At 38.0% G+C, this 72,089-nt stretch overlaps 1 protein-coding gene and 1 non-coding gene across 2 annotated transcripts; both read right to left on the bottom strand.

Moving 5' to 3' along the window:
- Nucleotides 1-2,869: 2,869 nt before the first annotated feature.
- Nucleotides 2,870-2,976, bottom strand: LOC140852997 (small nucleolar RNA R71). Its single transcript, XR_012136074.1, has one exon. It is a non-coding gene; the product is annotated as a small nucleolar RNA R71 (small nucleolar RNA).
- Nucleotides 2,977-32,133: 29,157 nt separating this feature from the next.
- Nucleotides 32,134-47,811, bottom strand: LOC105054583 (cell division control protein 2 homolog A). Its single transcript, XM_010936120.4, has 9 exons — nt 47,646-47,811; nt 47,080-47,133; nt 46,800-46,984; nt 35,391-35,511; nt 34,041-34,214; nt 33,510-33,673; nt 33,320-33,407; nt 32,985-33,038; nt 32,134-32,451 (listed from the first exon to the last, which is right to left on the bottom strand). The coding sequence occupies exons 2-9, from the start codon at nt 47,086-47,088 to the stop codon at nt 32,362-32,364; spliced, it is 885 nt and encodes a 294-aa protein (XP_010934422.1). The 5' UTR covers nt 47,089-47,133; nt 47,646-47,811; the 3' UTR covers nt 32,134-32,361.
- Nucleotides 47,812-72,089: the final 24,278 nt, after the last annotated feature.

Here is a 72,089-nt window from a genome sequence, read left to right as displayed (position 1 = left end):
CCAGCCAATCAGCGAGTCTCGACTCACCAGAACGCATCGCGAGCCCGATCCACGCGCGCGGTCCAGGGCTCATGAGGAGAGAGAAGAAGGTCCGAAGGACAACCTAGTAACTTCACATCACTCGATGGTCCGATCAAGATCCAACGCTCCATATTTTTGCGCCATCGGACGGCCACCATCGCAGTCGGTCAAGATCCAACCGTAATCAAGGCAATTGCAAGAATCAATAAACACTAGGACAACACAGGATCCTTCTGCAGCGCGATCCAACGGACGAAATCTTCCAGTGCCTTGATCGGATGGTCCGCGATGCATCCGACCTGATCCCATCTCTGCAGCGCGATCCAACGACAACGCTTCACCCAGATCATGATCCGACGGCCCAGAATCGCTCCCGATTTGATCTATTTGATGAATTGGGTCCTTTAGATGAAGATTGGACGGCTGAAACAATTTCTAGGGTTTCTTGATGGATTTAAGTGCTTTTTGAGCGAGATTTGAGCCCCTAAACCCCCCTAACAGCCCTCTAAAGCCTTTTAGTCCCACATCTAAAGTTTTGAAAACCTTATAACCCCCAAATGTCTATAAAAAGCCCCGAAAGGCCCTTGTTTTAATGATTCTTTCCTTCCGATCAAGCTTGTAACCCTAGATAGTGGGGTTTTTAGCTTTCTTCTCAAGCCTCGAGCTTTGAGATTTTTATAATAATTTTTTTTTTATATATAAAATCTTATTTTTATGCAATTTTATCTCTTTACATTATGCAATTTATTTTTCTTGCAATTAGGATAGTTTAATTTATGCAATTTAATTTCTTGCAATTAGGTTAGTTTAAATTATGCAGTTTAAATTTATGCAATTAGGATAGTTTAATTTATAAAATTAGGGTAGTTTATTTTTCTGCATTTAAATTTTGTAAGTAGATTTAGATCATGTCTAGCTAAGCATCCCTTCTAGGGTTTGCGATGAAGCTAGATCATGAGTAGGGATTTTACATAGGGTTCTTTCTTTTTTTTAGGATTTCTTTTTCTTCCTCGTTTGCCAAGAATTTTTGATGAACTACAGTTGGGTCAGAGTCCCTTCATAGTTCATGCTTGATTCAGTGCATAGGAGGAGAAAACCCTAAGGGATCCTAGTTACTACTCCCCTGTAAAGAATCTTGATGGGTTATCGTTGGGCCTTAGTCCCTTCATAATCTATGCTTGGAAAAGACAAGAGGAGTAGTCGTTAGGATCAATAAGAAAAATTCTAGGTAGAATTCTCTAATCTAGATCTAGTGGATTCAAAAAAAATCCTAGATCCTTAGTCTTATTGTCTTTAGCAAACAACTTTCGATTTTCGATTTTCGTTAAAGCTCGCTTGAGTATAGATTTGAAAATTATTTTTAAACCAAATCTCTGTGGGATCGACCCGTACTCGCTGGTCGTGCTACTCTGCACACTATGCGCTTGCGATTTTATTTACAAATTTTAAGATTTGCACATCAAGTTTTTGGCGCCGTTGCCGGGGATTTGGCATTTTAAATTATTTTCAAATATTTGTTCTTCATGCTTTATAACTCTCTTTCTTTTTCCTTTAGGTTTCTAGATTTAGTTGGTGATTGCTGGAAAACTCAGGTACGCTTCTAATTTTTCTTTTATTATTTTTAGTTAATTACTTTTCCTTTTAGACCTAATCATTTGAATTTATTTAATCATAAAAAAAATAATAATAATAAAACAAAACAAAAGATATTTCATAATCGTGAAGTAAAATATCAAAATAAAAAAAAATCTAAATTAAAATCTTTTACATTCTTGGTCATCTTGTTTATTTGCATTTGCATTTTCATAATTAATCTAAGGGCATCAACCCATTAACAATATAAGGTGGGGATTTCATTACCCTTTCTTAGCCCAAAAACCATCTCCATCATATTGCATTACCTAGACCTTTAATCTTAAAATCAATTAGACGTCAACCTTAAGGAATTCGAGCTCAATAGGACAAGGAACCCTAAGAGTTCTACCAAGTTTGAGTTGTTTGATTAGTTGGTGTCTAGGCAAGTCCCTGAGGGTGGTTTGTTAAATTGGTTCAGTTGCTGGCCTGGCCAACTCGTTTGGTGTCTAGAAAGGCAACGATGAGTGAACCTCCCACCTCTTATACTTACCTGGCTAACTAGTTGACCAATCTCCACTTGGAAAGCTTGAAGGGTCATCTTGGAACAGTTATGAGCTGTCTAGATTTAGGTTAACCCTAGGATAGATTGAGTTTAATTTATTGTTTCACTTGTTTGAAAAAATAAAAAAAAAAAATTTATTAAAATTTAATTTAATTTGGTTACTTTTCTTTAGATTTAGGACTCCTTAGGATCTTTTCTTTAGAACTTTTTCTCTTTTCTTTCTTTTTCTTATACATAAAAATTTAAAAAAAAAATTATATAAACATCGAGAACCGTACACCTCGTGTGTGGAGAAGAGTGTCGGGTCGTCTAGTTAGAATTGAGTCAATTCCTGTTGTTCCAATGGCTGAGCCAATCCAACCCATGACCCTTAAGGATTTATGTTATCCAGTTGGCTCCATCCAACCATCTTGTATCAGGTTGCCACAACCCACAGCTAACAATTTTGAAATCAAACCTCAAATCATAAATATGCTTCCAAAATTCACAGGATTAGAGGATGCTTATATATTTATTAGAGAATTTGAGGAGGTATGTGCAACCATGAAACTGCAATTGACAGAGAATGAGGTCAAACTTAGATTAATCAACTTTGCTCTTAAGGATAATGCTAAGAAGTGGCTTTATAGTCTGCCAAACTATTCTGTCACTACCTGGGAGGGCTTTGTGAGAATATTTTTAAAAAAGTATTTCCCCCATCATAAAACAGCTAGGATTAGGAATGAAATAAATCAATTTTACCAACTAGCTGGTGAATCATTTTGGAAGTACTTTGATCGTTTCAAGAATCTTTTGACCCAATGCCCACACCATGGAATAGAAACTTGGAGACTATGCCAGATCATCTATGAGGGGTTAGATTCAAACTCAAAAACCATGCTAGAGTCCATGTGCCAAGGCCAATTTATGGACAAAGAAACTACTGAAGCTTGGCAATTCTTAGAAGACCTAGTCGAGAAAAATTTACAGTGGGAAACAACTAGGAAACCTGATAAAGCTACACCTTCAAGAGGAGGAATGCATCAAATTCAACCAACCCTAGCATCAGAGGCCAAGATTGCAACCTTAACACGTAGATTGGAAGCCTTAGAATTACAGAGACCAGCCAATGTAAATCAAATATCTGCACCCATGTGTAAAGGGTGCAATGCACCAGACCATGTCTTAGAAGAATGTTCCTACTCGAATGAGTGTACACAGATGAATGCCACCTATCAAAAACCATTGAACAATCTTTATGCACCCACATATAACCCAGGTTGGAGGAATCACCCGAATTTCTCATGGTCCCAGAATCCTAATGTAGGCAATCCAAATTTCAATCAGTAAAATCTAAGGTCCAACCCAGTGATGAACAACCCGCCAGGCTTCCATGATAATGACAAGAAAATTACCTCTTTAGAGAAAAGCCTAGAAGCCATGATGAAGACACATACCAGCTTTATGCAAACTACGGATCAACTCATAAATAATAACACCCAAGCTATAGCCCGTCTGGAAATGCAAGTAAGTCAGCTGGCTTCGACCATTAGTGAACGAGAATATGGTAGGTTACCTAACCAACCTGAGCCAAATCCTAGGAACCAAAATGATCCACGACCCCAACAAGAAAACCAAGTTAATGGTGTAAATGCCATTCATACCTTAAGATCGGAAAAACAAATAGACAATAAGGTAGTTGCACTTGATGATATAGAGGACTCATCTGTCGAGTCACCTTCTAAAACTACTACCTTTCAACCTCAAGCACCAGAAACTGAAAATTCACCTAGTCCAGTACTTAAAAGTCCTAGAGCTCCTTTTCCAAACAGACTGAAATCCAATAAATCTGAACATTTAGACAAAATTTTAGAGGTATTTAAACAAGTCCAAGTTAATATTCTTCTTTTAGATATAATCCATCAGGTTCCAACTTATGCCAAATTTTTAAAAGATCTTTGCACTAGGAAAAGGACCACTAATATATCAAAGAAAGCATTTTTGGCTGCGAGTGTCAGTTCATACCTATCTAGCCACGTGCCAATTAAATATAAAGACCCTGGAGCTCCAACAATTTTTTGTGTTATTGGAGAAACCAATATAAAAAGGCCTTGCTAGATCTAGGAGCTAGTGTGAATATCCTTCCATATTCGGTGTATGAGCAACTAGGATTAGAAAAACTTCAACCTACTGGGATCACATTACAGTTAGCCGATAGATCTCTCAGGATCCCTAAGGGAATGGTCGAGGATGTTCTGATAAAGGTTAAAAATTTTATTTTCCCTGTAGATTTTATTATTTTAGAGACTGAGCCAGTTGCGAATCCTAAAGGACATATACCTGTCATTTTAGGAAGACCATTCTTAGCTACGGCCAATGCTGAAATCAATTGTCGAAATGGTCTAATGAAGTTATCCTTTGGGAATATGACCATTGAGCTTAATGTTTTTAACTTAGAACAGGAATCCTCTTCTCATGCTGATGTCAATGTAGTCCAAGATGGTATTTATGAATCCATTGACATTAGTGATGATGAAGTCGACCTAGAGTCTAACCCCTGGTTAATCCATGAGTCTGAGGATGTCAATGAAATACTTAAAGAAAATCAGATTAATCAGGAATCAACACTTCCTACTGAACCAATCATTGAGATTGTGAAATCATCACCTAAACCATCAATAGAGGAAGCACCCATTTTAGAACTGAAACCCCTCCCAGAACATCTCAAGTATGCATATCTAGGATCCAAAGAAACTTTGCCTGTAATTATTGCATCAGACCTAGATCCCAAGCAAGAGGAGGAGTTAGTGTCAGTTCTAAAAGCAAATCAAGAAGCAATAAGTTGGACCATAGCAGATATCAAAGGAATAAGCCCTTCTATAGTTCAACATAGAATATACTTAGAGGAAGAGGCTAAACCAACAAGAGAAGCCCAAAGAAGGCTTAATCCAGCTATGAAGGATGTAGTTAAAAAGCAAATTTTGAAACTCCTAGATAATGAAATAATTTATCCTATTTCTGATAGCTCTTGGGTAAGCCCAGTTCAAGTAGTACCCAAGAAATCTGGGGTAACAGTGGTCCAAAATGATGCAAACGAACTTATCCCAACTAGGACCCAAACGGGATGGAGGGTCTGTATAGACTATAGAAAGTTGAATGCTGCGACAAGGAAAGATCACTTTCCTTTGCCATTTATTGATCAAATGTTGGAAAGACTAGCCGGACAAGAGTTTTACTGTTTTCTTGATGGATACTCTGGTTACAACCAGATCTCCATAGCCGCTGAAGATCAAGAAAAGACTACATTCACCTGTCTATTTGGTACTTTTGCCTATAGACGAATGCCCTTTGGACTATGTAATGCACCAGCAACCTTCCAGAGATGCATGATCAGTATGTTTTCAGATATGATAGAACGATTTCTAGAAATTTTTATGGATGACTTTTCTATTTTTGGCCTAACCTTCTCCGAGTGTCTGAATCACCTGCAATTAGTTCTAGAACGATGTAAGGAGAAGCACTTAGTTCTCAACTGGAAAAAATATCAGTTTATGATCAAACAGGGAATAGTTCTTGGCCATGTCATTTCTAAAAAGGGGATTGAAGTGGACAAGGCCAAAATAGATCTAATTGCAAGTCTTCCACCACCTAAATCTGTGAAAGAAATACGTTCATTTTTAGGTCATGCTGGATTCTATAGAAGGTTTATTGCCAACTTTAGCAAAGTAGCACGTCCACTGACTAATCTTTTGGCAAAGGATACCAAATTTGAATTTACTCATGAGTGCTTGGAATCTTTTGAATTTCTAAAAAAAGTACTTGTATCAGCTCCAATCATTCATCCTCCTGTCTGGTCTGAACCATTTGAATTAATGTGTGATGCGTCCGATCATGTTGTGGGTGCAATCTTAGGTCAACGGATAAATAAGCTACTTAGAGTGATATATTATGCAAGTAAAATCTTAAATGATGCGCAGCTTAACTACACCACAACTGAGAAGGAGTTCCTTGCCGTTGTCTTTGCTTTAGAGAAATTTAGATCTTATTTGGTTGGGACCCACACCATTGTTTACACCGATCACTCAGCCATTAGACATCTCCTAGCAAAGAAGGATGCCAAGGCACGCTTAATCAGATGGATTTTGCTCCTTCAAGAATTTGACCTAGAAATTAGGGACAAGAAAGGCACTGAGAACGTTGTAGCAGATCATTTGTCTCGAATTTCAGTCGCACCATCTAGTGAACCACCCATCAATGAATCTTTCCCAGATGAGCAACTCATGTCTGTGTCTACTGAACCTTGGTTTGCTGATATTGTAAATTATTTAGCCATAGGTAAGATACCTTCTCATTGGACTAAGCAGGATAAATATAAATTCTTTGCCCAAGTGAAGTATTTCATTTGGGATGATCCTTATCTTTTTAAACAATATCCTGATCAAATTATTAGAAGGTGTATCCCAGATAACGAAGTCATGAATATTTTATCTTTTTGTCATGATCAAGCATGTGGGGGTCACTTCGCGTCTAAGAAAATTGCTGCTAAGGTTCTCTAATGTGGTTTTTATTGGCCCAATTTATTTAAGGATGCTCATGAATATTATAAAAGTTGTGCTCAATGTCAGAAAATGGGTCGAATCACCAAGCGACATATGATGCCACTCAACCCAATCTTGGTAGTTGAAGTTTTTGATGATTGGGGGATCGATTTCATGGGACCATTTCCAAATTCCTTTGGAAATGAATATATTCTAGTAGCAGTTGATTATGTTTCAAAATGGGTAGAAGCAATTGCATGTAGAACACCCGATAGCAAAATAGTCATTAAGTTTCTTAAAGAAAATATTCTCTCCCGTTTCGGTATTCCTAGGGCAATCATTAGTGATCGGGGAACCCATTTTTGTAACCGACCTTTTGCAACATTGATGAAAAAATATAATGTCACCCACAAATTGGCCACACCATATCATCCTCAAACTAGTGGGCAAGTTGAAGTGTCAAACCGACAAATCAAACAGATTCTGGAAAAAACTGTTAGTGCCAATAGAAAGGATTGGTCTTTGAAATTAATTGATGCACTTTGGGCATACCGAACCACTTTCAAGACCAATCTAGGAATGTCTCCTTATAGGATTGTGTTTGGTAAACCATGTCACTTGCCTATTGAGATAGAATACAAAGCCATGTGGGTCATCAAACAACTAAATACAAATTTGAACGACGCTGAAAATCATAGGAAGCTTCAGTTGAATGAATTAGAAGAACTTAGAAATGAAGCCTATGAAAATGCAAGGATATACAAGGAACGAACCAAAGCATTTCATGATCAATCAATTATGAGAAAAACTTTCAATATCGGACAGAAGGTGCTCTTATATAACTCTAGATTACATCTGTTTCCAGGAAAGCTTAGGTCTAGATGGACAGGACCATTTTTAGTAAAGGAAGTCTTTTCACATGGAGCTGTTGAGATAGAAAACCCAAGTAATGGTGTTATCTTTAAAGTTAATGGTCAATGATTAAAACCATTCTTGGAATTACCTGTCGAGACTGTTGAAGATGCCATGGTTCTTTATGAACCAACTTATTCTGATTAAATTGCTTCGAGATTTGATCTGGCTGAAGACATAAAACTTAGCACTTCTGGGAGGCAACCCAGCTTATTTAATTTCTAATACTTTCTTTGTTTTCAGTTTGCTTAGGACAAATAAATTAGATAAACTCCATTGGGGACAATGTCGGTCAAGTTGGGAGGAGAGCTTGAACAAAATCAGGTGTTATCATTTCCTTTTCCTTCCACTATGAGTTATTTCTTGCATTTAATTTTTATTAAAAAAAATGAAATAAATTAATCTAGAAAAGAAATAAGAGTAAGTTAGAAAGTATTTGCTAATAAATGTAGTGAGTCATGGAGAAGATTAGCTGGTTAGACTCTTGGTGGCCTAGGTCATTTAAAGACTATTAGCACTTCCAATTGCACATGCACACTAACAAGGTAAAGTAGGTGTTAATTGTAAGGCCAATTAAGGATTTGAGTATTATTTAAATTAGATAATTTTTTCTACACCCCAATTAAAGAAATTTGAATTTAAGGAAAGTGCTACCTACCTGAAATAAAATATAAAATACAGAGTAAATGTGGATTGCCCTAAGCCTAGTAACCGGGTCTCTTCACCTAAGTCAAGTGTTGAGATTCGCGTCAAACGGTGGTGGGAAGGCCAGGATGCTCAAAAAAAAAAAAAAAAAAAAAAAACAGTGTGAAAGCTACCTTAGTTCTTTGTTTAATCTGGGGGGTATAGAAAATTAATTGAACTAAGTTATGAAAAATGATACAATTGGCCTGTACAAGTTAATACTGAAATACTAAGTTAGTTATCACTCATACAAGTGCTATAAAACTTTAAGTGTACTCTAAGAAAGCTCCTAAGTAGACTGACTATCGATTCTAATTCGAAGCTCATTACTTAGTAATACTAGAAAACTTCTTGAATTTCGATCTTAAATTAATTTACAAAGGAAGGATCTTTTTGGAACATGATCTTATTTTGGTACATTGCTAAGGGACTAGCAATGATTAAGTTGGGGGGTGTGATTTATGTCACAAATTGACATAAAAAGTATCAATTAATATCTAAATTATCTAAATTTATTAAGAAATTGATACTTGTTATTATATTTTGCAGAAGAAGAGGTCATCAATAGAAAGAACAAGGAAAGAGAATTCCAACGACGTAAATTTTACGCAAAACGGAGTTAAATTAACCCAGGAATTGAAGAATGAAGGAAGAAGACTCAATTGGATCAAACCTGAGTCAAATCAGGTCAAAATTGATCAAAAATCAACTGATTTGGTGATCTGGTTAGCCGCCTGGTCCACAGCAACAGGCACCTGGACCATGGACCCATCGGCGCACCATAAACCAGTCAATCAGCGAGTCTCGGCTCACCGCAACGCATCGCGAGCCCGGTCCACGCGTGCGGTCCAGGGCTCATGAGGAGAGAGAAGAAGGTCCGAAGGGCAACCTGGTAACTTCACATCACTCGATGGTCCGATCAAGATCCAACGCTCTACATTTTTGCACCATCGGACAGCCACCATCGTAGCCGGTCAAGATCCAACCGTAATCAAGGCAATTGCAAGAATCAATAAACACTAGGACAACACAGGATCCTTCTGCAGCGCGATCCAACGGACGAAATCTTCCAGCACCTTGATCGGACGGTCCGCAATGCATCCGACCTGATCCCATCTCTGCAGCGCGATCCAATGGCAGCGCTTCACCCAGATCATGATCCGACGGCCCAGAATCGCTCCCGATTTGATCTATTTGATGAATTGGGTCCTTTAGATGAAGATCGGACGGCTGAAACAATTTCTAGAATTTCTTGATGGATTTAAGTGCTTTTTGAGCGAGATTTGAGCCCCTAAACCCCCCTAACAGCCCTCTAAAATTTCTTAGTCCCACATCTAAAGTTTTGAAAATCTTATAACCCCCAAATGCCTATAAAAAGCCCCCAAAGGCCCTTGTTTTAATGATTCTTTCCTTCCGATCAAGCTTGTAACCCTAGATAGTGGGGTTTTTAGCTTTCTTCTCAAGCCTCGAGCTTTGAGATTTTTGTAATAAATTTTTTTTTTATATAAAATCTTATTTTTATGCAATTTTATCTCTTTACATTATGCAATTTATTTTTCTTGCAATTAGGATAGTTTAATTTATGCAATTTAATTTCTTGCAATTAGGTTAGTTTAAATTATGCAGTTTAAATTTATGCAATTAGGATAGTTTAATTTATGAAATTAGGGTAGTTTATTTTTCTGCATTTAAATTTTGCAAGTAGATTTAGATCATGTCTAGCTAAGCATCCCTTCTAGGGTTTGCGATGAAGCTAGATCATGAGTAGGGGTTTTACATAGGGTTCTTTCTTTTTCTTAGGGTTTCTTTTTCTTCTTCGTTTGCCAAGAATTTTTGATGAACTACAGTTGGGTCAGAGTCCCTTCATAGTTCATGCTTGATTCAGTGCATAGGAGGAGAAAACCCTAAGGGATCCTAGTTACTACTCTCCTGTAAAGAATCTTGATGGGTTATCGTTGGGCCTTAGTCCCTTCATAATCTATGCTTGGGAAAGACAAGAGGAGTAGTCGTTATGATCAATAAGAAAAATTCTAGGTAGAATTCCCTAATCTAGATCTAGTGGATTCAAAAAAAAACCCTAGATCCTTAGTCTTATTGTCTTTAGCAAACAACTTTCGATTTTCGATTTTCGTTAAAGCTCGCTTGAGCATAGATTTGAAAATTATTTTTAAACCAAGTCTCTGTGGGATCGACCCGTACTCGCTGGTCGTGCTACTCTGCACACTGTGCGCTTGCAGTTTTATTTATAAATTTTAAGATTTGCACATCAAAATCAATTACAATACTTAGTTGCTCAACCGTCAACAGCTTGACGATTGACTTTTGAGATATATTTTTTAATATATATATATATATATATATATATGTATGTATGTATATGAATATGTATATGTATATATATATATGTATACACACACACACAGATATATATATATATATATATGTATATGTATGTATATATATTCTTAATATTACTTATTTATTAACATGAATGAATCTTAATAACTTAAATAAACTATTTTTATATATTAATAATATAAATTATAGTTTGATCGTTAAGAGCTTGTCATTCAAACAAAAGATCATTGGTTCGAATCCTTCTTTTATTTTAATTCTCGGTAAAAATATTTGCAACATTCTTTATGGCCTAGTGGCACTTAAAAATACCACTAATGGTCCTTTTTATTATCGCATTTTCTCAAGAGTTTTATTTATATAGTTTAGAATAATAATTCTAATTATCTTTTAAAATTAAGTTGAATTTCATTCTATCTATATAATTTATTGATTCATAATTTTATAATAAATAATTTTTTAAAATAAATAATATTTTAATAATGCTGATAATATGCAGCTTGTTTACATTCTTATAGTCCAAGCTAATTTAAGCTAGGCTCCTCAACTCATTTCTTATATAAGGAAGTCAAACTCAAACTAGCTTCCAAATACATACCTTGCTCTTTATTAAGCTTTACTTCCAAATATCAAAAATTAAATTTAAAAAACCAATTTAGAGGGACGTGTGACAAGTGGATAAAGAAAGTTTCACTTATCCATTATAGGTTTTTTTGGTGACTTACTACTCAAAAACCCTCTTGACTCCACCTCTGCTACCTCTTCCACCCACACCCCCAATTTGGCAATATATTTTATCAATTACACCAATCCCCTCGCATCATATGATAAAGTGGTCCTTTTTTATGCTCATAATAGGTTTTCATTGGCATCACTCATTTGAAAACTCAAGAATAACTAAGTTGAATTAAAATGTGATTCTTCATATCTCAATAACTTAGGATTAATGGAATCGAAGCCTCCTTTGCATGCTAAATCTCTTCATCTTTTGTTGTCTAGCTAGACAACCTAAGAGGGGAGATGAATTGGATCATTAAAAATTTTAACTAAGTAGTGTTGATTGTGCAGTGAATAAAAGATAAACAGTGAGCAAATTAAAGAAATAGAATAACAAGCACACAAGCATAGTGAATTTATAGTGGTTCAGTGCACTTCAAGCACTTACGTCCACTCTCCAAGCAATTTATTGAGAATTTCTACTATAAGCTATCTGATTACAGCGTATTTATTTTAACCAGGCTCACAAATAAATTTAATTGATTTTAATGTAGGTCAACTAATCAAAATCTTTACAAGCCTTGTCCCAAGGCTCCCAAACTAATTTCAAGTTTGGAACAATTCAATCTTTCAAGTTTCAGCCCGCACTAAAACTATTAAAGCAATTTTTGAAAAAAAAAATCAATACAATAATTAAAAATCCTATAGATGGTTGATTTGTTATTGTTGAAGCTCTCTTTGAAGAAACTTTAAATGCCAGTAGTGAATGCACTAGCTTCTCCTAGAATGCACTCAGAAAAATCAAAAAGAAATTAGTGGAAAGTAGGTGAACTCTCTTGAAAGCTATTGAATACTTAAAAATACTCTTTACTCATGAATAGTATCTCTTCTTTTTGTTCTTTGCTCTTCCTTTTAACTCTTGATCATTCCCTCCAAGTTATGATGGATTTGAAGCCAAAACTAGCCGTTTCTGACCGTTGGAAGTAGAAAATAACTATTGAAAACTTGTTTGGACAAAAGCAGACTTACTGCAAAACTAGTCGTTATGGCTGTCAGATGGCGTTGAGTCGGCTCAAACTAGTCTCGAGCCAACTTGAATTGCATTCGGGCCTGCTCCGCTGCATATTGGGTCAGCTCGACTTTGGTTCTAAAAAAATTGGCATTTTATCCCACTGAGAGAGCCGGCTCTGATTTTGTTCGAGCCGGCTTGAGTCTAAGAATCTGAAAAATACCTCTCTGTCTTTCTGAGAGAGCCGGCTCGGTTTCATTTTGAGTCGGCTTGACTGCATGTCAAACTAAAATTTCAATCCCGTTTCGTACTAGAGCTGGCTCGATTCTTCGGTGAGTCGGCTCTGATTCTTTAAGAAGACTTTTCTTATGCTGTTTGTCTCCAAAATTGATTTTACTTGACTCAATTAATTTTCAATCATACTTAGAGTCTTCTAATGGTAATTTTCTTAACAAAAATATTCTTTGATATACTTAAAAAATATTAGTATCAATTTATGCTCTAATATTTTGTAATCATCAAAATTATTTCTGGAGTTAACAATCTCCTCCTTTTTGATGATGATAAAATATTGAACATATGAAAAAAAAATTGGTCAATGTGAAAAGATGTATAGTATCAAGGGTAATAAATTTTTACACTTCCATAAATTTTTATACTTTAATATGCACTATATACATAAATAATTTTTGATTTGACAAACTATATGGAAGAGTTGCATTTAGCTATTAAAATTTAAACTCCCCCTTAATGAATGCATTTTATGAAACTTATATAGGTAAAAATTTTTAACATCCATTAATATCTCAATTCAATTAAAATTTCAATTAATATCTCAATTCAATATGCTCATAATATGCTCAATCTCTTTTTCTCCCCCTTTTTGTTAACATCAAAAAGAACATTCAAAAGTACAAATAGTACAAGCATTTGAGATAAGCTAAAGTAAACATTCATTGATGGATAATGATCATTATATATTTGTATTGCTTACAAAAAGGTGCCATTCAAATAATACAACATAACATCAGACATTACAAATATAAAGATAAGCATAAAGTAAAACCTAAGCCTAAAGAGATTACTCATCAGATGGGAACTCTATGATGGATCCAGCTGAATCAGAGGATGAGGAGGAGGGTACCGATCTCTTGGTTCAGGTTCTTGCAAAGGATCTGGAGCAAAGAGGAAGAAAATCAGTACCAGGTCTAATAGTTGCACTGAAGGGGGTCTAATTATGGAGGAGGATGGGTGAGGCTGGCTAGGGAAGGGTCTAGGCTAGGTAAGAGGTGGTCGAGATCGACGTGGAGATATCCGAGCCATAAGCAGATCAATCTGTGCCTCAATCCTCTATACAGCAGTGATGAGAACCTCGATGCTGCCACACTAAGAAATGATAGCTTCCTCAACTCTTCTAGCAACTCTGGTAGCCTGCACAGTGAAATGCTCAAAACTCTGAGATAAATCAAATATTCCACTTTGAGTCTCTTCCATAATCTCTAATCTCTGAGATAGACTACTAATCTACTGACTAAGCTACTCTATCCTTGAGATGATACTCTATGCTCATCAAGACTCTGAGTGATCTGTTGCTGAAAATCAGTAAACAATTTCTTCATTCTCTTCATAATCTTCTCCATAGCCTATTCTACAGTCTTTTTCGAGCTGAAACTATGATGCATAAGAGGGGTGTGAGAAGAGATTGGAGCATGCTCTCCTGCAACTGATGCTGGAGTCGATGCTGGTGCTGGAGAAGCTGGTCTAGCTGCAGGTGCTGGTGAAGATGGACTGATAGAATCTGATGGGGATGAAGAAGATGATCCAAAAGCCTGACCAGGAATCTCCTTAACTTTTCTAACCCACTGATCATTCACTTTTTGATATCCCATGCGATGTAGTGAATGAACCGTGTAATAGTCAACATGGGTAAGGGACTTGAAGTCCTCACCATCCAAGTCAATCCTAGCATCAATGAATATCAGAGTGAACACCATACCATAGGGCAAACAGGCTTTTGTCTTTGATCTCCAAGCAGCACTCCTAATTTACTCAATCATCATAAATGTTAGGTTCATTGCAGTCCCCTCAACCAAATGAACTATCACAGCATGATCTTTCCTTGAAATCCAATCAAATCTTCCAGTCCTAGGAAAGAAGATCCTGCAAATCATTCTATGGAGTAGCTTCAGCTCAGTAGGCAAAAGATTGACTTTATGAAAGTCAAAGTTCTCCACATCATCTCTACCTAGAACCCTTCTTAAGCCATCAAAATCATTTTCCAACTTAGGTACACCAATTCTAGAGATGGCATTTCCAAAAGATGCCTTAGCTTTTTCTGATCTAGTACAATCTCAGTCTGTTTCACCACAGATCAGATGAAATCTGTATCTATTTTCAAATTTTCAAAAAACTCTCTCACACAGTTGGGATAGGTCAGTACCTCAATAAATTTTCTCCCACCCTTGTTGATGAATCCAAGACCCAATCCCAAAGTTCTCCTCATCCAAAAAATCAAAACTGACCTTCCTACCCATTGTGACTACTTGTGATGCCATAGAGATGCGATTCAGTGGAGAGATTGATGCAGAAGGTGTGGGGCGAAGATCTTCAAGCTGTCGCTTCCTCTTGGACCGTGCCTCACGCTCTCGACCGTGCTTCACCTCTCTGTGATCACGGTTCGAGCTCAAGGTGCCATTGCTTGGATTCTCAAAGTTTTGGAGGGTAGAAGGAGGAGGAAAGGGGTTTTCATGGGTTTAGGAATGGAGCCGAGAGGATTTGAGGTGGGGCATGCTCAGAAGAGTGAATGAACAGGGTTTGAAAAAGTCAGATGTTTTAAGTAAAAAATTGAGCCCCGACCATCGAGTCGGCTCGATATCCTATTTGGGTCGGCTCAACAGTCAAGTCAACTCGACTGCACAATCGAGCCGGCTCAGGCCACAGTTCTAAAAATGAAATAACATTCAAAAGAGTTCGAAAATTATCCAAAAAAATTCTAAAAATCTTAAATCAAATCAACTAATATATGAACAAAAAGTTATAGAAGTGATTTTTAATTAGAAGGGATCATAAATTCCTAATTCACCTTTAATCATATTAAATATGCCTTCATTCAAAGATTTTGTAAAAATATCAGCTAATTGATTTTCAGTAGAAACAAATTCAAGTTATACAATGTCGCTATTTTGAACATGATCTTTAATAAAGTGATGTCTTATTTCAATATGTTTTGTTCTTGAGTATTGAATGAGATTTTTTGTTAAATTAATAGCACTTGTGTTATCACATCTTAAAAAAAATTTATTTTGATCAATACCATAATCCTTAAGTTGTTGCTTAATTCAAAGAAATTGAACACAGTAACTTCTGACTGCAATATACTTGATCTTGATCGTGGATAATACTACCAAATTTTACTTCTTGTTAAATCCAGAGATTAAGTTCAATCCAAAAAATTGACATGTCCCACTTGTACTTTTTCTATCAATTTTATATCTACCATAATCAGCATCAAAATATCCAATTAAATTAATTGAAGTATGCTTAGAATACTATAAATCTAAGTGTTATGTTCCCATCAAGTATCTTAAAATTTTTTTAACAGCGAGCATATAAGATTCTATAGGATTAGACTAAAATCTAGCATATATGCATATGCTAAACATGATATCTGATATATTTGCTGTAAGATAAAGTAAAGAACCGATTATACCTTTATAAAGGTTTTGGTAACCATCTTTATCATTTTCATCTTTGTTTAACTTGCATGAGGGGCACATGGGGTTCCAATGGCTTTGACATTCTCCATTTCAAACTTCTTAAGTATCTTCTTGATGTACTTAGCTTGGTTGATGAAAATTTCTTTCTTTGTTTGTTTGATTTGAAGATCGAAGAAGAAATTTAGCTCCCCCATCATACTCATTTCAAATTCATCCTATATCAATTTAGCAAATTCTTGATAAAAAAGTTTATTAGTAAAATCAAAAATAATATCATCCACATATATTTGAACAATCAGTAGATCCATTTCCTTTCTTTTCAAAAATAAGGTAGGATCTACACTGCCTCTAGTAAAATCATTATTGAGTAAAAATTTACTTAATCTATCATACCATGCTCTTTGTGCTTGTTTTAATACATACAATGCTTTACTAAGTTTAAAAATATGATTTGGACAAGCATGATTTTCAAAACCTGATGGTTGTTCGACAAAAATCTCTTCCATAATAAAATCATTTAAAAATATATTTTTTACATCTATTTGATATAATTTGAAATTTATATAACAAGCAAATGCAAGTCGTAATCTAATAGCTTCTAATCTAGCTACAGGTGCATATGTTTCATCAAAATTAATTTTTTCTTCTTAATTATATCTCTTAACAACTAATCTAGCTTTATTTCTTACTATATTATCATTTTTATCTAATTTATTTTTGAATACCCACTTAGTTTCTATTATTGGGTGATCAATAGGTCTATCAACTAATATCTATATTTTATTTCTTTCAAACTAATTTAATTCTTCTTGCATAGCAATTATCTAATTAGGATCATTTTCAGCTTCTTCAATGATTTTAGATTCTATTTGTGAAATAAAAGTAAGATAATCATGATTTTTTCTAAAAGTAGATCTAGTTCTTACACCTTATGAGGGATCACCAATTATAAGATCTTTAGGATGATTATGGGCATACTTCCATTCTTTGGGTAGGTCATCATGCTTTTTATTCATGCCTTCTTCTTAAATATCTTCATGGTCATTACCTTTTGAATCTCCCTCTCCACCATGATCAGATTTGTCTTTTAAGTTGAGTTTCTTTACTCATTTTTCTAAGCTTCCTGCATTATCATCAAGAACATCTTTCTTTCCCGAAGATAAGTTGTTAGTTTCATCAAAGATTACATGATGAATAGACTCTTCAAGAACTAAAGTACATTTGTTGAAGACTCTATATACTTTGCTAGATATAGAGTATCTAAGAAAGATACCCTCATCTGACTTAGTATCAAATTTTTTTAGATTATTTTTTTTATTATTTAAAATAAAATATTTATATTTAAAGATATAAAAATAACTAATATTAGGTTTTCTTCCTTTTCAAAATTTATAAGAATTTTTTTTAAGAATTAGATGAATCAAAATATGATTTAAAATATAATAAGCAGTGTTTATAGCTTCAATCCAAAAGTACTTTAGAAGATTTTTTTCACACAATATAGTTCGAGCCATTTTTTCTAAAGTTTTATTCTTTCTCTCAACAACACTATTTTGTTAAGATATTCTTACAGTAGAAAAATTATGTTCTATATCATTTTTATTATAAAATATTTTAAAATTTTAATTTTCAAATTCACTACAATGATCACTTCGAATTTTAACAATTATAAATTTTTTTTCATTTCAAACTTTTCAATAGAATTTTAAAAATACACAAAATACTTCATCTTTGTGTGCTAAAAATAAAATCCAAATAAAATAAAAAAAATATTTATGATCACAAGTCCATACTTTTTCTCTCCTAGGCTTGTAGTCCTAGTAGATCCGAATAAGTCCATGTGAATCAACTCAAATGGCCTAGTAGTTAAAACTATATTTTTGGGTTTAAAACTTTTTCTGGTTTGTTTACCAAATCGACATGCATTGCGAACATGATCATTTTCAAAATTTAGTTCCGATAAACCTTTAACTAGGTCTTTTGCAATCAATTTTGATAATGTATTCATGCTTGCATGACTCAACCTACGATGTTATAGCCAACTAGTTTCTTTGATCTTAGCAACCTTAGCAATAAGGCATTGATCACTCTTCATTGCTATCTCATCAAGATCAATCATGTAGACATTGCCATGCCTTTGTCCAATGAATTTGATACTATCATCAAAGAGACTAGTGACTATGCATAAAGATGATTTAAATATGACTTTAAAATCTTTATCGCACAATTGACTTATACTTAGTAAGTTATACTTTAAACTATCAATAAGTAATACATTTTCAATAAAGATGAAGGAAGTAATTTTGATTTTACCAATTTCAATAATTTTTCTTTTGCCATTGTCGCCAAAGGTTACCACTCCTTCGTTCTTTCTCTCAAGGATGATGAATTGATCCTTGTCATCTGTCATATATCTTGAATGGCCACTATCTAGATACCATACTTTTTTATTTTCATTGGCTGCAAGATACTCCTGCAAAATAATCAAGTGGATGATTTAAGTACCCAAGTTTTCTTGGATCTTTTAAGATTAATTATCATGATTTCTTTTAGAACCCAGATCTTTTTTACTATTTTTCCATCAAATTTTCTTATGTTGTATGTGTATGCTTTGTATCCTACTCTACCACAACTAAAGCATGTAACATGTGAGATGATATGTGATGATAATGAGCTAGTGTAAATATTTTTATTTTTATTTCTTGTTAGGATTAAAACCGATACTAGCTTTATTATAGATGGCCTTTTGGTTATTTAAAATTATTTTCAATTTTTCTGAGCTGCATGTAAATTTATCAACCAATAATTTTAACTTTTGAACTTCCTTTCTTAATAAATCATTTTTTTCTACCAAGAGTTTATTTCTTTGTATGATTTCTTCCTTTTTTTAGTTAAATCTTCATTCTTTATTTTTAAACTCTTATTCTTGATATTTATTTTTCTAAATTCATCCATTAAATCATAAAAAGCATCTTGTAGTTCTTCAAAGGTGAAATCTAGAGTAATTTCATAGGTTATCTCATTATCTTGTACCATGAGACACAAGTTTACCACATCTTGAGTTTCTTCATCTGAAGAAGAATCATCACTATTACTCCATATCGCCACCATAATCTTTTTCTTGATTTTCTTGAATGTTTTCTTTAAGATTGGACCGTCAACTTGGAAATGCCCCAATTTTTTGCATTCATAATACAGTGGCTGTTTCCTCGCTTTTTCTTTATCTTTACTGAATTCACCTTTGACTGATGGCCTCCTTTTGAATCCTTGCCTTCTTCTTCTCATGAATTTCTTAAATTTTCTTGTAATAAGGGCTATGTCCTCATCATCATCATTATCGTCAGTTATCTCTTCTTCTTCTTCTTCGTTGGCAGCAGATTTAAGGGCAATAGTCTTTTTTTTTCAGCCTTCATCTTTATTGTACTGCTTCATTACCAGTTCATGTGTCGTCAATGATCCTATTAGCTCTTCTAATGCAGCTTGTTCAAGTCTTTTGCCTCTTGAATTACTGTGATTTTTGCTTCCCAAGATTTTGACAAAGACTTAAAAATTTTTCTCACCAAATCACTATTAGAATAAGCTCTACTAAGACTTTTTAATCAATTAATAATATCTGTGAAGCGTGTGAACATTTCAGAAATTGTTTCACTAGGTTCCATTTTGAAAAGCTCATATTGATATACAAGCATGTTAATTTTTGATTTTTTGACTTGATATATGCCTTCATGAGTAACTTTAAGTCTATTTCAAATTTTTTTTATAGAGTTGTAAGTGAAAATTCAGTTAAACTCATTTGCATCCAAGGCATAATATAAAACATTCATAGCCTTGGCATTTAGCTAAATTGACCTTTTATCCTCTTCGTTCCAATCCTTTTCAGGTTTGCGAATGCTAATTGATGAACACTTAAATTAAGTCACTAGATGCACATAATTTTATTTAATTACTTTTTATTTATTAAGAATTTGATTCTTTCTAGTCTATTTTGTAAGTAATTCGGAGTTTGAGTTTATACGATTCAAATTAGACTCAAATCGGATTAAATTTGAGTGAACCAAGTAACCAGCTTCTATTCCAGTGTGAATATGATTTATTCATGAAGAAATCAAATGCAAGTTCAAGATTCAAAGGTCTAGATTAAAAGATAGTCTTTTACATGAAACCAAGTGTGAACACGACTTAAATATCAAGGACTCAGATTAAAAGATCACTTTTTATGAAGATTATGTGTGAATACGACTTATTGATCAATAGAGGAGAAGTAAGATGCCCCATCCAAAGGCTCTCATTCAAAAACCAAACCCTAAATTCTCTTGCCACCCCCCACCTTTCTTTCTTCACGTTAAAGCATGCCTTCTCTTGCATTCTTTCTTTCTTACATGCCTTCCCATGCCCTCTTTTCTTTCTTGCATGCCACAACAAAACCCTAACACCCTCCACGCCATCTTAAGAAGCATGCCTTCTCTTGCATTCTTTCTTTCTTACATGCCTTCCCATGCCCTCTTTTCTTTCTTGCATGCCACAACAAAACCCTAACACCCTCCACTCTATAAATACATGTCCCCCTTCTCTTCCAAGAGATATACTCTCCGTTGTGGGGATCATCTCTCTCCAAGCCGCCTCCCTCTCTCTCCATCTTTCTCTCCTCCATCAAAACCCTAGCCTCCACCTTCCTTCTTCCATCCTCTAAACACCCACGACCATCAGCCCTCTCCATGCCTAAACACAACCAGCCAACACCAAGCCTTAAAAATCGCCCCCTTCTTTTACATCTCCATGCCCATCTTCCATCTCCAAACCCTAGCCGGCCTTAGGTTCTTTTTCTTCCATAATCCAGCCTTCTAAACCTTAGTTCCTTCCCCTCTAAACCCTAGAAGTCCACGTCCAAAACCTCAAAGAAACCCCATGCACAAGCCTCCTAACTTCAACCTCCTTTCTTCTTCCACAAAATTTCAGCAACATGTCCCTTCCTTTTTTCTCTTCTAAAAGTCTATTCTCCATCAAATCTCTTCCTTTTTTTGTTGAAGATCTTCTCCAAATCCGTGGCAAAGATTTTTTAGAGATCAGGATGCAGATTGTAGTGAAGAATTTTTTCATGACTGGCTAGTAGTCACATCTCAAGAGATCGCTGAACTTGTTCCAATAGTTTGTTTACTTTTGCATGATCTTTTGTATTCCTCTTTCATATTGCAATAAAGATCTAAAATTCTTGTTCTATATTGTTGATAAGTGATATATTTTTATATTTATTATAGATATTTTTGATAATTTATTGTGTTAACATCTTCTTAAAAACTTAATTTCATGAAGTTATTAAATTTTTTTGAAAAATAAATAATTTAAAAAAAAAATAAAATTAGATATATTTATGAAAAATAAGATGTTAATTTAATTGAGTAATTTAAGCATCAAAATGAAAAAAAAAATAAAAAATTTAATGCATATTTTTTTCAATTTTTTAGGTAAAAATTGGAGCAAAAATAGAGCCAAAATACAAATCTTAAAAATAGCCTCCGGTGCATGGTGGACCAGTTGGTCGGTTCACGGAATCAGGACGCGGTCCACCAGAGATCTCACATGGTCTACAGGCACGGTTCACAGGCGGGTAGAAGCTATTTTGCACGATCGGACGACCAAAAACTCATCCATCAAGAGATCCAACGGTCCAGATTTGTGCCGACTTTGAATAGAACTCTTCTGCACAATCCGACAGCCCAGAATCAATCTAAGGCACGATCCAACAGTTGAGAATGAATTCGATTGGAATAAGGGGATTAAAAGCTGGATTTTGATCAAATCTGGGCGGTCCACAGCTAATCCGACGGTCAAAAATATTCCTAGGAGATTAATATGTTTTCTAAGAGTTTTAGAACTCCTTTTGTGATCAAAAAAATATGAAAAAATTATCTATAAATAGGAAGTCCGGGAATAAGCTTTAAGAGGAGAAAAAATCAGAAAAAAAGTAAGAAAAAAATAGAAAAAAAATTCAAAGAGCTTTAGAGATCAATTATTGGGAGATTATGGAGCTAAAGAGCTTGATGCATGACTAAATCCCTTCAATCCAAGAATATGATGAAACCTGTAAATAGATTTTTATTTTTTTTTTTATATTTAATTTTTATGTAATAAAATTATACTTTTATTTCATATCTTTTTATTTTTTTTTATATTAATCCAGCCTACACGGCCTATACCCTCTATTGACGTGCTGTGATCTTTGGATACGGTACATATTTAGGAGAGATAGATCGTAGTATGTTAGATTGAATCTTAGATCTTATAATTGAATTTAGATAGTTTATACTCCAACAGGACATACTGTAATCTACTGATACAGTCCGTATCCCTTAGAGATAAACTATACTAATATCATAATTACAAGAATTAAATATTATAATATAAAAAAAGAAAATAAATCTCTTTGCATGGTGGATTCAGAATTTCTAGATTATTTCTCTGAATTATTTTCTTTCATAATTTAATTTACACTTTTGATTTTTTACTATTCTATTTCTTGTTAATCCTACTGCAATCAATTCTTTTTTATTAGTTTTTCATAAAAAAAAGAGATAATCGTCTTAGATCCCTGTGGAAACGATCCCTACTCACTCTATCTATATAGTTTGAGTTGGTTTTTATTCTTGACCGCCTATGATAGCGATCAATTGTGCATCTTTATATTTTTTTGCTTAAATTCTAGATCTAGAATAATCTATACTCTTAGAATAATCAGTGATCTACAAGTACAGATCGTACTCTTGAAATAAGTTATATTTAGGTGAAACTTTTTCTATTATATCTAATTTAATTTAGACTAGCCTATAACTTTAAGAAACAGGCCATGATCCAACAGATACGGACTGTGCTCTCTAAGATAGGTTATATCTTTATTAATTAGATACACAGATAAAGATAGATGAAAGAAGGATACCAGCTGTCGAATAAGGAACAGTTGAGATCCTGAAAATCCATCCTCATATCTGAACCAAACTTCCATCTCATAGCTGAACTCAAACTTTAATAATTTTTTATTTACTTGCTCATTTAATTATTAGCCATTTAATTAATCAATTTTTATTCTTCTCAAAATTTAAAATTAAAATTACTCAACCGCAACTAAATATGATCCCTGAGGATATGGTCCCGACTCATCCTATCTATATAGTAGTGAGTTAGGTTTATTTTTTGACTACCTACGATAGCAATCAAATTTTGATACTGTTGCCGGAGATCGTGCCATAGTTACTTTGAGTCTAAAAAAAAATTTAAAAAAATTATCTACTGCTTTATTTTCATTGCAAATTTACTTCTATATATGTTTTTTAAAATTTCTACTCTATATTACTTTTCATATATGATAGATTTACTATTTTCTAGTTAGATTATTTTATTTACATGCATAGAAAAATTTTCTACTTCTCATAGCCTAATGATTTACTTTTTTTTATAGCATAGAATAATTTACTTCTCTAAAAGTAGATTTGATTTCTTGCTTTATTTGTAGGTTACTTAATTACCTTTTAATCTTAACATAATTTACTTTCCATTTAGTTAGATTCTCTAAATCTTCTCAAATCTAGTTAACCTAATTTAAAACTTACCTCTTATTTTTTCTTGCTTAAAGATAACCTAAAATATAAAAAAAAATATATACATCTTATAACACTTAATTAATATAGAGAAACCTAAAACATGATAAAAGAACTTAACATATTTGGACACCTTTTCTAATTGCATTGTATCTTCCATAAAATACTTTAAGGGCACTTAATCCAATTAAACAAAATAAGGTGGAGAGTTAACCACTCTTTTTTAGCCCACAAATCATCATCCTACATTTTGTATTGACCTAAATCTTAACTTAAAATCAATTTGACGTTGGCCCCTAAGGACTTTCGAACTCAATAGGATAAGAAAATCGAAAGATTGGATCGAATTTGACTTCGACTAATTAATTGGTGTCTAGAAAAATGGTTCAGAGACTCAATCCTAAAGAACGGTGGTTATTTAATTAGGTTCATTGTGAAAGTACGAAAAATATTTTACCAATCTTACACTTACTTGGTCAATTTGGTTGGTTGATTTTGAACTTGGAGTTTCTAAAAGCTATCTTGAAACAGTTAGGAGCTGTCTAGATCTAGATTAACCATAGGATAGAATTGACTTGACTGCATCTCTTGTTTAGAAAAATAACAAAAATAATTAAAAATAACCTTCTCATCTATCGTCTTTAGGTCTGGAATTCTCTTAGGATTCTCATCTTTAGAACATCTCTCTTTCTTCCTCTTTTCTTCTTCTTCTTCTCTCCCTCTTTCTTTACAAAAAAAAAATCAGAAGGAGATTATTCTGATCTAGATCCCTTGATTTCATATTAAAACAATCAGAATAATCTGATAAATTCGATTTGTGCTAGAAGTATGGATCTCTACAGCAAATTGGATGAGCTGTCCCATAAATTAGATCGCCTACTGGCTATCAAATATTCTCCCTCTCTATTTTTCATTTCTGCACAACGAGTTGAATGTCCAGCCATGCATCAATTTTTTGAGTTTATGTATAAGCAAGTTCATCAAGATAAATCCAAATAGCCTACAGATTAAGAAATAACCCATACTTTAACGCATATAATCTAGGCTGGGGAGTTCAACTAATTTTTTTATGAAAACCACAACCAATAGTTACCCCAGTACTATAAAGATCTATGTTCAAAGATGTGTCTTATTACGATTTACCCTATTCACAATATCAACCTTCTCCAACTATCTATAGCCTATCATTTGAAGAGAAGATTTTGCAAGCATTAGACATGATAGAAAGCACCCATCAGATCCTTCACTCCTCTATGCAATCCTTAACTAAACTAGAAATTTAAGTCGATCAATCAGTAATCGCAATCAGTAGGAAGGAGGAAGGAGAGTTGTCTAGTCAATCAAGAGTGACCCTGCGGAATAATATCTGACTAGAAATTTTAATGTCCCTAGAATTTTTTCTTCATAATCGATTATAACTTTCGAGAATAAAATGGTCATAGAACAACCATGCACAACTAAAGAGACCATTGTAGTTCCGTTTCATGCCAGAGCTAGTTCGGTTCTTAAATGAGTTGGCTTTGATTCTTGAAGAAGGCTTTTCTTGTGCCGTTTGTCTCCAAAACTGATTTTACTTGATTCAATTGATCTTCAATCATATTTAGAGTCTTCCAATGATGATTTTTTTAACAAAAATATTCTTTGACATACTTGAAAAATATTAGTATCAATTTATGCTCTAATATTTTATAATCATCAAAATCATTCCTAAGATCAATATCTTCTTGTAACTTTTTCCATTTGCCTCTTTCAGTAATAGTCTGAGCATATGCCATTGCGTGAATAATTTGATCTAGCATCCAAATCGATCATAAGAGATCCATGCATTCTTCACCTATACAACAAAAATAACAAATGCATTAATTACTTTCTTAATATGGCCAACTTTAGAAATCCAATAACCTCCTATCATACTTTTTAATGTATAATTGTATATATAGATATGTATTGTTGTTTTCATCTTAATAATATGTGTACATCAGGATGTTCTTGGTATAGCTAAGGATATAAAGCATAACACAAGGGTTTAGATTCCAATATGCACCAGACTTGAAAACCTTTAGGATTATTTATTATTTATTATTTTACTACTATTAAAATGCTATTAGGGCCTTACTACTTCACTTTAGGTAACAAATCTTTCTCATTCATTTTATTTTAATATCATAACATTGCCCTATAATACTCTTTTTTCATGAATAATGAACATGAATTGCATGTCTCAAATGGTACTTAACTAAAAATTTATTCTTAATGATTAAGTAAATATTTTTTTCCTCTTCAATATGATAACTAGTATATATGTGTTGCTTTTTGAATAATATAATTTACTTGTGTCAATATTTAGACAATATGTAATATGATATAAACATTATTTCATATATCACAATTAATGGCTATATAATGTGTTTTTCTAGACTCTAGATGCAAACATTACTTATGTCGTTAGATGTATGAAATCAGAAATAGGTAAATTCATTGCTTACAATAACTCTATAGGACAAGGATAATATTTATCTTTATCAAGTACCAAAGAATTAGAAACAAACCTAGCAGGTTGTGGACTAAAAAATAATTCAAGATCCAAATAAGAACCTATCTGTAATTTTGTATAGATATTGATCCAGGACACAAAACTAGCTGCCATATAGTAAACGTCCCCAGGAGGTCGTGGTTAGGAGTGCTTGCAAATGGTTTTGAGGAAGTTCTTTGAAATCGTGCAACGATAAGGTATTTCATTGAATAGCTTGTGGGTGGTTTTAGCTGAGGGAAAAAAAGTTTGGGAGTGGTGGTGAAGGCGGCCAGTCATCCACCGACTTCGACAAAGAAAGTTGATCATGAGCAAAGGCTGCTCTGGAGGCTCCTTGTTAGCCGCTTTGGATATTGCATAAAATTTTGGAGGAAAATGTAGAGAAGCTCCAACGCTACATCACCAAAGTCCTCAAGTTCTCATAGGAGGAAATGGAAGCTTCAAGGAAGAAATGGGAGCACATCACCATTAGCGCTCGAAGCTTGGGTCAGAGGGTGCCATTGGAATGGGTGGCAAAGGAGGTGAAGGAGAAAGAAAAATTACAATATGACGAGGAGGCTTTTGCACTGATGAAGGACCATCACCTGCTCCGATTCTGATCAGCTACCAACTATGAGGCCACATTCTCAAGTGGTCCATGCTTCCTTACTGGCCAATTACTTGCAATGGAACCCTAGGTGGCCAATTTTGTTCCATGGGCTAAGATAATTCGCTGAATTGTAGTGTGGCTCTAACTACTCGGGTTGCTGATCGAATACTGAAGCGGTCAAGGATCTTGAGCATTGCATTGGAGGCTAGGAAGCTATTATCCATCAACGACTTCCCTAGTCAACTCTGAAGACCGGATATGCTAGAGTCTGGATCACACTTGACGTTGCCAAACCATGGAAGCCCAACATATCTATTAGAAGGTTGAAAGAAGTCATTTAGCAACCTTTTGTCTGTGAGAATATTTCGGCTATCTGCTACCTCTGCAGCCAATTAGGACATACGGATGATAGTTGTCAGTCTCAGCAAATGGAACCTAGCTTCGAAGCTAATGATTGTTCATTGCAGTCTGAAAATGTTATGGAAGCTGACGATTTAGGTTGAAAATTGGGGGTATCACTGATGGTTGTGGAGATAGGAGTCGAACCATTGAAAAAGGACCTCAAAGATGTTATTCTTATGGCTAGCAGCTGTCCAAGGCTTGGGTCATGGCTGGTAACTACTCGGATCCAATAGCCACAAGCTCCCAAAGCTGGACCAAAGTTGAGGAAGGAGGTCGAGTCTAACCTCAAGTCATCCGGCCCTAACTGGTCCTCATCCATATCGAGAGTTCATCGAGGGAGGCACTCAATTCGATCGATTCACCACTTGATTTGAACATATGTTAAAAGCTGATGAAGCTGGCTCACCATAGATCGCCCAATAACGGGTCGGTGGGGTTCAAACTTGGGTGAGCAAGCTCAATCAAGTTGGAATCGATGGTCGGGTCAGCATTATAGGCCCTTATGGAGATCAGACCAATGGATGATGTGGTGGACCTGAACCTGGAGGGCAGCCCAAACCCACAAGACACCATGATGAGCCAAGTAGGCTCATCCAAGTTGAAATGGGACAGAAGCCTAGCGAAGGCCCACAAAGTGGATAGGGCCACAAACTCATCTATCTAAACTACTAAGTTGGTTCAGCCGATGAGCAGGCCAAAGTTGAAGCTTATGTCAGCTGCTGTGGGAGGCGGGGCTACAATGTTACCAAGGCGAAGTTAAGACACTATCTCACCAAAAGGAAAAGAGAGAGGCCATCGATCTAGAGAGAGCTTGGCCTGTCCCACTCTAACTGTATCCCTCTTTATAGGCTGTCGAAAGGAACTGGACACAACTATCCCAAGTTTATCCCCCAAATTAAGCCTGCCATCCACACGAGGTGTCAATAAGGTAGTCAGTAGTGATGAAGGTCCCCTATCACCCTCAGGGTAGGTGGAAGATGGCATGGTTATGCCCCCCAAAAAATCTCTTTCAATGGAAGTTGATGCCCTAATGAAGAAAAAGGATTTAATTTTTGAAGTTGATAACAAGATTAATATTGGGAAGACTTTCAATTTAGTTTAATTTTTTTTATGAATTGCAATTTGAAACAGATTTTATAGGAACAACATCACAAAATCAAGAAACTGAATCGATTTAAACGGTTCGGTTTCGATTTGGATTTTTGTAAAATTGATAGGATCGATTCGATTTTAAAAATAGGATAACGGTTCGGTTAATCGAATCATGCCCACCCCTATGATCTATAGAGGGCACTGGCCCATCGATGTCTCATGGCCATCAAGCTCAACATAAAGAGGACGTATGACTATATGAACTGACGGTTCCTTTGGCATATGGTGGAGAGCTTTGATTTTCACTAATGGGGGATCAATTGGATTATGGGCTATGTCAGGTCACACTCCATTATCTTGGTCAGTGGCACTCCTACGAACTATTTTCAATCTATTGTGAATCTTTATCAAGATTGTCCCTTATCTTCATACCTTTTCATTCTTTATGCTAATACTTTGTCTAGGGCTCTGTGGGCGGCTATCTCGGAGCAAGCTTTAGACCCATATGAGTCGACTCTAGTGCTAAGCCAATCTCACACCTTTTGCAGATGATTGTCTAGTGGTGGGCAGGATGTCAACTCGAAATGCTACCACTTTTAGAATGATCTTGGAAGAGTACTATGGTGCTTCAAAGCAAAAGATGAATTTGCTTAAGCCAGCATTGTACTTTAGCTCAAAAATCGATGTTTAGTTGAGACAAGTGATTGGGGATTATGAAGCTGAGTAGGACTTGTCATTACCTACGAGCCCCCATCACATAGTGAAGACTTCGAAAAGCTGAGCGTTCTGAGATTGAGTCAATACGAGGGTGGCTGGAGGGCTAGCAAGTCAGATGCCTTTTTAAGATGGGCATAGTCACTTTGGTGAGATCAGTGCTCAGCTCGGTTCCAGTCTATATAATGTTTCACACTATTCTACTGGGGAGCATGTTGATGAAGCTCAAGCAGCACTTCAAAAGCTTTATATAGGGATCACATCAAGGTGAGGGTGATGTTCACCTTCTGGATTAGGATATGATTTGCCGGTCAACTAGGGATAAGGGGCTGGGTGTTCAGTCCCTCATGATGAGTTGTGGGACTTTAATTATCAAAATGTAGCATGGTTCCTACTTCAGTCAGCTGCACTGAAGTGCGATGATGAGAGCCAAATATGGCTCATGGATTGTTGGCACCGATATCCGACCCTATTAAAGGAGCTCGTTCATGTGGAAGGAGATATGTTCCCGAGCCCAAGTGGTCCTAGCCCAAGTTAAATGGCTTGTAAGAGACGGGAAGACAATTGACCTCACCCAAGAATCGTGGATTTTATTGAGCTACCATTGGACAGATGGCCAACCTTCATCAACATAAAGGTAGCTAACTCAATGCATGTTTGTGACATATTCCAGCCTAGAGGAAGGGGATGAAATATCAATCTGGTGTCCCACATCTTTGGAGCTTCCTTGACGAAGAGGGTACTTTCCATTGTAGTTCCTGTGTATGGTGGCCAAGATGTGAGAGTATGGAGGTCGGCTTGCACACCAAGGGTGGTGACTAGGGGCTTTTATGAGGTGTATAGAGGAGAGTTAGTTAGAAGATTGGATAGGGCTTGGATATGGAGGTTTCATGTTCACTCGAGGACCAACCTATTCCTATGGAAGGTGACATAACATGCAGCCATCTTTTGACCAGAGCAGTTCTGCATGCCAAAGGTATGGACCTCCCATCAATATGCTTGTGCTGTGGTATGGATAACAAGACTATGGATCATGTCCTCTTTCTCTGCCCTAGAGCTCGACAGGTTTGGAGAATGGGGGGACTCTTCTTCCTGACCACCAACCCCATGAAGCCAGCTCAGGTCATCTTGGAGGCACTATAGAGGAGCATGGAGTATGATCCATCCAGGGTACTCGACATCAGATCTACTAATGTTCCATATCACATCTGGCTGGCCAGGAACATGGGCATTTTTTAGGTGACTTGGCAGCCGACGAGTTTCACCCTAGAGAAGGCACTAGCATAGACACGGAGGTCATACATTTGTCATCGACTGATCCGATCTTCGTCACTTTGGACATCTTGGATTCCCTGGCTTCTCATGTAGCAACCCACCTGGTGTTTACCACCTAGGAGCTGCTACCACCGAGCTATCTTATGGTTAACTTCAATAGTAGCATGAGAGACAGCAAGGGAGGAGAGGGATTCGTGATTTGGGGTCTCCATTCTAGATTTGTGATGGTAGGCGGCAACCATCTCCTTCATAGCACTATTCCAGGAGTGGAGCTATAGGTGGCCTGGGCAGATATTACTTTCGCCAAGTTAAGGCTAGAAATAAAGAGACTTGTGATCAAGGGGGATTTGATCGGTCGGTTACGAGAGCAGTCGAAGGAGGTGGCCGTGCACCCACTCCTTTATGACATATGATGATTGTCAGGAGGTTGTTCTTCGATTGATATTAGATATGTTTATCAGAAAGCCAACAATACTGCAGACTAAATGGCCTCCTATATGGCAAAGCTCATCGAAGGGATCATTTGGACTGATATAGCTGATCTGCCTTTATCGTTCTGTGATATTCTTTTTTGTAATCTTTTTGGTTATATTCGTACTAGAATTATATGAGTGCTTCATCCCACCAAAAAAACCCACTATAACTAGATGTGCAAATAAGTCGAGCTGCTCGTAAACTGCTCGACTCGATTATTATCAAGCTCGAGTCAAACTCGAGTAGTTTCAATAATTTTTCTAGTCAAGCTCAAGGATAGAATACTCGACTTAAAAATTTGCGAGCACACTCGAATTTTTATATATTTTTAATAATATTTTTTATTTATAATATATATATATAATATTATTAGTAAGATAAGATTCGATTTTAAGCTCAAACTCGAGCTTGAATAAGGCTCGATTGATATTCAAGTTGAGTGAAATTGATCTCGAATTTGTAGACTTACGTTTCTGCCTCCTTAACCAGGCTTGATGAGTTTGTTCATCAGGAAGACCACGCAGGCATGGGATTTAGGATCTATCATCTTTTTCTCAAAAGAGATGCTTAATTAAGAGGGAATAAAGGTCTGAAATAGAAATCGGAATAGATGACTCTCATTCTAACCACTTGATTGAAAAGAATCCCATTTCGATTTCGGAATAGAATGAAAATGATCCAATCTATCTAAAACTCAATCATCACTCTCCTTTATGAATTCAAATTTCTATTTCGATTCCGACCATGAACCAAATGCTTCAAAAAATTTGATCATTCCGATTTTCATTCCAATCCATTCTAGTTCCGATCACGAATCAAATATCTCCAAATGCCTGTCCAACAATCAGATCTAATGTTTCTTCAATTTAGCTGCAAGCACTGTGGGATAAATCTGAGATATACTGTGCCTAACCTATTTGCATCTAAATTCTGGCTAGAAGGTCCCTCCAGCAAAGTTGCTGCATAAGTCACCTGATTCCACAATATGTGATGCAAGGCCAACAGACTATCAGATTTAAAATATTCGCACATGTCCTCCGGGCAATCTAGAAGAAGAGAGGAAAGCACAATAAATGGAAGAGTAGCTAGCTTGCTAGATTCCTGCTTTCCTATGAGTATAGATCCAAATGGAACCTGACAACTCAGCAAACCAAATGGGTCAAATTGGCAGCATGTTGCATGCCAATGAAGCAGTATGAGCTCTTTCAGTCCATATAGAGAAGGTACAGATTCATCAAGAGATCAATACAAAAGGTGTTGTTGACTAGGAAACTATGACAGGGTTCTCTATCCAAAGAAGCAATTCCATGGAAGCAGTAAACTGAGGTTTTACAAAATAGCATCTCAGCAATTTAGATGAGCCATAAACTTACTACGCTCTCACAAACAAGCAAAAGACAAGGCCGCAATTTTTTTCTTTTTATGCTTTTGCATTTAATTTTAATAAAGACAATCCCAGTTCCCAGCTCAGGTTTCCACTGCTCTACACAAACGAGAACCAGTTGCAAGGTGGAGTCAAAAAGAAAAGGGGCAAAGGAAACACACAAATCAGACTCAAAACCAACAAGTTGCAGCACATCTGATGACTTGCCTGAGATAATATACAGAAGAAAAGAAGGAAATGCAGGTTATGGCACCACCCTGAGATCCTGGAAGTACTCATGGTCCAGAGCATTCCGAGCTGTGATTCTTCTGCTTGGTTCCAAGCGAAGCATTTTCTGCAAAACGTGAGCATTAATTAAACCATTAGCAGCCAGAAAGTCATCATTAATCATATGAAACGACCTACTTCCACTCCTTTCCCAACCACACAGATTTACCAAGGAATGCAAAATAAGCATCTCCACATCAGCTATAAGCACATCATTGATCCAAAATTGTTCAGTATGATCATACAGTTGCAGCAGAAGGGGAATTGGAAATGATCCACTTAATCAGATCTAAACTTAATCAGGCTATTCTACTTGCAAGTTCCCGGTTATTAAATGTGGCCTCCTTTTTGCATCCCAATATATATAGCATTCCTAATTCTACAACTGGCATTTTTAATGACTCTATACATCAATGTGCTTGCACATTAAGCAGTTATGCATGCCATACACTAGGCACGGACAACATTAGTGAGAGAGAATCAGAAAACAGAAATACAGTATTGACTCCTATATGCATAGGTCTAGCAATTCCCTAGCATATATGACACGGCAAACTAAGTAGCAACAAAGTGCCTAGGCAGTTTTCTTAGTATGCATACCGAGAGAAGATCAATCCCTGCTGGTTCAAGATTTGGGACCACCATTGCTAGATTCTGCACAGCCAACACAATATCAGGACCTTGCATCATCAAATGGTTATAGTAGTTCTAAAAGCAAAAAAATAAAAAAATGGTTATCATGGTCAGCTAATGTGCACTAACTATTAACCTTTAATCGATTTAATTGCTTTAGTAACTAAAAATGGAATTTCAGTAGACTGTCTTATAGTATAAAACAGAGATGAAAGGCAATTATAATCTGAAGTGGAGCTCACATAGTAGAATAAGAAAATGCTGACAAATTCGGGTAACACATTACTTAATTGATTCAATACCTTGGGAGGCCACTTGGGGAAAGCAGACTTGTAGTCAGGCAAGGAAGAAACACCCGGCCAAGTTTCTTCATTTGGAGTACCCAAAACTCTTCATGGTTATAAATGCAGAAGAAATTGCATTAGTATGAAGCACATAAGCAGCAGAGTGCAACCATAACATTAAACTTCAACACCAAGGTATCTGTAAAACCTGAAAATCTTAAACAATTCATCAATCTCAGAATCTCCAGGAAACAGGGGCCGTTGGTTCACCATCTCAGCAAAAATACAGCCCACCGACCAAATATCAACAGGTGTAGAGTAATGCCGAGACCCTAGCAGAATTTCTGGTGCCCTATACCACAGTGTTACCACCTATGGGGGAAAAGCATGATAAAAAAACTCCAACAGAATCACTAGATGGGACAAAAAATTGAAAGAGAACTTCATGTTCACGATTGAAAGATAAAAGAGCATTGTCAAAACACACATGAAAACACCCTTATATGCTGAATGGTTAAAGAAACAACCAAACAAATGTATACCACCAAAAAATCTTGAATTAATGCAATATGCTTATATTCTATCTACTTTTTCGAACTTAAATCAAGTTCATAGTGTTATTTTCAATGGAAATAGCCTGCAAATTCCTAATCTGAGTCGCCAGGAAAGTAATTTTTAACCTAGAAAAAAAACTTAACTTACTGAGGATGTAGGAAAAATTGCCGAAGCACAAAGGTACCTCATGAGTAAATGTCCGGACAGGGATACCAAATGCCCTGGCTAGTCCAAAGTCCGCAAGCTTCAGGGCATTAGTGCGCCGATCTATAAGCAAATTCTGAGGCTTCAGATCTCGGTGAAGAACTCTATGAGAATGGCAGTATGCTATACCATGGAGAATCTGGTAAAGAAATGTCTGCAAGAAGAAGAAAAGAAGAAGGATATCAGCTGCAAAATTTAAAATGGCAGGGGCCTAAAATGAGACAGTAGTCATCATCTGGCATTTCTAATCATTTACCTGGGCCACACAGTAAATTAGCTTGTACATCAAATGGTTAGAAATTTTGTAGGTCAACCAGGCTATTCCAATTAATACTATATAAGATGGTAATCCTCAATTGTATAGCACAAATTTATCATAATCAACAAACTGCTTTTAATAAAATTCGATCAATATGGAGCATGGCTGTTGCTAAGGATGCACAAACTGATTGGCCAGAATTCCCGAAGTAGGTGTCAATCTAAAACCAACCCTCTTAGAATTGCTGCTGGATTCTTTGCCAAGGGAGTTGGGCAAGAGAACCTGCCATGAGACCTAAAGTACCAGTTTGGCAGGTGGATGGACCTACTCATTGCTCATGGTTTAAGTTCATGCAAGCAAGAAACAAACCTCCACAATTCTGATCTGGGAAGAGTTTATAAGGGGGAATATGGCAGGCATGACAATAGGAAACAAAGCTGAGGCACAAATTATATGCCAAAGAACAAACTAAAACACAACCATATAGAAAGAAATATGATGAACCCACAAATCAATGTATGTGAGCCCATGATAATAGTTATAAGTGATTAAGTACTTGACAATTACAAAAACAAAAAAAAAACAAAAAAAAAAAGCTTAATGCAGATTAATATGGATCCACATTATTACCCAGCATACAAGAAATATTTAGCAGTCAGGTATAATACTTTTAGTCAGTCTTACCAAAAAAAATGAATTTTGCTAGAAGCAGAGATCATATAAAAAAGAATAAAGGACTCTGAATTAAACATGCTAGGAAGCTTCATGAATCCACCTGATGATAAGAAAACTTCTACAATGAGTCAGCAAGTGGTCTAGTAATTCAAAGAAGCTTTCTGAAAGAAGATACCTTAACATGCTTAAAAAACAAGTACCAATTTGAAGGCCTAATTCATACAAGTTCATGCGATAGTAAAGTGAAACAGAACATCTTCTGAGTACAGATCACCAGATAGCCACATAGGGTTTCGTACTAGTAAATGACTAATCACTACCAAAGTAATATGTAAGGACTGTCATGTGAATGTAAAATTTATAATGAAAACATATAAAACAGAATAAGAACCTCACTTTTATTAAGCATGGATCTTTAGCAAGTTCTGGACAAGAATCCATATGCTTTTTCAAGTCCAGGTCCAAATACTCAAAGACCAAGTATATTCGCTTCTCACTGTGCACTACATCTTGCAACCTGCTATTCAAACACCATTTTAATGTTTTAGAGCCATAACATATGCTGATATAAAGCCACAATAGACAAGCTAAAAATTGCAAAATAAGGATTAGGTATGAAAATAAAGTGCTTAATCAGTGTTCGATATGTAGGGAATTTAAAGCCATAGAACACAAGATAAATCTTGCAAAATAAAATAAAATTTTCAAAACAGAAGTGTACATTCTACTGAATGAACTAATGCCTTGTCAATTACAAGAATTCAACAACACCATTTCATAAAGAAACAAGTAAGATTCGAGCAAATGAACCAACATTCTGATCAATTTTTTACAAAAACAGCTTAACAGAAAAGAGCACATAAATAACATCAAGATTTGTTGACTCAGAACCGGACCCCATGCCAACCGACCGGTGGATTGGTGCGCCCCCATACCGGACCATACCAGGCCCGAACCATCATGAAAACGAAAATAGGGGAGAGGGGAACGAGAGAGGATAAGAGAAGGGGAGAGGGAGGGAGAGGAATGGAAGGAAAAGGAGGCCGGTGGTGGCCACCGGAGGACCACAGAGGCCCTCGGAGGGCCGCCAAGGCCTCCAGGGCTCTACCCTCCTCCGTGAGAGAAAAATAGAGAAAGAGAGGGAGGGAGAGATACAGAAGAGGGGAAGGCAGCAAGGAGAACACCGGAGAGCCACCAAGGCCCCTGTGAAGTCACAAAAATTAAAAAAAAAAAGAGTGTGAAATATTGGTGGGTCATCCTTGTTTCAACCCCATAGATGCCATGGGATCGATTTGTGTCGTCCGAGGCCCTCGATAACCCTCCGATCGCCTCCATATCACCTTCCCCTCCCTCCGTTCCTTTCTCTCTATCTCTCTCTCTCTCTATTCCTCTCTCACAGAGGAGGGTGGAGCCCCGAAGGCCTTGACTACCCTCCAATGGCCTCAACAGACCACCACCAACCTTTCCCTCTCCTTCCATCCCCATCTCTCTCTCTTTCTCTCTTTCCTCCTCTCTTGCTCCATGTTCACCAGTATTCTGAGTTGAACGCTCCATTTTCGCCAGTATTTTGAATTGAAAGTCCGAACTACACCAATAGGCCATCGGTACAGTTCGGCATTCCATGAATAACATATCTAAAGCATGCATTTTCCACTAAAGATCCCAAAGTAATGCCTACCAAATATTATGGTAGCATTATAGATAATTTCACACAATTCCTGATGACTTTTGCAATGTTGGCCTCCATTATCAGAAAAAGGTGGGGAAGGGCAAAGGTAACATGTCAAAACACACATCTACTAGCAAATCCCTTAGCACCTACGAGCATAATTGAGTCACGTTCTCAGAGAATATTGGTAATATTTCTTTTGATTACAAAGAACACAAAGCTGATAAACTTATATAAAAGTTTAAAGTTGTTGATATGATAGTAAGGTTTCAATAAAACTCATAACTCATACATTGACATTGAAGACATGTAATATATATATATATATATATATATATATTAAATGGAGACAACAGCCTCTGTTTGCTACGTTTTTGTTTTTCCCAAAGGACTTTCTACCACATGTCCACACAAAGCAGCATTAAGGATTTGGCCGCTTCAAGCTGCCCACCCACGTATAATACAGAGGAAAAATCGGGGGAAAACAAAGAGGGCAAAAGCGTGGAGGGGCCCTCGCGATGGCCGGTGGAGAATAGCAGGGAGGGTGTCGATGCCAGAGGAGGCGAGCGAAGAGGATATGGTCAAAGGAGAGGGCAAGGAGGACACGGGCATGGATCTGGGTGCCTTCGTGGAGGCAAAGGGTGGCAGAGCAGTGGTCGAGGGCGGAGGCGAGGGCAACAGGAGAGTCACATTGGGGCAGGTGGTAGTGGGTCGAAGGGGGGTTCAAGGAGGAGATGGAGGGGTTGACGCATGGAGTTTTGGGAAAAGCAGGAGCCGTGTGTGAGCAACTGCTGCCAAACTGGAGGTCGTCACCGAGGTCCGCTTCTCCCGTTGGAACAATGCCAATGCCGAAACCTTCCTCCCCCATTGCCACGCCCGGCAAGAGATCAAGGATGACCTTTGACGCCTCCATCACTACTGCTGCGCCCTCAAGATTGCCAAGGATGCGGCCACCAGAGGCATAGGCCACAACGATGTCGACAATGGAGGTCTTGAGCTTAAGGCCACTGCCACCACGCCTGGCAGGAGATCGAGGATGACCTCCGCACCTCCATCGCTACCGCTCCACCCTCAAGATCACTGAGGATGCGGCCACCACCGACCCCTCCGCAGCCGACCTACCCCACTCCCTTGTCGGTTTTCCATCCCATGGTATCCCCTCCTCCCCATCTATCTTGGGCAAAGGCACAGGGCTTAAGGATGGCTACGAAATAGTCCAAGTGGACAGGAAGGCCAAGGTGGCGGCGAAAGATCAACAATCGGATGGTGTCCCTTAGGCGACCGGCCTTTGCGAGGGTTTTGGTGGATGGGGATCTCCTAGAGGCAGCAAAAGATTTAATTTTGGGCATATGGGAGGGGAAGTTTCGATGGGTGGAGCAAAGTTGGGCAATGGTTGTTGAGTGCTGGGTGGGAGCCCTCATGGGGATTTGGAAAGGTTGGGGTGGAGAAGGGTAGACCTTTATCTCTATTAAGGTAGAAAAAGTTTCGCCTAGATGAAAAAAGATAGAGTTTGATAGGAGAAGAGGCAGCGCCATGGTGAGGGAAAGATTTTGGAGAAGAGGAGGCGGTTCCATCACCACGAAGAGAGAGGACGATGGTGAGAGAGAGTCCTAGGGGATTCCTCTTTGTGGGTTTTTCATGTGTGTATATGTTTTATAAATATCTGAAATTAGTCTTATAAAATTATTTTATATATATATATGTATATATATATATATAATCTAATATATATGTAGTTTCACTATTAAAATGCCGAGCCCTTCCTCCACCGCCGCCGCGCCCAGTAGGAGATTGAGGATGACCTCCGCCGCCTTCGTCACTACCGTTCTACCCTCAAGATTGCTGAGGATGCGGCCACCACTGACCCCTCCTCCGCTGCCAACCCACCCCCTCCCCCGTCGGTTTCCAATCCCATGGTACCCTCCCCCTCTGTCTATCTCGGGCAAAGCCTCCAAGTACTCCAATTCCCCCTTAAACCCTATAAGCCTTAGCTCTCCCTCTTCCCACCCCACCTTCCGCCAAATCGCTAGGATTTCCTAGCTGGCTCCAATTCCGTCGGATGGGGAGATTGGGATTTCGATCGGGGAGAAAGAAATTACATATAAGATCGAGGGAGCGCCCTTTGAGTTCCAATATAGTTATACAAAGACACTAAAGGTGAAACCTTTGGCACTAAAGGAGCCTCTATTTCTGCCATTTGGACCGAGCACAATGCCCAGGCCATGGACGGGGTGGCGTCACTCCTGCCTAGCAAGAAGAAGCTGCCAGAGTTCGATTCATTCAAGCTCCCACCGCCAGAGAAGAGGGGGGTAAAGCCGATGCAGTCGCTAGGGCCTTCCTGGTTGGGTCAGGGCCTAATTATGATGCGGCATCGAGGGAGGAGATTTTAGGAGAGCTGCTAGTTGAGGAGATCAAAGAGTTGATCAAGGGTTGCATGAAGACCAAGAGATCAAAGAGAGCCTCGCAGTGGCGGAGTATAATAAGGATTTCTGATCTTGGTTGGCGGTGGAAGGCGGGCGGTGGAGATGGATCTGGATGCCATGGCGAAGGCATTCATGTAGCACTACTATCGAATGTTCGAGTCGAACAGGACGAGTCTAACGAATCTTTACTAAGACAGATCAATACTGACCTTAAGAGAGGCTGAAATTTCAATAAAATAGATATAATAAAATAGATAAATAAAATCAACTTTTTTTAAAAAAATCACATCCCATGTGTCGCATGGGGTTATAAGCTAGTACATGAAATACTAGGAAGCTAGGAATTATTGACCAAAACAATGGGGGTATTAAAATTGGAAGCACTCAACAAACAAATTTGCTGATAACATGCATGGACTTCATTATATTTGTGCACAAGCTTAGCTTGAAGCCTTAAACAGTCAAGCCAGAATGCATACCTAAATATTTGAAAGCTGAGTCAAATCAAAAAAATCCAAATAAAAGTTTTATGATATGAAAATTGAAGGATCATCAAAATTCTTCCTAGATATTAGCATCCTATCAATTCTATGATTTTCATCCACAGCTTGAAATAATAATTCATGAAAGTAAACTAGTTCCATGTTAAAGTCAACATAAACAATGCACAGTCATTCAGCTGCTTAAAAAATGATTTGTAATATTTGCAATGTGCTTCAGTCATTTAACACTAAGAACAAACGTGTTAATATGAAGGAATCATCAGATTTAAACCACAGAGACTAGAGAGTATGCTCAACATGTCTTGCATGGTGCATAACATATAATAAATGCCACTCTCCATGTTCTGCTAACCTGATCCAACTTCATAGCAAAGTGGGAGAAAATTAGCCATAATTTAGTTATTCATTATCCACATAAATTATGATCACAGAGAAACCTGACCAAATCAACTATCTCATAAGGTGAAAAGCAAAGATGGAATGCAACAGAATGACCCAAAATGCCAACTAACCTGGTCCTAAAGATCTAGCGAGTATTTAAAAAAATAAAAAGAATGAGAAAAAGCACAAGGCTTTGTGAGGTATCGAAGACCACAACAGACTATTACACGCGATAATAGCACAGATAATAACTTTTGATAATATATTAGCCCCTCAGAAACTCTTATTCATCTCAATCTTATTTTCCAACTTCACAATAGATGATGTGAAATGTATTAGTTATCTCCTGACAATTGCTTGTCTCCTTACCAATGAAGGCTGAAGCTTGTCTGGACAACCAATCCTCCAAGGATATAGTCAATATGTTAGGAATGGAACAGTCTAGCCTACCAAGAAATCAATGCCACAAGGAAAAACCCATGTATAACAAATATTTCTACATTTCTCTATGAGATCTTTGCATACAGTCTGAGACCATTATAGATCAAAAGTTGCTCAGGGATACCGAACAGGGTCCTGCCATCAACAAAAGCACAAAAGAAATATATGAATTATAAACCTAGCTATTCCACTGACAGACTAAATTATCTTAAAGCTCCAACAACTAGTGCCCCAAGAAGAATGGAAAAATGCCAAGGCACAAGTTCATCATCACTAAAAGTAATGCTTAGTATAAAAGACCATAGCCCCTCAGTCATCATGCACTACCAAAAATAACTCAACAAACTAGACCAAACATCTTAGGAAACAAGGATCACACATTACATTCAGCTATCTAGGAGGCCTTAAAATGTTAAGGATGGTTTCTCACCCACCCCATACCTCATCAAACCCAAAATTTTGTTATCCCAGCAACATCTTTCTGATGTAGATACTTTTAAACTCTTGTACATGTCTACTTTGCTCGAACCTCAACACATGCATAGGAAGGCATTATTTATGCTATTGATGGCTCTAAGAAAAAGACCCCCCCCCCCACAAAGTAACAAATTTTAAGTCAATTAACCAGTAATAATTGTATTGGATCTCGTTCCCAGTTATTTGTTAGCATTTCATGCATCCCTTCCCAATTTGCTGTAGAATTGTATACTAAATGCCCAAGCTGCCTCATGACACTGGTCCAATGGATCCTGACTTGCCCGTAAGTCTCATTTTGCCAAACCACCCTAATATAATATACTGATAGGAATGATGATACATGTCAGATAATCAAACATTAAATGCATTACAATTCATTTGGCTGCCAAGGTTAGGCATGTCAACATTGATATCTTCAGCCACATCATCCTCCATATCATGAGCATTACACCTACAATGACCATGCAATCTATCATCATCATGTGCACCACAATGATATATGGCATGTCCAGGTTGAGCTGGTCTAACAAGCCAATGGTGAGGCTTGGACTATTACAATTCCACCCCAGCAATGGTGCTTTCTAACATGGCTTCAAGATAATTGCCCACCCTTGTACTTATGACGACATGTGAGAACTTACTAGTTGGTCATCCATTGCATCTAAACTCTTCCACAATAACTTGTCTAGCCATCAGTCATCCATCTCTTAAAAAGCAATTCACTAAGTCTAAGCTCTCTGACCAGTAAGGTAATCCATCCCTTAAAAAGCAATTCACTAAGCCTAAGCCCTCTTACCAGCAAGGTAATATCTGCAGAAATTGATAGTTCATGCAAATATACACATAAAAGTGAAGTGATGCTAGTAACAGCAAGCAGATTCAACACATACCATCAGATTTATGCAGTTTGTGGATTGACATAGCACCAAAAACCTGTTTTGAGCTAACAAAAACAGCATAAATCCAAGCATGATCTTTCAAGCAAATATTGACGAATTCTATGATGCATGGTCACATTCAAGTTGAAGCTGCTATGAACCATTCCAACCAATTCAAATTGTCTCTAAGCATTAAAATGTTATCTCCAAAGGCTACAAGTATGGATCAACTTCTAACAAAAGGTTTGACATAATCCAGGGACCAACAAATGATAGATCTAACATTACAAAAGGGAATTGAGATCAGTTAGAAGCCCCAAATAGAGGTCTTAGGATCTTATCAACCGCTATAGAAGGCATGCTGTTATTGAGAAAAAGCAAAAAAGGACTCAATTGTTGCACTAGGCGATCAAGCCAGGCTAAAGGACTGCCCAGAAAAATCCGGTTGGCATCTCTCTAGGGCATGGTGGGTGGTTTGGAAAGAAAAAAAAAGAAAAGAGAAGAAAGAACAAGAAAGAAGGGGAAGGAAGCGGGGAAACAAAAGGAAAACAAGACAAAAGAAGGGGAAGCATATTCTACAGAGCTCATGCTAGTTCTAAAGTTGAACTATACATCCGAGGACCTCACACTCTTCCACAGCCTCTGCCTCACACACAGATTGAGAAATTCAATGAAGAGAAACTCACATTTAACAATCAGCAAAGCAAAACCTTCAGTGCCCTTCCAATGCTTATAAGGGCCACCCACTAACTATAGAATAAAAGTTTAACAGAAAAGCTTCCAAGCACCAGTCAGGATGGTTCTTCTAGCATTTTATTATACTTCAAAGCCTCGTCAGTCCCAATCATCTTTACCTCTAGCATCAATACAAACATTACTAATATACATCGGCAGTGAAGAAGTATAATTTGGAAAAGATAGGTTGGTGACATATCCACAAGCTCTCCTTAGGGGTCTCATATAAAATACCTTGGTTGTTCCTTCAGTTTTCTAATTTTTTTTCTTGCTAGGGTAGGGAGTAAATTTACTGAAAAATCACCAAAAATGTACGTACAAAATAGAAATTCCTAGCAGAAAACTCTGGGTTGCCTCAAACATGGAAAAGGTGCAGAATGCGAGTGCAAAAGAGCATCACCAGAAATTAAGACAGTAAGAGTGCTCATATAGAACAGTATGCAATGTATAAGTCAATAATTCTACTTATGTTGTGGCAGTTGTGCTACAAAATTTGAAGTTTAAAATGACTTAGCTGTGAAGAAACTGAGGATGTAGTAGAAGAAACAACAATGTCAAACCCTAAAGATTTTTCATTCAAAAAGCAGTGGCCTCTGTGTTTCCCAATGTGTGAGAGCATCTCAACATAGTCCATGGAGACACCCCCTTGGACAAGCATGACCTTGTCCGATGAGTAGAGAGTTGGCACATCCCTGTGGTAGGGAATCTTGTTTCTTGCACTTCCTAGGATACAGCATAGCAACACTTGCCTGGCATTCTACTGGCTCAATTAGGTCCCAATTGAGCCATAGATAAATGATTCATGTGCATGCATGTAAATAACTTGTTAGTGGTTATGTTTTAGCAAAGAAACAAAAGCTGACATTAGAATCAACAAATAAGATAAATAACGCTATAAAATCAATGGACCAAAACTTAACCTTGAAGACTAGAACTAATCGGTTGTGGTAGCCAAATGAGAGGTGGGCAGTACTAGGAATCCAGTGTGGAACTATGGATGGGATTCGATGTGTATGCATAGATATCAGTGTAGAGACAATGCTTCATCTGTATGCATGTAAATGAATTGCTGGTGGTTATATTTTAACAAATACACAAAAACTGATATTAGATTCAACAAATAAGATAAATAATGCTGTAAAATCAATTGACCAAAACTTAACCTTGAAAGATTAGAAGTAATGGATTGTTGTAGCCAAACGAGAAGTCAGGGGTGTTAGGAATCTGGTATGGAACTGAGGATAGGATTCCATATGAACAGCAAGCAAAAGGTTACAAAAAGTGCAGAGTGACAATGAATATATGCCTTGTCTTCATCGAGGTTAAAAAACATTAGAGCCATCTACCACTGGTAATCCAACCGTCTTATCCTTTCCATTCTTATGAATAGCAAGTTCAAAACTAGCAATCGTGCCTTTTCCAAAACCACATTAATTTAAAATTCGATGAATGCATAAAGAGATTCTATATTACAATCACATTATAAATGCTTACGAGATAAAGATAAAGCAGAAAAGGAACCCCAATATTTCTTCATTTAGCAACAGTTCCTTTTACAATTTGTTGCTTTACCAACCAAGATAGAGTCAAAGAATATGTCCAAGTAATAGCTAATTTAAGGATCAATACAGAACGATACCTGCATAAATTTGACACTGAACAATCAAACATATGCATGTGTTCAGATGAATGCACAAGCACAGAAACCCACTTATGCACATGCTTTCATGCAAAGTATGAAATACAGACAAGCACAAAAGCACGCCTGTGCATGTGCGTGCTTTTTCTCCCGGTTTTATTACAGAACGCCTTCTTTAGACCCTAACTTAACAAAAGCATCTCCATCCCACATTTTCAATAGATCCAAAAATTTAAAGATACAGGTGATCTGGCACTAAAATATGCCAGAAGGAGACCTCATATAATGTCATTGTTTAGGAGAAATATCAAGAATGCAACATGTTAGGCTGGAAACCAGTTTCTGCATTTCTTAGTAATTGTAGGATCAGCCAATGTTAATGACAATATACAATGAATTAACCATGAAAATTGAGAAAAACAAATACAAGCAGGGTACTGCTTCTTAAATGCATTGAATTGCATCCAAATACTAAAACAATTATTCCCAATAATTTCACTTTCTTAGCAAGGAAGCAGCTTTCTTTCACCAAATTTATGAGTTGAAGTTATAGACGCTTAACATTTCTCTTTCAAGCATAATCAATGTTGTCAAAGGCTCTCAAGGTGCTCAGGCAAGACAAGGAAACCTCAAAGCACCTCTACAATCCCTAGGTAGGCAGGTTTGTTAAGGCAATGCCCGGGAGAAAGCCAGAAGAATTCAGGCAAGTGCCTTTCCAACATCCAACATTTGGGAAGTGGTATTTTTTTCCATGTTTGAACCTTGAAGATACTTTAGATGTCCAATGGTATGCATTTGATACCTTTTGTTTAAAAAATGTTGGTAAAGTCTGGTCTTTGATGTGATGTTTTGGAAGTTGTGGAACATTGTCTCTGGTGTTCAAGATACAGTTATGATTTAGCATATTAAAAAAAGTTGAGTGATTGATCTGATGATGTATGTATTTTTTTCAGAATAGAGTCAAAGCATGTGTTTGGTTTCTACTTTATAAGAATCAAGAAAAGGTCGAGATGCATTTGAATAAATAACAATTGATAAATTCTAAAGCAATAGGGCAGGCCTTGGTGCAACAATAAGGTTACTCCATTATGACCTACGTGTCATCGGTCTGAAACATGAAAACAGCCTTTCCTCACCAAGAGGTAAAGTTACATGCATCTGACCCTCCCTAGACCCTACAATAGTGGGAGCCTCATGCACTAGGATATTCTTTTTTGTAACTCCTAAAGCAAGGATCTGACTTTGACACTATGGTTAACAGCTGGACACTCCATCAAACAAAGATGCAAAGAGATGTGAGAAGAAACACATGGGTCAACACACAAGGGGAAGTGCTAATGGACAAACATGCCTCAAGTATGGGCATAAAGAGAGTTGGCATTACATATTAGAATAGATATCAATAGTATTTATCTCGCTGCACTTATTCTAATGCATTTATTGGTCTTCTCATAATTAGCACCTTGCTTTTTGGCACCTAACATCTCGAGCAATATGGAGGACCTCTCACCTTAGGGGTGCCCTTTGCTTTTAACAACCTTAAGCACAACTGTACCACCACAAATAGGATTTGACAAATAATGACCAATAGCTTCCCATCACCACCCCCTAATGTATTCCTAAAGTATGCCCAACTTCACATAGGAAGGTACAGAAAAGATAGAATAGCATTGTTTAATGCCCTAATTAAGAAAATATATATCAAGTGTCGGGTCATCTGTTCTCCATGAATTAATTCCTCTGGAGGCACTCAGGTCAAAAGGGATATGAATAGCCTGATGATTATAAGAAAAAAACATCCTTCCAGCAACATTAAACATGTTGGTTTCAGCAAATGCTAATATGTTTATCAGTTACCAAATAGAAGGAAAAAGCAAAATTCCTACCCCCTCAGACATCTGTTCAGTCTTCTAATAAATAGAAAACAAATTCCTATATTTCACTGGCATAAAAGGCAACAAATTCCAGCATGAATGTTTAGCGTTAATGCTGACTCAGAAGTTATAACTCTGGTACTCAGACACCACCACACTAGTCAAACAGGTAATCTACCATGATACAAACAATGAAATCAAAACCAAAAGTAGAAACAAAAGACTGTTGTTTTGATAGGACTTGTCTTGTCCATAATTCAAGCACAGATCATGCAGGCAAACTATTAGCATTCACAGCATTCCCACTGTTCCTTGCTACAGAATTAGATACTGAATAAAAGCAAAGCAAACTTGCTTTGAGTGCTTGAACAAGAAATAGTCTGTATGAACATGGATCATGGATCTGACAGCTAACAGCATATCATTATTTCCTATTCCTATTGATTCACTAACAAAAGGAAAATGCTTTGCAGTGCCCATTAGTGTGAGGAAAAGTTCCATGGGCCCACTTCTTGCTGGGTATGCAACTCAGCATTCAACAAACCCCGTTATCAGACCATTTCCAAGATCTTACATTAATCACCTTCTTCCACATGGTATAGAGAACTTCTCAAGTGCACAGGATAAGCACCCCATAGTTTTTTTAAAAAAAAAAAAGCATCGGACTTCCACGAAACAACTGAAAATGAACAAATTTAAACATACATGAATAAAGAACAAGAAAGAACAGCAAGTGTATCCAAATTAATCAAACTGCAGAAGTTCAGATGGCTGCTGAGAATGACCTGACAATATTATTATGCTGCATTTCCTTCAAAAGTGATATCTCTCTAATAGCAGTGCTTGGGACTCCTTCATCTTCTTGCTCCAGCCGGATTTTCTTCAATGCAATCATCTCATTCGTAAGACGATCCCGAGCCTTATACACCACGCCATAGGTCCCTTCCCCAATCTTCTCCACCTTCTCATACTAAGCCCAAGACCCCCCACATTACCACAGTAATCCCTAGAATATTAACAAGAAGCTAATAATAGACAAGCAGAAGAAAAGCAAGCGCTCCTCACCTGATCCATGTCAATCCACCACTAAAAACACTAACGTGCAACAACGAAGGAAATCTGCAACACAGCATTCAAAATACAACCAAAAAGCACACTTATCAAATCCAACAACATTACAATACTTCTTACCATATAAAATAAGCAGTAATGGCAAATGAAACAAAGCCATCACAAGGCGTTCAATGCAAAATGAGATACAGCTCTTCAACGCATTCAATCAGAAACCCAAAATTCTAAATCCGACCGAACAGAGAAAAAATGAAAAGACATCCGACCGATTCAAAACCCCAACCAATCCCCCGTTAAATCGGAGAGCGATCCTCCCTCCAAAGCAAGCCACCTCCAATCACCACTTGTTCATCATCAAAAGGAAAAAACAAAAAAACAAAAACACGAAAAAACAAATTCAGAATCGCCCTCTGTATAATAATCGCATCCCGGAAAGGAACTGCATGAATAGAACAAAATCGTGCGGGCAAAAAAGAAGAAATGAGGTAACAACGCAGGATATCGATCGAAAGAGAGGGAGTATGTTATTAACGAAAGAAAGAAAGAAGAAGAAGACGGACCTTAAGAGCTAGGGATTTAGCGAGCTCGGAGCAATGGCGGCGCCGACGGGCGACGAACGAGAGTGAGAGAGAAGGAAGGGCGGGGGGTGGGGGGTGGGTTGGCGTTTGACGGCGTTGCCTTCCGTTTCTCTCCGATTTCTCGCCCAGCTCTCAAAGTCCCTTCGCTGAGAGAGCTCGCTCCCTCGCCTACTCATGATAATTAAATTGGAAAGGCTACCGGGACCAGAAAATGAATCGGAAAATGTTCACCACTAGAGATCCATGTTGTGGGCCCCACGCACGAAGTTTACGACTGAGTGCGTGTTTGTGGTTTAATATTTGGTGACGATGTGATGGAGAATTAGTAAGTTAGGCTGTATTCACATATAAGTTTCAGTTTGCCAAAGCAATTTGGCACGACATTATTGGTGCAATTCAGAAATCTCACCAATGTCTTCATGACACGTCATATTAGAAACGCTGTGGGATCATAATTGGGCCTCGAAGCATTGTTATTTGGGTTTAATTTTCAGCGGTCTGTAATCGCGGGGTCGTGTGCTGTCACTCGTGCTCTGTCTTGGTTGACAGAACAGCCTCTTGTCCACCGGTGAGCTCACCTCCCTCAAAACCTATCCCGTAATGGACCGTGCATTAGCGGTTAGACGTTACTTACGATGACTGAATGGTGTTTGCACACCGAATCAGAATTTCTCGCGGGAAAGTTTGGCTCCAAAATATTAAAAAAAGAAAAAAAAAAAATCTCACGCGGGAAAAAAGATCACGTTTGGAGATTGTCATGCTTAGCAGGACAATTATCGAATCATGACCGTAGGATAAGGGACCCGTCTTTGATCATAATTCATAAACATCACGATCGATGATGGGACAATTTCATGAGACGGACGGGTGCGGGTTATAACTTCCGCGGATTGACCTTCTTTGGCGGCTTTGCACAATATTCAAAGATGATCTCTGTCTTGCGACCTGTACCGTAGAAGGGGAAGGTCGAAGGACTTTGCATAGAGCTAAAAAAAAATGATCTCATCCTACTGATTTATTAAAATCTAAAATTTGATGAATCAATTTAGGTTAAATCCAATCAAGATATGAGAGAGCATATAGTTAGTCCAGTTCATTTTTTTGAGAGCCTCGAGTCAAATCAAGCTGAAACAGTCTATTAAAATATAAAAAAGAATTAGTACAGTGAAACTATTATATCTCACTATCTCAAAAAGATTTCAGCATTGTCTGCAATTAATAATGGACCTTAATTAATCCACAGACAAGACTTTGCCTATTTTATCTATCAATTGGGATCTAGTACATTCTTTTGTTAGCAAATAATTTGTAAATGAATCGAAGAGCTGGACTAATGAGGAGCAGAGCCAAAGTGAAGCAGAAATACTGTAAGATTATGGCAAATAGAAATGCTGTAATAGAACAACATATATTAAAAAATATTTTTAAAAAAAATAAATAGAAGTTGAATTAGAGAGTAATAGCATATGCTATTAGATTTGACAACCATCCATCCATTCATAATAAAGATTATCTGATTTGCTCCACATATCATGCATATGATGTGAGATTATTGCTACTGGACAAATTCATCCAAAATTTGTTAGTGCTGGCCACTGATCTTCAGAGTGTTCAAACTTATCTCCTATCATGATGTGCAATATATTGAGTATTTTATTTGCTTGTAATTCAAAACAAAAATCAATAATCTGATAAAAAAACCAGCATATAGTATATTCTTAGTTGAAACATCATCAATTTAAACATCTAAAATTCAAAAATTCAACTCAAACATTAATAAAGTAGAAATTCAAAGTTTCAAACATCATCAATTCAATAATTCATTGCACCAAACAATATAAAATACTAAAATTTAATATCCACAATAAATCATATTTTACTATCTTCATTGACCTCTTCTTTAAGCTGCACAATATTTGAATCTGCTTTTGAATTTGATAGACTTATCTCAAGGCTATTCTCTTCATCTAAAATTCATAATAATAAAAGAATTAGACGATCAATCCCATTAGAAATCAATCATTAGTTAAGACATTAAAATAAATTCAAAGAACATAAGAAAAAATATCATTTGGAGCAAAGCCATATAACCAATTTCATGTGCAAATAAGAGTTTGGATATTTTTCAAGAAGGAGAGAGCTTCTATACTTGTTCAGAACACGACCTCTAATACTAAAAGTAGATTCAGATGCTATTATAGTAATTGGAATGCTTAGCACATCATGTACCATAACTGAAAGATTAGGATATTGTGTAGTATCCCTTCAATACTTGAGTACATCCAAATCATTAAAGTGGTCATAATCAATTGTTCGCTCTTCCAAATAAAGATTCAATTCAGATTTACCATCCTTAAATTTAGTGACACTCCCATATTTCTTAAACTCCTAAAAAATTTTAAACACATTCACAATAAAAAAGTAGAAATAGATGAGATATCAAATAACATATAGCTGAAAAAAAATAAAATTTCAAAATAATAAATTTTAAAAAATATTCAAAACTTCACTAAAAATTTTTATATCCTTGGTTTTAGCTTCTCCACTTAACGTAGGCAAAATATTGGATTTAGAAGCACTTGCACTTGCACTTGATGATGCACTGAATTTGCTTGCATATTGTTCATAGAGCTTGTATAATTTTATCTTCATAAAAAAAAATTTTTCTTCAGCAGTAGAAGGATCAATCTTTGAGTGATAAAATTCTAAAAATTCAAGCTTTATGTATGGGTCAAAAATAGCTTTAAATGCAAGTACTACACTATACTCCTTCTAATATTTATCAAATTTTTCTTTCATTTTTTAAGTCATGTCCCTGATAACCTCATCTTCATAATACAAATTATCATTCAGCATATATTTAATTTTTCAACTTGCAAAAAATATAAGTTGAATGTCGAGTAAGATGAGCCAAAGATCTTATTAGCAGTCTCATAAAATGATTCAAAAAATTCATATATTTTCTCTCCTCTCCTCTATTCATCATCTGTTGGACAATATTTAAAATTTCTATTAACTAATTGGAGACTAACAAAAGTCTTTTTATATTTGAATGCACTATCAAGCATCAAATATATTGAATTCAATCTAGTTGACACATCTAACCTTAAATCAATCCCTACATCAAGACCCACTTGCTTAACGCATTCTTGAAATTTTTTTATTCTCCCATCTGATCCCCTCACATACTTGACACTCTCTCATTTTATACAAAGATTCACTAGCTCCCTTCAAGCCTTCTTGAACAATGAGATTCAGTATGTGAGTAGTGCAATGCACATGAATAAAATTTTCATCATATAATAAGCTATTTTGCAAATGAAGATAATCTTTCAAAATATCTACCATGTTGTCCTGAGATGAAGCATTACCTACGATAATAGAAAAAAAGAATTTTCTTTATACCTCATTTTTTCAAGCAATCAAATATAGTTGAAGCCAATTCAACTCCAGTGTGGGGATGTTTCATATGAGTAAAATTAAGAATTTTATTATTTAGTTTCTATTTTTTATTAACAAAATGAGTAATTAAACAAATATAACCCTCAGTAGTGCATGTTGTCCATACATCAGAAGTCAAATACACTCTATTAGGAATCTTAGCTATAGCTTATTTAAACTTTTCTTTCTTTTTCAAATGAATTTTTTGAACATCAACCACAGCAGTATTCCTAGAATTTATCACTACATCTGGATTTATATACTTTGCCCAAGCTCTAATCTTATTATATTCAACAAAATTATAAGGCAAGTCATATTTAATTATAACTTCTGCAAGTATTTCACAAAAAATCATTTAATCTATTTTTCTGGACCTTATTTTTTCTATTTAATCTATGATCATTTCTCCCACATCATGATATTCAACCATTTTACAACTTTGCAAATGACAATGCAAATGTGAAGTTCCATAATTTGAACATGAGGTTTAGGACCAACTTTATACTCGTGTTTGCAACTATTACATACTCTTCTTTCTATTCCATCTTTTGCTTTACTAATTTTTATGAAAAAATTTCAAAAAAAAATTTCAAACATCTGACGTTCTTATTTTTTGCTTCTTATTCATTGATCATTAGATTCAGTTTCAGTTTCAGTTGGAATTTCTGATGATTGAGACTCCATGATTTTATAAAAAATCCTATATGAAAATCATAAATTACAATGAACAAAAGGATACTATCATGACTAATGCTAATGGAACAGTCATTTAATTAATAATTTAACACTCAAAAGTCAAGCCCGAGAGGGAGAGAGAGTTTGGAGTCTGGAGCCTGGAGCCTGGAGCCTAGATCATGCCACTTACCAGAGAGAACAGACCAGCAGAGAGAGAGAAATATGAGAGAGATCGAGAGAGCCCGAGAGGCTCGGGAGAGAAAGCCTGGAGAGAGATCAAGAGAGCCCAAGGGGAGGCAAAGATCGGGCATCGTTGATGCTGTCGTCAGATCGGAGAGCCTGGAGCGAAAGGGAGGAGGGGGCGTACGATGTACCTTGCGATTGGTCTCGAAGACAGCAATATCGATGAGGAGGAAGAAGGAGAGGAACTAGGAGGGGAGGCACTACTGCACTAGGCAAAGATCAGATCAGGCACGATGGAGGGCATCGATGTAGCTGGATTTGACTCGGAGGTGGCAGCATCGATGACGAGGAGGAGAAAGGGGATCTGACTTTTGAGAGCCCGAAGAGGTTGGATGGGGCGTCCGTCAATGAAAGAGATCTTGATTCTTGTGACCGAACTCGGAGACGGCGGCATCGGCAATAAGGAGGAGGAGGGGGGATCTAAGAGCTCAGAGGCCAATGGTTGGATGGGGGGCGTGAGATGGAGATCGATTGATTGAGATTCGAGAGCCAAAGGGAGAGGAGAGGAATCTGAAGCGAAATTCAGTGTAGGGGTAAAATGATAATTTTAAAACTTTTTCAAAATTATGATTTTACAGTAAAAAATATTAATTAATCTAATTAATTAACATAAATTTATCCTACACTAGGATCTAAATATGATATATAGCATGCATGCATTTAAATTTGAAATTCATATTTGAACAATAAACACTTTACTGTAATGTGTTCAGAACACAATACATTTGTGCGGATAGTAGATCACCGTAATCTGATCACCGTCGGAAGAGTCTAATCATCATGATGTAGTCACACAGTATGTCTGACCTCTGCGGATCGTCCACATAAAGTTTTCGATCTGATCGACTCCTTACGAGTGCTAGCTCGTTGTAGAGTCCTTTCAACGGTCAATGCTGATCGAACTCCTTCGATCGATGTCTGTCGATTTTTTGGATGCTCTGGATCGTCAGCAGACATGCTTGAGAGGATGATGAAGATCTGCCTAAAATTTGGTGGGCTCACAATACTCGTAGCTCACCTTCTCACTTCTCTAACCCTAGGCTGAAACCTTGGGGAACTCACTGAAACCCTGCGCACCTTTTTTTTTTCTTTTCTTTCTTTTTCTCTCGGAAGGATATGGACCTTCACCCCACACACAAGGATTTCTCACACCCAAATTTTCTCTTCAAAATTTTTCAATTACTCACGCCCAACTCTTCTCCTCCTTTTAAAACAACAACAAACATCTTATCCACGTGAGAGGATAAAGATGAGTAATTGCACATTTGAATTCAAATCAAATTTTGAATTCAAATGAAAACCAATTTATCTTAGGGTGTGAGAAGAGGAGGGCGTGGCTTAATTTGTGCATGAGTGATTTCATGAAAAATATTTTTTCGTGTAATAAATGGGGCGTTAAAAGAGGATAATGTCAAGGCGCTAAGATTGGTTGCTCATTCAAATTCAAACTTTATTTTGAATTTGAATGGCCAACCAATCATCCTTATCTACTCATTTGGTGTATTAAAGTAGGGCGTGAGGAGGGCTTTGTGTGAGGAAAAATTCATGAGAACTTCCTTCTCGTGAATTCAAATGGGCGCAGTGGAAGTGAGGTGGCACAGGGAGAATGGGTCAAGGTGGTTTCATTATTTAAACCAACCTAATTGAACCAAATAAGTTAGGCCCAATTAGACTAATTTAAATCTAACTTAATTAGGCTTAATTAAGCTCAATAAAATTCTAATCAAATCAAAAATTGATTAAACCCAACCCCTGATCATATCTGGGACCAAACCATCTCGACGATTAGGTCAACTCTTAACCTAATCGGGTCAAACCCAACTGAATCCAATTCAATTGGACTTGATCCAAAAATAATTACTTAATTAAATTGAGTTAATTAGTGATCAAATCACTAATTAAATCTCTCATAAATATTAAGTCCAAATCCGATGGGTAATCGGACATCAGAATTCATCGATATGTAACCCTAATCGAAGAATCCTAAACCAGTGGGACTCTTGACCCCGGTACCCAAAATGTGTGGAATTCGTGATCCGAGAATCCTGATTCTCGATCATAGAATCTCAGATATGAAAGACTCTTCACCAGCTATCAGATCAGATAGGAACCTCTAATGTGTGTGACCCCACAGGTTCGAACCTAAGTCGGTAGCACAGGAACCAATTCCTGTACTAATCGAAGTGACCATCTAGCAATGGTACCTGATATCCGGATAGATCAAATAGTCGCAATCATAATACTCAGAACCTACGTGAATATGGTTACTGTATAATTCATCCTTGTGACCCTTGTGTTTAGGATGACTCAGGGTTAAACTGTCAACCCTGATCAGATCATCCGAATCGTGCTCAACTCAAACAGTCCTGTGACTCCTCACTAGGACTACCTTGGTCAAGGTTTTGCAAAATTGAAATATGACTGTACACAGCTCTTAAACTGGAGTGGTCAATCCAATCTTGACACACGCACCGACAAGTCAAGTACTTGACTACACCCAGCAGCCTTCCGTCACTGAATTAGAAATTCAGATAGTCCAGTGCCTAAGTGCAGTGAGTTGCTTGCAAGTCACCGTGGCGGTCTCAGGTCGGAAGGACATTTATACCCATATTCCATCAGAGCAAATCTTGACAGTAGAAATTATTTCAGAGTCGGTCACGTTCAGTGCAGATGTACCCTTACATCTCACCTGTATGCCATACCAGTGTCTACACACTCTTTGGTTAAGAGGACAACCATCCTATATGGCATACAATGACCTATACTTGATAAACATTGTCGTCTTTGGTAGCAATGTATCATTTGGTCGTGAACAGATTTAAAGACTAAACGACAAATCCTCCTTTGTCGAGTCTAAATAGTCCTAAGGACTTCACCACAACATAGGAGTTCATTAGAAGATGAAATATTTTGTGATGAAAAAATACTAAAATAATTTTTATTAATTCATAATTTATGTACATATACAAAAGGAGTACAACCGTCAACAGGCTGACGATTGACTTTGGGACACTATTCTCAACAATCTTCCACTTGGTCTAAAGCCAATCGGTGCAGTATCTAATACCCATCTTCGACTTGTAGTTGTCAAACTCCTTCACCGCAATGGCTTTAGTGAATGGATCGGCCAGGTTCTCCTTTTCATCGATCTTCTGAAGGTCGACGTCACCTCGATCCATAAGTTTTCAGATGAGATGGTAGCGGTGCAGAATATGCTTCGTCCGCTTGGTGCCTTCGGTTCCTTCACCTGAGCAATGGCTCCAGAGCTGTCACAGTAGAGCAGAACTGGACCAACAAGGGAGGGTGCTACTCCGAGCTCGGTGATGAACTTTCTTAGCTACACCGCTTCTTTGGCAGCATCTGATGCAGCGACATACTCCACCTCGCAAACTGAATCAGCCACTGTGTGCTGTTTGGAACTCTTCCAGCAGATAGCCCAACCATAAAGGATAAAAATAAATCCCGACACATTTTTGCTGTCATCATGATCAGACTGAAAACTAGAGTCTGTAAACCCTATAAGTCTCAAGTCTAATTCACCATAAACAAGCCACTGATCCTTAGTATTTCTTAAATACTTTAGGATGATTTTAACAACCTTCCAGCGATTCTCTCCTAGATCAGATTGGTATCTACTCACTACCTGTTGCTCCTAGATTGATTTTGATAATTACAAAGCAGATTGAAGGGATACAAATATTTTTATTTGAAAAAGTCTTTATGCTCTTCAGGGGCAAAATCATAATTTTACTAAAATCCTGATTTGATAGTATCATTTGGTAGAACAAAATATTTGTAATCTATTGGTAAAAATTTCATTATTTTTGGACTTATATTTTTGAAGTTATGAATGTTTGAAGTGCATGAGTCGACTCATGAGTCAACTCATGGCACAATGAGCTGATTGGCATGCAAAAATTTTCCTTGGCACGCTGGCTTTTTGGCTTGGCACGACCTGTGAGTCGACTCATGAGTCGACCCACAAGGCATGAGTCGACTCATGAGTCGACCTCTGCTGGTTTGGGCCAAAAAAATTCAGAAACCAACATTTCTGGCTGTTGCAACAGAAGTCGACTCATGAGTCGACTCCTGAAGCATGAGTCGACTCATGAGTCGACCCCTGCGACGGAAATTGTCCGCAACGGCTAGTTTTTTGCCCGTTTTAATTGCCTTTTATGCTCTCTTAAAATGCTCTAACGGCTCTTTTTCTGTCTAAAATGTTTTTCCTTGTTTCTTAAAGCTATAAAAGGTTTCAAAAGGTGAAAGAAAAAGTGGATCAACGATATACACGAGAGAAAAAGACAGGGGATCCACAATATACACGAGAGAGACAAGGAATCTACAATATACACGAGAGATTGTGAAAGAGAAAAGCAAGAGCGTTCAAAAGGGCATTCAAGAGCATTCAAAGAGAGGGTTTTTCTAGCCAATTTTTCAACCTTGATCAAGAGCTCTTTCAAAGCCTTCAAAAAGTCTTCAATCAAAGTTCACCTTCTCCTCAAGCGTTCATTCAACTCTTCATCCACCTTGAGGAAATCCAAAAGGGGATTCTTCATTTGAGTAAAGTATTTTTATTGTTATATTCGCTCATTTAAGGAGCTATTCTTGTACTTATTTGTGCTCTAAACTGTCTTACTCTTTGTGAGTAATTGTTCTTATTTTTGGAGGGTTTCTAAAACAAGGAAAGGTTGATCCGAACCTGAAATCGGAGTATTTTGGGTTGGCTTGTACCCAGAAAATAAGTGGACTAGCTTGGGATAGCTAGTGTCGGAGTTTCCGACGTTTGTATTCGGATTGAATACAAGTATAGTGGATTGGAATTCCCAAGTAGGAGCTTGGAGAGTGGATGTAGGTGCAAGGTTGGCACCGAACCACTATAAATCCTTGTGTTTGTGGTGTGCTTTATTGTTTCTCTTTATTTCTTTATTATATCCTTGCATTCTTGCTTTAGGTAATTAATCTTGAATTAAAGTCTTTCTTCTCATTCATCAAGCTTTTAACAAATACTTTTCATAAGTAATTAGTTAAGCTTAAAATTTTTAAAAACCCAATTCACCCCCCCTCTTGGGTTGCATAGCCAGGCAACAAGTGGTATCAGAGCCCGGTGCTCTAGCTCTTCTTTGATCTAACAATCAAAGAGCCAAAGATCTATGGCAACCCATGTCGGTACTTCTCTAGCCGAGGGGCAATCTACAAACCGACCTCCACTTTTCAATGGGTCTAATTACACCTATTGGAAAGCTCGGATGAAGATATTCATACAAGCACTCGACTATGATATGTGGAGTATCATAGTGAACGGTCCTCACACACTCACCAAGATTATAGATGGTGAGGGTCAACCAAACCTGAGAAAGAATGGGATGAGGTTGATAATAAATTGGCACAATTAAATGCTAAAGCTATGAATGTTCTTTATTGTGCACTAGATGCAAATGAATTTAATCGCATTTTTACTTGTGCATCTGCTAAAAAATATGGGATAGGTTAGAAGTAACCCATGAGGGAACAAATCAAGTAAAAGAGACTAAAATAAATATGCTTGTGCATAAATATGAATTATTTAAAATGGAGCATGATGAGTCCATAACTGCTATGTTTACTCGTTTTACTGATATAATTAATGGTTTGAAGAGTCTTGGCAAATCTTATACTAACAGTGAGCTTGTAAGGAAGATTCTCAGGTCATTGCCAAGAACTTGGGAAGCCAAGGTGACTGCCATCCAAGAAGCAAAGGACTTGAACACTCTACCTCTAGAAGAGCTTCTTGGATCCTTGATGACTCATGAACTTAGCATGAAGCAACATCAAGAGGATGAAGTCAAAAAGAAAAGAACCATTGCCCTCAAATCCACAGCTTCGTCTGATGATGAAATGGATGACACTGAAGATGAAGAACAGGATGAAGAGATGGCACTCATCACCCGAAGATTTAAGAAGTTTCTAAGAAAAAAAAAATAGGGGATGAGAAAGAAGTCATTCACAAAAGGAGAACAAAGCAAAGAGAAAGAGAAAGATCAACCCTTTATATGCTACGAGTGCAAGAAGCCGGGACATTTCAAATCCGAATGTCCACAACTGAAGAAAGGTCCCAAAAAGTTCAAAAAGAAAGCAATGATGGCGACTTGGAGTGCGAGTGATGACTCAAGCTCCGATGAGAAAACCTCAACAGAACAAGCCAACTTGTGCCTTATGGCACACGAAAATGAGGTAACTTCTGAATCCCCTAGTGAATTTACTTTTGAAGAATTGCATGAAGCATTCTATGATTTAATTGATGAATTAAAGAAACTAGGGATGAAAAACAAAGAACTGAAATTAAAAAATCAGTCCTTAGTGAAACAAGCTGAAAACCTTTCAATTGAAAAATCCACCTTGATTCAAGAAAATCAAAGCTTAAAGAATGAAATTAACAAGCTGAAACCTATAGTAGATAAGTTCACCTTAAGTTCAAACAAACTAAATATGATTCTTGATAATCAAAAAGCTGTATATGATAAGGCTGGACTTGGCTATAACCCCTTGAAGAAACAAAAATTTCTGAAGAATATTTATGTAAATTATTCAAGTAACAAGTCTACAAATATTACTTGTTTCAAATGTGGTAGAATAGGACATAAATCATACACATGCCTTATTAACAAATCTGCAAACACAACTATAAAGAAAATATGGGTTCCAAAAGGAACCATTTTGACTAACCTAAAAGGACCCAAGAAAGCTTGGGTACCTAAGACAGAAACTTGACCTTTGCTTGCAGGTGTGTCTAGCATCTCAAGGAGGAAACAGAAAATGGTATCTTGACAGTGGATGCTCGAGACACATGACTGGTGATGAATCACAATTCATCACGCTTGATGCTAAGGATGGAGGGATGGTCACCTTTGGAGATAATGGCAAAGGAAAGATCATCGGGATAGGTAACATTGGTATCATCCCTCCAAATACATTGAAAATGTTTTGTTAGTTAAAGGTTTAAAGCATAACTTACTTAGCATTAGTCAATTTTGTGATAAAGGGTATAAAGTTATTTTTGAATCATCTGTTTGCATTGTGACTAGTCCTATTAACGATGGCATTAAATTTATAGGACATAGGCATGGCAATGTTTATATGGTAGATTTGAATGATTTAGCCAAATTAGACATGCAATGCCTCGTATCCTTGAATGCTAAAGTTAATGAGACTAGTTGGCTGTGGCATCGTAGACTTGCACATATTAGCATGCATTCTCTTTCAAAATTAATTAAGAAAGAATTAGTTCTTGGTTTGCCAAAACTGAATTTTGAAAAGGATAGAATTTGTGATGCATGCCAATTAGGTAAACAAACTAGAGTTTCATTTAAATCCAAAAATATTGTTTCAACTTCTAGACCTTTAGAGCTCTTGCATATGGACTTATTTGGACCAACTAGAACCACTAGTCTAGGAGGAAAACGATATGGCTTTGTAATTATAGATGATTACTCTCGTTTTACTTGGATTTTCTTTTTGGCACACAAAAATGAAACTTTTCATATTTTCACTAAATTTCACCGAAAAGTCACTAATGAAAAAGGGTTTTCAATTCAAAATATTAGAAGTGATCATGGAACTGAATTTGAAAATCAAGACTTTGAAAATTTTTGTGATGAAAATGGAATTGGCCATAACTTCTCTGCTCCTAGGACACCCCAACAGAATGGGGTAGTTGAAAGGAAAAACAGAACCTTAGAAGAAATGGCTCGTACCATGCTTTGTGAAAGCAACCTTCCAAATATTTTTGGGGGAAGCAATTAACACAGCATGTTACATTTTAAATCTGCTTTGATTAGACAATTTTTAAAGAAAACCCCCTATGAACTTTGGAAAGGAAGAAAATCAAATATTGCATATTTTCATGTTTTTGGTTGCCGATGTTTTGTATTAAATAATGGCAAAGAAAACCTGGTAAATTTGATGCAAAATCAGATGAAGCAATCTTTCTAGGTTACTCCTCCACTAGTAAAATATTTAGAGTTTTCAACAAAAGAACTTTAGTAGTTGAGGAGTCCATACATGTTGTTTTTGATGAATCTAACGATCTTCCTTCAAGGAAGAATGAGGGTGTTGATGATGCAGATCCACTAATAGAAGGTATGAAGGAGATCACTCTGAAAGATTCAGCAACTCCAGAAGACAAGGATCAAGAAGACAAACAAGATGAGAGAGGTGAAGAAATTCAAGAACAACCTCAAGGTACAAATGACCTACCCAAGGAATGGAGGTATGTTCACAACCACCCTAAGGAGTTAATTATTGGTGATCCTATGCATGGGGTAAAAACCGTTCTTCACTTAGAGATGTAGTTAATCATTGTGCTTTTGTATCTCATCTTGAACCTAAAACTTTTGAAGAAGCTGAAAATGATCATAATTGGATTAATGCAATGCAAGAGGAACTTAATCAATTTGAAAGAAATAATGTTTGGACCTTAGTATCAAGACCTAAAAATTATTCAATAATTGGCACAAAATGGGTCTTTAGAAACAAATTAGATGAGCATGGAAATGTAATTAGAAATAAAGCAAGACTGGTTGCTAAGGGATATAATCAAGAAGAAGGAATTGATTTTGATGAAACCTTTGCACCTGTTGCTAGATTAGAAGCTATTAGACTTCTACTTGCATATGCTTGCTTTATGAAATTCAAGTTATTTCAAATGGATGTTAAAAGTGCATTTTTAAATGGATATATTGCTGAAGAAGTATATGTAGAACAACCCCCTGGATTTGAAAATCATGCTTTTCTAATCATGTCTTTAGATTAAATAAAGCTTTATATGGATTAAAACAAGCACCTAGAGCATGGTATGATAGGCTAAGCAAATTTCTACTAAATAATGGTTTTTCAAGAGGTAATGTAGATACAACCCTCTTTATTAAAAGAAATCAAAATGATATGCTAGTTATACAAATTTATGTTGATGACATAATTTTTGGGTCTACTAATGAATCCCTTTGTCAAGACTTTGCTAAGCTTATGCAGGGGGAGTTCGAGATGAGCATGATGGGAGAACTCACCTTCTTCCTCGGACTCCAAATCAAACAATCAAAAGAGGGAATCTCCATCACCCAAAGCAAGTACACCAAGGAACTACTCAAAAGATTTGAATGGAAACTGCAAACCAATTGGCACACCAATGAGTCCCTCATGTAAGCTTGACAAGGATGATGAAGGTAAATGTGTAGACTTAAAATACTATAGAGGTATGATTGGCTCATTATTATATTTAACTGCAAGTAGGCCTGATATCATGTTTAGTGTTTGTTTATGTGCTAGATATCAATCTAATCCTAAAGAATCTCATTTGAATGCTGTTAAAAGAATCCTTAGATACTTAAATGGTACTCAAACTCTAGGGTTATGGTACTCTAAGGACTCACAAATTGATTTATTAGGATATTCAGATGCTGATTTTGCTGGATGTAAATTAGATAGAAAAAGCACAAGTGGAACTTGCCAATTTCTTGGAGTTAACCTAATCTCATGGTTTAGCAAGAAACAAAATTCGGTGGCACTGTCTACGGCTGAGGCCGAATACATTGCAGCCGGAAGTTGTTGTGCTCAAATCTTGTGGATTAAGCAACAACTCGAAGACTTTGGAATCAAACTTAATGAAACACCAATAAGATGTGAAACACAAGTGCCATAAATCTATCTAAAAATCCAATTCAACACTCAAGATCCAAACATATTGAAATAAGACATCATTTTATAAGAGAACATGTTCAAAACAAAAATATAATTCTTGAATATGTTTGCACTGAAAATCAATTAGCTGATATCTTTACAAAGGCCCTTAGTGAGGATAAATTCTGTGAAATTAGGAGAAATCTAGGAATTCTAGATCCATATGCCTAAATTTTTCTCAATTTCCAAGAATTGATGTCAAAAATTCTTAGAGCTCAATTTCCAACATCTATCCTGGTTCCAAAAGCTCAAGTTTATCATTCTAAAAACTTATCTTTGAGCAAAACTCCTTCTCCCAAAATTTTAAATTTTTTTGGAATTTATTCATATTTTTTCTGAATTTTTGAACTTCATGAGTCGACCCCCATGAGTCGACTCAATGGCAAACTTGTTATTTCCTCAAACTTCCCACGGGCTCATTGTTTTATATGGGTTGCTATTCGTGAGCCGACCCATCCGTCATCTTCTTCCCCTCCAAAAGCCATCCTCTCCAATTCCTTTTGCTCCAAATCCAAGGAACTAGTTCGAGGCACTTCTCCCTCCTCCTCTCCACCAAAAATCGCCACCTTGGAAAGGGATTTTTGTGCTTTCTCTCATTGTTTGGCACGGTTGGAGCGTGCCCTAGCACTCCACCGTTCTTCCCAAATCCACCTCTTTTCTCCACCAAAATCTCTCTTCACTCTCTTGTGATCCCTCCTCCACTCATTCACTTGTTCCTCCAAGTCTTCTTGTCTGCTACTGTAGTGAATATGGCTCCGAAGATGAAGCTTCCCCAAAGAAGAAAGTCAGTCCGTGAGCCTGAAGAAATTGTCCGAAAGAAAAGGCAAGCTGGTCAGTCTTCCACTGCTCCCACTCCAGCTTCAGTATCTGCTCAAGGTCCCCTCAATCCTCCCTAAGCCCCAGTAAGAATCCTCTTTCTGATAGAAAAGTTGAAACCGGGAAGAATATAGATTTTCGGTTCTTTGAAAAAGAGGGTTTTACATTTGCAACTAAGATTAAAAACCAAGGATGGGATTCTACTGTCCTTAAGGAAGTCACCTATGTTAACCTAGTTAGAGAATTCTACCAGAATCTACATTATGGAAATGGGTCAGTGACTTCAACAGTCAAGGGTATTGATATTTGCTTGGATTCTAGTATATTGGGAGAAATACTTCAGTTGCCTAGTGAGGGTTACTCTTATATGGAACTCCCAGTAAAAGAAGAGGGGATCAGAATTATTCTAGGGGGAACTTATTCAGGGAGTTTAAATAAATTGGAAGCAAAATTTTGTCCATTGAGATGAGGATCCTGCATCAGATGGTAACGAAGCTCTTCTTTCCTAGGAGTGGTAGGCATGATTTACTTTCAGCAGAGATGTTTGTATCATGTTTCATGTCATCACTCAGACCCCCCTGAACCTCCCTGCACTTATGATAGAGGCCATGAGAGAAATTTGAACAGATCCAAGGCACACTTGCCTTATGGTATGGCCCTTACTAGAGTATTTAGGAGGTTTGGAGTTAGCTGTGAGGGGGAGGCATCTACTAAGCTCTCTCATGTGGACACTTTCAACCAACACACCCTGCACCGAATGGGATTTACAAAGACTGATGGTGGTTGGATCAAGGGCTCTGAAGAAAGAGCTGAAGATAGAGCTGAAGACAGAACTGAAGGCAGAGTAGAAGAAGAAGGTCCATCATCTCCTGTCCATGACTTCAGAACAGCATCACCAAATATCCAGTTCATTCCTGATACAGAGGCTGGCCCTTCAGAGTTTACTAGGATGCCCACACCAGTGTATCAGCCAGAGAGCAGAGCACCTCAATCAGAGTTCAGACTGGCTGACGATCAGATCGAGCAGATATCACAGCGTGTGGCTGCCTTGCTATCTAGTCAGTGGAGCAGTACACTTTTGCACCAGGAGCCACTTCTTCTGATCAGACCATGACTCCCCACATCTCCACTGTGTTTCAGATGATATCAGATCAGTCCATCCGATTCAGCAGCTTGAGGACACTGTCTGGAGACTGACTGGCAGAGTTCTTGACTTGCAGGGGCAAGTCCTTGCTTTGGCCCATCCTCAGCCACAGGAGTCAACTATTGAGGTCACAGACCTCACTGCAGAGGATGGCAGGCTCAGAGGAGCACTGGAGGGTGGATATGAGTTACTGAAGAGAGAGATCCGAGGATCGAGTGAGCATGCATCCACTCAGTTCACTGCTCTACTTCAATCTGTTTTCAGAGCACTGAACGTACTTGATTCCATCAGACTCACCCTTTCTGTTCATCCTTAGCCTCTCAGCGTACTCAGCCTCCAGTTCATCTCGCTCTCCTGCTCTGCCAGAGGCAGACGGGGTAGAGGACGCACTTCTGATCGAGATCCATCAGCTTCTCATTCCATATCTGATGACTCGATCCATGACTTCTCATGATCATTACTAGATCCTAGGTGTTAGTATCTTGTTCTAGGATCTGTATTTTGGGGCCATGTATTGACAATTAGCTGGTTGACTTTTATATTATGAACTATGTATTGAAACAATTATGGTTTTATGGTATCATTTTTTTCTTATATTTCTACCTTTTGTAATGATGTCGATCATATTTTGGTTATATATATTCTCCTTGTTGAAATATTGTCTTCTCTTTGTTGTTGTTTGCAGTTAATAATTGCTGTATTAAGGGGGAGCAAACATCTGTGATAAACTCTAAAGGGGAGATATTAAAGAATGTTTCAGAAAAAGGAGGAGTTAACCATGTTTGATGATGTCAAAAAGGGGGAGAAATTAAACAAAAATCCATCAAAAGCAAAACCATAATTATGAGAAATTAATGAATGAATTGGAGAATTTAAAGAACATTATCAAAAGTAAATGTACCAAAATTAAACAAAAATCCATCAAAAGCAAAACCATAATTATGAGAAATTAATGAATGAATTGGAGAATTTAAAGAACATTATCAAAAGTACAATGCTAAGTACAATGCAAATAAGTAACTTTTAAATTATTTCTTTACATATGCTCTGATTTACTTTAAAAATTTAAATATGCTCTGATATACTTTAAAATTCTAACTTGCTCTGATACATCTTTTGAAATTTTATTTGCCTTGATACATCTTAAGAAATTTAACTTACTCTGATACATCTTAAAATTTTTTTAACTTACTCTGATACATTGCAAAATTTTCTCTGATACATTGTAAAATTTTTTCTGATAACATTGTAAAATTATTTTTCTTGCTCCGATACATTGCAAAATTTATTTTTTCTCTTGCTCTGATACATCTTAAATTCAAAATGATCTAATACACTTTCAAATCAACTCTTAAACATGCTTTGGCACACATAATTATTTTTTGTATCAAAAGCAATTAAAGCACATAAGTATTTTTTGCTCTGATGCTAAAACTAAAATCAAATGAGAATGAGCAAATTTTCAAAATACAGCTTGCTCTGATAACAAAAACAAGTTTTCTGTTCTATCACCAAAATCACATAATCCAATGAGCATATCTTCAAATCTTTAAGCAAATAGGCAAACTATTCTTGCATATGACCATTTATATCACATACCAAAAGAATCATACTCTTTTCAAGCATATACACCTATAATGCATTCTTTTGAAATTAATGCATTCACATAAATGCTTTTGTTCAAGTTTTTGTCATCATCAAAAAGGGGGAGATTGTTGCTCCTAATTGATTTTGATGATTACAAAGCAGATTGAAGGGATACAAATATTTTATTTGAAAAAGTCTTTATGCTCTTCAGGGGCAAAATCATAATTTTACTAAAATCCTGATTTGATAGTATCATTTGATAGAACAAATGATTTGTAATCTATTGGTGAAAATTTCATTATTTTTGGACTTATATTTTGAAGATATGAATGTTTGAAGTGCATGAGTCGACTCATGAGTCAACTCATGGCACAATGAGCTGATTGGCACGCAAAAATTTCCCTTGGCACGCTGGATTTTTGGCTTGGCACGACCTGTGAGTCGACTCATGAGTCGACCCAAGCATGAGTCGACTCATGAGTCGACCTCTGCATGTTTGGGCCAAGAAAATCCAGAAATCAACATCTCTGGTTTTTGCAACAGAGGTCGACTCATGAGTCGACCCCTGAAGCATGAGTCGACTCATGAGTCGACCCCTGTGACGGAAATTGTCTGCAACGATTAGTTTTTTGCCCGTTTTAATTGCCTTTTATGCTCCCTTAAAATGCTCTAACGGCTCTTTTTCTGCCTAAATGTTTTCCCTTTTTCTTAAGGCTATAAAAGGTTTCAAAAGGTGAAAGAAAAAGGAGATCAACGATATACATGAGAGAAAAAGAAAAGGGATCCACAATCTACACGAGAGAGACAAGGAATCTACAATATACACGAGAATTGTGAAAGAGAAAAGCAAGAGCGTTCAAAAGGGCATTCAAGAGTATTTAAAGAGAGGATTTTTCAAGCCTATTTTTCAACCTTGATCAAGAGCTCTTTCAAAGCTTCAAGAAGTCTTCAATCAAAGTTCACCTTCATCTCAAGCGTTCATTCAACTCTTCATCCATCTTGAGGAAATCCAAAAAGGGGATTCTTCATTTGAGTAAAGTATTTTTATTGTTATATTCGCTCATTTAAGGAGCTATTCTTGTACTTATTTTGCTCTAAATTGTCTTACTCTTGTAAGTAATTGTTCTTGTTTTTGGAGGGTTTCCAAAACAAGGGAATGTTGATCCGAACCTGAAATCGGAGTATTTTGGGTTGGCTTGTATCCGAAAATAAGTGGACTAGCTAGGGATAGCTAGTGTCGGAGTTTCGACATTTGTATTCGGGTTGAATACAAGTATAGTGGATTAGAATTCCCAAGTAGGAGCTTGGGGAGTGGACGTAGATGCAAGGTTGGCACCGAACCACTATAAATCCTTGTGTTTGTGGTGTGCTTTATTGTTTCTCTTTATTTCTTTATTATATCCTTGCATTCTTGTTTTAGGTAATTAATCTTGAATTAAAGTCTTTCTTCTCATTCATCAAGCTTTTAACAAATACTTTTCATAAGTAATTAGTTAAGCTTAAAATTCTTAAAAACCCAATTCACCCCCCCCTCTTGGGTTGCATAGCTGGGCAACAGAACTCCAAAATCTGACGGTAGGATGGGCCACTTGGACCAGCCACCCCGTCTTTCTCAGAAAGACGAATCCGAGGGTGGAGAGCCCTCAGTCAGATCACGATTCTACTCCTGGAAGATCTCTACCTCCATTCTGCCAGAAGACCCTCGAGACCCGTAGTCGAGAGGATTTCCTGAATCAAAGGCTCCGGGAGATGAACCGACAGATCAAAGAACTCCGCCACGCTCCCCCCGCTTATGGTGAGGATATTTGTACTGACCCTACCTTCTCTCAAATGATCATGCAGGAACCGATCCTGTCAAACTTCAAGCTCCCTCAATTTGAAAGCTACGATGGGACTTCAGACCCAGTTGACCACCTGGAGGCTTTCTGGACAATGATGCTACTCCATGGCGCACCAGACGCCATCCTGTGCCGAGCTTTTTCATCTACCTTGAAGGGAGCAGCGAGAAACTGGTACTCGATGCTGAAGTCGGGTACCATCTTTTCCTTTGATCAGATGAGCCACCAGTTTGCGGCTCATTTTGTTAGCAGCCGGCATCCCTGGAGGGGTTCGGAGTCCCTCATCAACATCAAGCAAAGGGAGGAGGAGTCCATTCGGGCTTACGTCAACCATTTCAATATCGCCGCGTTGGAGGTCTGGAACTTGGACCAATCGGTTGCGATGGCCGCCCTGAAAGGCGGCCTTCAGAAGAACGACCTTCTATTCTCCCTGAAAAAGAAGTACCCCAGGGATTTTGCTGATTTGTTGGCTCGGGCCGAAGGGTACACCCGAGCAGAAGAAGCTTTCAAGATGAAGGATGAGGAAACTGCGAGAGAGCGGCAGGCGGGAGACTCGAGTAAGCCCGCAGTCAAAAAAGGGCCGAGAGAAGCTCGTCCGCATTCTCGAACTCCTCCCGGGCACAAGCGCGCCTAGACTCCTCCCCGAGCACGCAGGCAGAGAAGCCCGGAGTGTCGGGTTCGACGGGGCTCTTCCCCAGGAAGATTCTGCAGCTATGCCCCCCTCAACACATCAAAAACCCAGGTGCTGATGGAAGTCAGAGAGCAGCTCCCAAGGCCAGAAAGGATGCGCACACACCTCGAAAAGCGCAATCCTAACAAGTTCTGCCTCTACCATCGTGACCACGACCCTAACACAGAGGAATGCATTCAACTCTGAGACGAGATCGAGAAGCTCATCAGACAAGGTTGGCTCGACAGGTTCATTCGACGCCAGCCTGAGGGTAGAGAAGATCGGCCAAGGACCCTGCCGCAACCTGAGCCGCCGAGGAGGGAAGAGCAGCCCAGAGACCGGCCTCCAATTGGGATCATCAACTCCGTCTCTGGAAGACCTTGATGGGGAGCAGACCTTCTACAGCCCTGAGATTTGAAAAATCTGTAAATGTATTGCGAATGACTTCGCTTTAAATTAAGATTCCTTTCGGATTTGCATATTTTTTTCTTTTGGCATGGACTTGTAATGACAGGGGATAACCCCTTCAGACAACGAAAACAATGCCTAATATGGGCGAAATCGAAGGCCCAATTATTTTTAGACCAGATGGGGAGAGAGGTCCTACAGCGCCCATATGCGCCCCCACAGCCATGTTAGGGATAAGAGGAGAACTTCGCCCTAACATGAGCAAGGTCGAAGGCCCGGTTATTTTTAGACCGGATGGAGGGAGATGCCCTACAGCGCCCATATGCGCCCCCACAGTCATGTTAGGGACAGGCGGAGAACCTTGGCCTAACATGAGCAAGGTCGAAGGCCCGATTATTTTTAGATCGGATGGGGGGAGAGGCCCTACAGCGCCCATATGCGCCCCACAGCCATGTTAGGGACAGGAAGAGAAACTCGCCCCTAACATGAGCAAGGTCAAAGGTCCGATTATTTTTAGACCGAATGGGGGGAGAAGCCCTACAGTGCCCATATGCGCCCCCACAACCATGTTAGGGACAGGAGGAGAACCTCGCCCTAACATGAGCAAGGTCGAAGGTCCGATTATTTTTAGATCGGATGGGGGGAGAGGCCCTACAGCGCCCATATGCGCCCCCACAGCCATGTTAGGGACAGGAGGAGAACCTCGCCCTAACATGAGCAAGGTCGAAGGCCCGATTATTTTTAGACCGGATGGAGGGAGAGGCCCTATAGTGTCCATATGCGCCCCCACAGTCCTGTTAGGGACAGGAGGAGAACCTCACCCTAACATGAGCAAAGTCGAAGACCCGATTACTCTGAGACCGGATGGGGGGAGAGGCCCTGCAACGCCCATATGTGCCCCACAACCTTATTAGGAGCAGGGGAAGAACCTCGTCCTAATCTGAGTTGAGATCGACTGCATCAGAAATAGGAAAAGAACATCGTCCTGACACCAACCAAGATCCAGCCATTCGAGACTTGATAAGAAAGAAGAGAACCTTCTCGACGGCCCTCCTACGCTATCGCAACCCCATAAAAATCAGGAGGAACCCTTGCTTAAAAGGAAGAGGGAGATGTGAAGGAAAAGTGGCGGACTACACCAGCGAAAAAATGAAGGCCAAACTGTATCAAAGACATAAAGGACCTCGTTTCCGTAAAGTAGGAGAAAGAGAAAGAGAGATCTACGGTCACGAATGAAAAGGCAAATCAACACGGTAATGCCTAAAAATCTTTAGATGAGGTCGACGTCGAACAAATAAAAAAACTCAAGAAATTCGATAATGACAACCTGATACAAAGATGAACAAGGAACCTTCGGACAACCTCGACACCGTACGGGACAAAAAATGAAAGAAGTCCGACGAACGACAATCCAACACGACGTGTGGGCGAGGTAACAAAGATCTTCCTTTCATTTCATTAGCAAAGTATGCGTTACAAAGCCCAGAAGGCTAAAAAAAAAAAAAACAACAAATAAACAAACGGCAAAAGAAGACACATAGAAGGACGAAAGGCAAAAAGAGCCCTAAGGGAGCCCGGCTTCCTCCGACTTCGAACTTTCGGCTTCGACCCTCATCAGGGAGTACCTTAAGCTCTCGACTTCTTCTTCCAATTCTTTCTCCTTCATTAGCATCTCCATATACCTCCGATGAAGCAGTTGGCTTTCATTCTCTGCCTCTCGGCATCTCTTTCTTAGGACCTCGGATTCCACCTCCGTATCCTTGACTGCCTGCTGCTCGTATACCAGCTGGATCTTCAATTGCTGCAGCTCAGCCTTTCCCTCCCCAAGGGCGACGGATAGCTCTTCTATGGTTCTTCTCAGGGATTGGAGTTCGTCGGGATCCCGAACAGGAGCAAACGGAGCTCCTTCAGATAACCGCCTTCAAAGGCGAACAACCTCGTCAGTCGTCATCCTAAGCTTCCCCCTGTAATCGTCCACCTGCTTGCACCAGTCGGCCCGGTACACGTTATAGCTCACCTCGGCATCCTGGAGCTGTTACTGAAGGTCGGAGAACTTCTTTGACCATTCTCGGTCGCAGTCGGCCCGAGTCGAAAGTCAGGACGAGCTTCCTTGCAACTGGCTGATCCTCTCCTGTGCAGCCGACAGCTCCGCTCTGAGAGAGCTGATCTTGGCAGCTTGAGCCCAAGATCGATCACTGGCACGCTTCTTATGTTCCTCGAGCTCCTTCTCGAAGTTCGCTTTCCTCCGACTGTACTCCATGATTTCCTTCACGTGGAGGTTTCGAAAGTAGGTGGCCTCCGCGGTGGCCTCAAAGTGGCTCTCCCTCAACCTGTGAAGTTCGTCCTCCATCTCCTTCGACTTTTTTGTTAAATGATGAACTTTCTTCCTCAAATGTTGGATCGTGAACTTCAACGAAACTCCCTGTGGCAAGGGAAGTGCTTCAGCAGGATACTGCCATCGGGAGACAAAAGCGTCAAGGCGCGTCTCATTACAGAAAGAAAAGAAAAAAGAGTGGAGAAGCCCTCCATAAGGAGAAACCTAATTTTATTGATTGAATGTTTCTTAAAGACAAAAGAAAAAAAAAATTACAGTAAAAGAAAAATACAAAGTCAGAGGTCTCAGACCTCTGAAGCAGGAGTTGGGAGCTCGGCGTTCTTGGAAGAGGGGCTGCGGTGGCAGTGGCAGTAGGAGAGGGCCCGGCTTCGTCTTCAGACGCCTCATCCAAGAAGCTGAGGTCGAGCTCGAAAAATTTCTTGACCATCTTCTCTTGGCAGAGCTAAAAACCCTTTGATGAACGCATCCTGACCGAACTTGACATTCAGGTCCCTCATCTCCGCAGAGGCCTTGAACTCCTCCACCGCTTGGATCCTGGCCTCCGAGACCAGAATCGAAATCTGCTTCGTCAAATTGGCTACCTCGGCCTCTGCCTTCCTCACCATCTCCTCGAGGCCTACTTTCTTTCTCAAGGGCCTCTCGGAGGTTGGCTACCTCGGCAGTCTTTTCCTTGAGGCGGGCGGCTTCGGCCCGATGGCCCTCCTCCGCCTGGATAGCGTCCCTCCTCGTTCGGTTCATCGCCTCAATGTTGGCAAGGAGCTGGTGCCCGATCTGCAAGGGCGGCCAGGAGGTCAGAATGAAAGTTGAGGAATTAATTAAATGAAGAGCGAGGAGAAGGAGGAAGGTGAACCTGTTTACCTCAAGAAAGGACTCTAGGGAGTCCCAAACTCACTGTTCGAGATCGACGCGAACGATCCTCTGGCGACTTCGGGCAGGACGCAGCCGTCGATCAGTCGCTTTATCAGGTCCCTATCATTAAAGGAATTCTCGGCTCTTCTTCAGAATCATGGGGTTCTTCGACGGTGGCTCGGCGGCCGCTCACCCTACGAGCCACCATCTTCCTTCTCCTCCCCCTCTCAACCCCTGGCACCTCCTCGAAGCGGGCCCCGAGGCGGGAACCTCAGCGGGAGAACTCCTTGAAGAGGCCCGGGGAGCCGGGGGCTCGGCGTCTGAAGGAATATCGACCGTGAGAGCCGTCTGGGCAGGCATGGCCGAGCTCGTTTCCTCCATTTTGGCCTTCTTTGCCGACCCGGAGGTCGCAGCACCTTTTATTTTGTGAACCTTGAGCCCTTGGCGAGCATCCGTGCTGCTTCGACGTCCATTTCTCAAAAAAAAAAAAAAAGAAGAGAGAGAGAAAGAGATTAGTAATGGAGTGAAAAAGAAAGAGGTGACGAGCAAAAAAAAAAAAAAGAGAAAGAAAGAGAAAAGGAGAGGAGAAGAAGAGAAGGAGGAAAGAAGGAGAAAGGAAAGACGGAATACTCGCAGGATCTAGGAGGCTCAAGCCGATGTTGAACAAAAACTGCTCCTTCAGAAGATTGGGAAGGGAAGGAGTTGGATA

Source organism: Elaeis guineensis, chromosome 12, assembly GCF_000442705.2.
Source record: "Elaeis guineensis isolate ETL-2024a chromosome 12, EG11, whole genome shotgun sequence".
NCBI lineage: Eukaryota > Viridiplantae > Streptophyta > Magnoliopsida > Arecales > Arecaceae > Elaeis > Elaeis guineensis.
The sequence above is the reverse complement of the archived record's forward strand: the minus strand, read 5'-3'. Positions and strand labels throughout refer to the sequence as shown.

What these genes read in the sequence shown, in the direction of transcription:
- LOC105054583 (XM_010936120.4), bottom strand. An exon ending in CAGCATAATAATATTGTCAG is followed by an intron (nt 35,512 to 46,799) that starts GTCATTCTCAGC and finishes TTTGAATAGCAG; the next exon opens with GTTGCAAGATGTAGTGCACA. An exon ending in GAATTGTTTAAGATTTTCAG is followed by an intron (nt 33,408 to 33,509) that starts GTTTTACAGATA and finishes ATAACCATGAAG; the next exon opens with AGTTTTGGGTACTCCAAATG.